Raw genomic sequence first — 70,050 nt, 5'->3', positions numbered from 1 at the left:
GGAGGAAATAGCAACCCACTCCAGTATTCTTGCCTGGGAAATCCCAAGGACAGAGCATACACATACCACCAGTAGCATCAGAAATTCTTCCTATGGTTTCAGTAATGCAAAAAATAAAAAATAAAAAACAAGCAAGCTAAAGGAGATGTGTACTCAGGGATGGGTCTTGCAGATGGCCTTTTTCTTATCTCAGTCTTATATAGAAGTCAACCACAGTGTGTCTCCATGTGGAAAGCACCCCATTTTACATTTACCGTCTAGTCACAGGGTTTCCTGAATTTGCCAACTTTCTGTCATAATTTGGTAGGAGGACATTTGTACTTGATGCAGGGCCTGACTGTAATAAACACTTAACTGATATCACAGTAATGTCAGACACTGGAGAGCAAGCTGGGAGTGACTTACGTACACTGCTGGTGCACGTGACTAACAGAAGCCGGTAGGTGAGTCCAGCAAAGACAGAAGGGCCCAGCAGACGGAGAAATTCTTAGGAAGGACACAGGAGAAGCCACCCTTGACATCCCACAGGCATCTGAAAACAGACTGCAGTCCTTGCCTCTCCGTGGAACTAAGGAGAAACGCCATGCACGGTTGGGTTGTTCAGAGGATGCAAAGTGCCACATTTGAAGACTGCTGGCTCCTACCCACACCTGACAGAAGCCATGTCTGAAGGGGAGCTGAACAACAGCAGCTTATATCTGAGTCTCTAGTGTGCCCTTATTGGAGAAGGAAATGGCAACCCACTCCAGTGTTCTTGCCTGGAGAATCCCAGGGACGGGGAAGCCTGGTGCGCTGCTGTCTATGGGGTCGCACAGAGCCGGACACGACTGAAGTGACTTAGCAGCAGCAGCAGTGTGCCCTTGGCCCTGAAGAGCATACAGTCTCAGACATGGCTTGGGAAGAATCTGTAAGTCACACTTTTGCGGACTGGAGCGCATGGTTAAAGCCTGTGAGTGCCACCTAGTGGCAAACAGCGGGATTTGGGGCAGGGCACTTCTAGACCCAGGGATGATGAAACATATCATCTGAGGGACAGTCAGCAGCTACTGTTGAGCATTGGGTGCAAGTGTCCCCAGGACTGATGATGTGAAATAATCCTGAAGCCAAGACACCCATAAAGTCTTGGGTGATGTCAGAGAAACACTGCAATAAGGGGGGAGTTCCATGATAACACGGAAATGGCCGTTCAGGAGCCTGGTGTCATGAGCTGGGTGCCTCTTCCTCCAGGGCTGGCTTTAGGGCCGTCTGCCGAGCAGCCAGACCCCACTGCCACATGGACAACGTCCTACGAGTGGCTCTTGAGTGACCAACTGCAAGCGTCCTGGTTTAGGAAGGGCAGCTGCAGGTGGACAGGCAGCATCCTGTTTGGAATCCTGCCATCCTATGACCAACTGATGGGAAAGCCCTGGTTGAAGCACAGAAGAGCCAGCCAATGCAGTGCGCTGAACGCTGTGCTGCTGTTTTCATGGTGATGGGCAAACGGATGTGATAACCATGCTAAGTGCACAGGCTTAGACTAATTAGCCCTCTCCCAGGAGTTAGCAAAATGGCTGTCTGAGGAGGCCTTACAAATAGCTGTGAAAAGGAGAGAAGTGAAAAGCAAAGAAGAAAAGTAAAGATATACCCATTTGAGTGCAGAGTTCCAAAGAATAGCAAGGAGAGATAAGAAAGCCTTCCTCAGCGATCAATGCAAAGAAATAGAGGAAAACAATAGAATGGGAAAGACTAGAGACTGCTTCAAGAGAATTCAAGATATCAAGGGAATATTTCATGCAAAGATCGGCTCAATAAAGGACAGAAATGGTATGGACCTAACAGAAGCAGAAGATATTAAGAAGAGGTGGCAAGAATACACTGAAGAACTGTACAAAAAAGATCTTCACGACCCAGATAATCACGATGGTGTGATCACTCCCACATTCGGACATCCTGGAATGTGAAGTCAGGTGGGCCTTAGGAAGTATCACTACGAACAAAGCTAGTGGAGGCGATGGAATTCCAGTTGAGCTATTTCAAATTCTAAAAGATGATGCTGTGAAAGTGCTGCACTCAATATGCCAGCAAATTAGGAAAACTCAGCAGTGGCCACAGGACTGGAAAAGGTCAGTTTTCATTCCAATCCCAAAGAAGGGCAATGCCAAAGAATGCTCAAACTACCACACAATTGCACTCATCTCACATGCTAGTAAAGTAATGCTCAAAATTCTCCAAGCCAGGCTTTAGCAATATGTGAACCATGAACTTCCAGATGTTCAAGCTGGTTTTAGAAAAGGCAGAGGAACCAGAGATCAAATTGCCAACATCTGCTGGATCATCGAGAAAGCAAGAGAGTTCCAGAAAAAACATCTATTTCTGCTTTATTGACTATGCCAAAGCCTTTGACTGTGTGGATCACAATAAACTGTGGAAAATTTTGAAAGAGATGGGAATACCAGACCACCTGACCTGCCTCTTGAGAAACCTGTATGCAGGTCAGGAAGCAACAGTTAGAACTGGACATGGAACAACAGCCTGATTCCAAATAGGAAAAGGAGTACGTCAAGGCTGTATATTGTAACCCTGCTTATTTAACTTATATGCAGACTGCATCGTGAGAAACGCTAGGCTGGAAGAAGCACAAGCTGCAATCAAGATTGCCGGGAGAAATACCAATAACCTCAGATATGCAGATGACACCACCCTTATGGCGGAAAGTGAAGAACTAAAGAGCCTCTTGATGAAGGTGAAAGAGAGTGGAAAAGTTGGCTTAAAGCTCAACATTCAGAAAACTAAGACCATGGCATCCAGTCCCATCACTCAGTGGCAGATTTTATTTTGGGGGCCTCCAAAATCACTGCAGATGGTGATTGCAGCCATGAAATTAAAAGACACTTTCTCTTTCGAAGGAAAGTTATAACCAACCTAGACAGCATATTAAAAAGCAGAGATATTACTTTGCCAACAAAGGTTCATCTAGTCAAGGCTATGGTTTTTCCAGTGGTCATGTATGGATGTGAGAGTTGGACTGTAAAGAAAGCTGAGCACAGAAGATGTTTTTGAACTGTGGTGTTGGAGAAGACTCTTGAGAGTCCCTTGGACTGCAGGGAGATCCAACCAGTCCATCCTAAAGGAGATCAGTCCTGGGTGTTCACTGGAAGGACTGATGTTGAAACTGAAACTCCAATACTTTGGCCACCTGATGCGGAGAGCTGACTCATTTGAAAAGACCCTGATGCTGGGAAAGATTGAGGTCAGGAGGAGAAGGGGATGACAGAGGATGAGAAGGTTGGATGGCATCACCGACTCAATGGGCATGAGTTTGAGTAAACTCCAGGAGTTGGTGATGGACAGGGAGGCCTGGCATGCTGCATGCAGTCCATGGGGTTGCAAAGAGTCGGACACGACTGAGCAACTGAACTGAACTGATACAATGGTGTGTGTGTTGATTATGTATGTGTGGAAAATGTTCTTCTCTTGAATCAAAAACTCAAATTTCCCTGCCCCTTTATGAATAATAACGTCCATGAACCCTGAGATAGCACAGGGTCCCCACTGAGTCCATCTCCCTGGAGCAGATCATGGTCATTGTCCCTGGAGCGCCCCCTGGCCCCAAACAGGAGTCATACCCCTTCACAGTCATGACGGGAAGGAGTATCAGAGGTTGGGGTGAAGACAGCACTCTGTGGTGGGAGACTGAGTGGACAGGGGCAAAAGCTCCATCAAGGGCCTGGACCCCTGGACAGGGCGAGGGCGGGTCAGCATTGAAGCCCAGCAGGGCTGTGTCAGCAGATGCCACCAGCAGGGCCCGGAGGCGCAGGCTGGGAGACTCCATGCTAATTGGTGGTGTGGGGGCAGTTACGTCTCTGTGGCAGGGTAATTAGACCCTGGAGCCCCGCGTCTGGGAGGGATGGGGAGGAAGCCAACAGCCTTCTTCCCGGCACCTCCTTTAAACCAGCAGAGCCCCAGAGCTGGCCAGCTGCCTCTCAGGAAAGGCCAGATCACACGGGCGCTGTCTGCTTGGGGGTCAGTGGGCAGAGGGGGCGACAGCAGCCTGTGCTGGGCTGGGGGAAGCCAGCGGCGCCTGTGGCCCTTAGGTAGGTTCCTGGGGGTGCTTCCTCTCGGTCGAGGGGCCTGTCTGGCGGCCGCTGGACCCGGTGTCTTGGGAGTGTGTGGAGCGGGGCCAGGACTGAGAGGCCCCTTGCGACCTGTGTCCCCCTCCCTGATCTCACGACGGGGGCTTCCTCCCTCCCACGCTCCCCCCACCACCACCCAGCCACATCTCCAGCATCCTCCCCCTGAGCTCTGAAGGTATCCATGGAGGGTCCCAGGCTCTCCCATCGTCCACTCTGTCCGCCAGGAGATGTCCCCCTGCTCTAGAAATGTGGGGGACACCTCCACCAGAGGTCAGCTGCCCCTGCCGGCACCCCAGGCTGCTCAAGGCTGCTCTGCGTCTCCCCTGCCCCCGCTGGGCCCTGCCTCCCTGCCCTGCTTTTGTCCCCTCCTGTCCTCACAGGGATGGACAGGGAGGGACGTGATCAGACAGGGACGCTGGTCCACGTCTGCTCTGTCTTCTGCTGTCACAGCAGGTGCGGTGGGAGACCTCCGCTTTGCCCACCGCCCCCATCAGGGGAGACCTGAGTCTCAGTGGAAGGGACCCCTGATTTTGGGGTAGGGCTACCCTGGCATCCTCTGCTCCTGCCCTCTCGTCCTCCACGGGGTGACCCCCCCCCTTGGTGGTGGAGCTCCCGGAGGCTGCACTGTCCCACTCTGCTCCAATGGGCTTGTCTCCTTGCTGTCCTCCCCGCTCTCAGATGCACCCTAGGGTCCTCCCCACACAGCTGCCCGGCCAGTCCTCACCGCATCAGCTCCTCACCAATGCCCACTCCCACACCCAGCATCGCCAGCCCCACCCGCCCTGACCTGCCCTACATCTTCTCATCACCTGGGAACGCCCTCAGCAACTGACCTGCAAGTTACAAGTGTAGGTCCCTTTCTTTCTGCTTCTATGCCTCTCCTAGAACTTGCATTTCATGAAGGCGGAAGTTGTAGACTGTTTTCTCTCCTGATTGAGCCCAAGTGCCTTGCAATCCTAACTTCCCAGTAGTGGGCGCTCAGTGTCAGATGGATAGGGACTGGCCCCTCCCCTGCCTTCCCCCTACCCCGTGAGGTCTGGACATCAGGGCCCTACTCGCGGGGTCTGGACACGGGGGTCCCTCAAATCCAGCACAGCCCAAACCCAGCTCTTTCTTCCCCTCTCTAGCAAGCATGCTTTCTCCCCTCTGCGCCCAGATCCTGAAGCCTCCCCTTCAGGGTGTCTCGGAGCAGCACTGGGGGCCCAGCCAGCCCTTGGGGAAGAAGACATCCGAGACCTGATGGATGCCCGAGTTCTGGCCTCGGCGGGGCATCAGGGGCACCTGAGGTCAGCAAGGTGCTCTCAGGGACCGAAAGTGGCTCCTTGGGCAGGATTCTTGTTGTTGGAGGGGGAGGAGGTGAGGGGGGAGAAGACGGGTCTGTTGGGAAAGCAGAGTTCGTACCAGGAATATTGCATGGATGTGGCTGGAAGATCCGCATGCTGTTCTCCACCCTGTGGAGGGTGGACCAGATGGAGTCAGGAAGGCGAGTGAGGATCAGTTAGAGTTCAGGGACTGTCATTCTGGCATGGTGATGAAACCTGAATGCAGGGTAGCTGGGCGGAAGCCCAGGAGAGTGGAGACAAGGGAGCCAGTTCTAGAGACGCCAAGGATGCGGGATGACTAGGACCAGCCTTGGCTGAGCCACGCCGGGGAGAAGAACTGAAGCTGGGCATCTGCCAGGGGCAGCTGGGTGCATGATGGTGCTGCTGCCTGATGACGAACACAAGGAGGAGGGTTTGGACTCCAGGGCCAGTGGAGGCCTCTCGTCATTGGCTGGACACATGGGCAGGATCGGTAGAGAGATGGGGGTGTGGGCCTCACCAGGTAGAGACTTGGGAGTGGGTGGCCTTGCTGAGCATGGACGGTGAGAGAAGATGGCTGGGGTCAAGGCAGCACACGTGGAGGAGAGGCGGGTGGAGAAAGAACTGGATCGTGGCCCGGAAATTAGGATGGGCTGGTGACAGGCACCTGAGGGACTGCTGGTGTGGGGACAGAAGCCTGTGGGCATGGGGGCTAAGACCATGGTGCAGCTGAGCAGTTGCAGATGAGACAGAGGGTGGTACAGCAGGGATGCCGAGTCAGAGAGATGTCTAACCGCTCAGCAGAGTCCACGGCAAAGGAGAGAAGAAGCAGGAGGAGACTGGACAGGGCGCACGCAGGGCGGTGGGGATGGCTCAGCTCTGTGGGAGCCTAGCGCCCATGGCTGGAGCCAGGTAACAGAGGGGCCATGGGTGTGAACAATTTGAGGGCAGCCTGGGGAGCAGGAGTGGTTCTCACACCGTCCTAGGGTTCAGACTGTCTGAGGGTCTGGCCTGTGTGGGCATGCAGGAACTCCGACCATGCTGTCCCCACCCCTGACCTTTTAATTTTTCAAGAGAAACCAGAAATCTGTGCTTCTCCATGCAATGTTCTGACTGTCCAAAACAATGGCCAAAGTGAGGGTGTAAAGAATTTTCAGATGTGGGTGTGATAACACGCCGGTGTCTGGGAGGGACCCTCAGACTCGCTCAGCTCCAGTTAAGCTTTCCCTCTGCCCCACCACGAAATCTGACCTCTCAGGTATTTTTAAATGTCACTCTTAATCTTTGACTTATTCATTAACAACCAAATTCCAAAGAGTGGCTTCTGCCTCCACACATGTGGGCCACGCTCTCCACTCCATAGTGTCCATGGACAAGGACAGGGCTGGTGGACCTTTGAGTACTGATGTCTTATCCATCAGAACCCTGCTTTCTGGTGTTACATATAAAGAAAAGACTCACTTAGTTTTTTAACAAATATTTAACAGATGACCTTGGAATCATTCATTAAGCAATCTTCCCTTTTCTTCCTAATTATACCCCATGAGATTTGATTTAGAACTTTCTATCTAAGAACTAGAGATAGAGATAGTTGAAGAGGGGACTCCTTGGAAAAGACCCTGATGCTAGGAAAGATTGAGGGCAGGAGAAGGGGATGACAGAGGATGAGATGGTTGAATGGCATCATCAACTCAATGGACATGAGTTTGAACAAACTCTAGGAGATGGTGAAGGACAGTGAAGCCTGGCATGCTGCAGCCCATGGGGTCACAGAGTCGGACACGACTGAGCAACTAAACAACAACATACTGTTTTCACACTGTCCCATCGACTAAGTGGCAGCACTCATTATTTTTAACATTTCTTTTATTAAACCATTCAGTTCAGTTCAGTTGCTCAGTCGTGTCTGACTCTTTGCAACCCCATGAATCGCAGCACGCCAGGTCTCCCTGTCCATCACCAGCTCCCGGAGTTCACTCAAACTCACGTCCATCGAGTCAGTGATGCCATCCAGCCATCTCATCCTCTGTCGTCCCCTTCTCCTCCTGCCCCCAATCCCTCCCAGCATCAGAGTCTTTTCCAATGAGTCAAGTCTTTGCATGAGGTGGCCAGAGTACTGGAGTTTCAGCTTTAGCATCATTCCGTCCAAAGAAATCCCAGGGCTGATCTCCTTCAGAATGGACTGGTTGGATCTCCTTGCAGTCCAAGGGATTCTCAAGAGTCTTCTCCAACACCACAGTTCAAAAGCATCAATTCTTCAGTGCTCAGCTTTCTTCGAAGTCCAACACTCACATCCACACATGACCACAGGAAAAACCATAGCCTTGACTAGACAGACCTTTGTTGGCAAAGTAATGTCTCTGCTTTTGAATATGCTATCTAGGTTGGTCATAACTTTCCTTCCAAGGAGTAAGCATCTTTTAATTTCATGGCTGCAATTACCATGTGCAGTGACTTTGGAGCCCAGAAAAATAAAGTCTGACACTGTTTCCACTGTTTCCCCATCTATTTCCCATGAAGTGATGGGACCAGATGCCATGATCTTCGTTTTCTGAATGTTGAGCTTTAAGCCAACTTTTTCACTCTCCACTTTCACTTTCATCAAGAGGCTTTTTAGTTCCTCTTCACTTTCTGCCATAAGGGTGGTGTCATCTGCGTATCTGAGGTTATTGATATTTCTCCCAGCAATCTTGATTCCAGTTTTGCTTCATCCAGCCTAGCATTTCTCATGATGTACTCTGCATATAAGTTAAATAAGCAGGGTGACAATATACAGCCTTGACGAACTCCTTTTCCTATTTGGAACCAGTCTGTTGTTCCATGTCCAGTTCTAACTGTTGCTTCCTGACCTGCATACAAATTTCTCAAGAGGCAGATCAGGTGGTCTGGTATTCCCATCTCTTTCAGAATTTTCCACAGTTTATTGTGATCCACACAGTCAAAGGCTTTGGCATAGTCAATAAAGCAGAAATAGATGCTTTTCTGGAACTCTCTTGCTTTTTCCATGATCCAGCGGATGTTGGCAATTTGATCTCTGGTTCCTCTGCCTTTTCTAAAACCAGCTTGAACATCAGGAAGTTCACGGTTCACATATTGCTGAGGCCTGGCTTGGAGGATTCTGAGCAGCGCTTTGCTGCGTGTGGGGTGCGTGCAGCTGTGCACTGGTCTGAGGGTCTTTGGCACTGCCTTTCTCTCTACTTTCACTTCATTGCATTTTCTCATCTCCAAAATAGCAAGTTCTCTTCACTAATCCTCGCCTTTCTTTTTCCTGAACCTTCTTTGATATTCCCATCTGTTCTTACTTGAAGATGATTTTAAGGATTATTTCATTCTGTTTTAAGGAAAATAAAGTTTGGTGAGATTTCAACTGTGATCAAAGCTGCCCTGGTAGTGCTAGTAGCAGATGCAGGAGACGTAAGAGACGGGGGCTCGATCCCTGGTTGGGGAAGATTCCCCTGGAGAAGGGCATGGCAACCCACTCCAGTATTCTTGCCTGGAGAATCCCATGGACAGAGGAGTCTGGGGGCCTACAGTCCATGGGGTCGGACAGAGTCAGACACAACTGAAGCAACTTAGCACATGCATGCACAGCTATAGTCAAGTTAAATTTTAAAATCCACTTGGAAATATTGACAGCTTTACAATATATCTTCAAGGGACATATTCATGATTAATTGCTGGCAGCCCAGGGGTTGAACCTGTGTCTCTTACGCCTCCTTCATCGGCAGGTTCTTTACCACCAGTGCCACCTGGGAAGCCATATAGGATGACTACAGCTTTAATATCATTTTGAAATCCCTTAATCAATTATGCATGAACTTGGGCAAGCATCGGGAGACGGTGAGGGACACAGAGGCCTGGCGTGCTACAGTCCATGGGGTCGCAAAGAGTCAGACCCAACTGGTGACTGAACAACACCAACAATCAATTATAATCTGGGTTTTCTAGGTTAAAGACACATTATCTGGAAATAATGACAGTTTTGTCTACTTCTTTATCCATTTTTGTAGTAGGTAGTAGAGGGCGGCGTTCTTACTTCTTGGTGGTTTTAAAGAATACCCATCTTCATCCTAGTCTCAGCAGAATGTGAGTGATTCTGATACTAACCACAGGGATGTCACAGGCTGTTGGCTGAGTGAGTTTCTTACCTGAAGTCATGATTCATTGGAAGTCATTGCTAAGAGAATCTACTGCAATAGGTATTGACATTTTTGACTTGTTTTTACATTTTTACTGGAGTCCAGTTGATTTATAATGGTGTGTTAGTTTCAGGTGTGAGTGAAGAGTGAGTGAAGTTGCTCAGTCGTGTCCGACTCTTTGCGACCCCATGGACCGTAGCCTACCAGGCTTCTCCATCCATGGGATTTTCCAGGCAAGAATACTGGAGTGGGTTGCTATTTCCTTCTCCAGGGGATCTTCCCAACCCAGTAATCGAACCTGGGTTTCCTGCATTGCGGGCAGACGCTTTACCCTCTGAGCCACCAGGGAAGCCCGAAGGCAATTCACCCATAGATTCTTTTCGGTTATAGGTTATTACAAGATGTTGAGTGTAGTTCCCTTTGCTACAGAGAAGGCCTTTGTTGGTTCTCTATCTTATATATAGTAGTGTGTATGTATCTGTTAATCCCAAACTCCTAAAATACCCCCCACTTACCCCTTTGGTAACCATAAGGTTATTTTCTATGTTGAATCAGAGATTTTTTATATATTAATATTCAAATAAATCACTTATTTGGGGATGGCAAATGTATACAAAGTTTGGGATCGTTTTTGGTCAAAGCCTTTCTGCATCAGCAGGACTCCCGTCATCACTCTGATACGTTTGATCGCCCAGCAGCAGCTTGCGCTCTGAGCACGGGCACGCTTGCTTGTCTGTGGCATTTGCTGTCTGAACGTGCTTCTGGGTGCTACCTCCTGGCTTTTCATTTGAGTTTTGTAACTACACTAAATACACACACACACACACACACACACACTAGGTCATTGGCACCTAGTTCTCCTTTCGTGGAAAGGAATTTGCCACTTGGTGAAATGAATTGGGAAATCCCTGCACCCTGCGACAGTTTATAAGCCACGAGAAAGCTCTGCTCCTGAGAGAAGAGGGAGATTCATTCTGGTACAGCATCTGAGGCCATGGCTGTCTCTGAAGCATCTCTAACAGTTCTTGTGTTTATATCGTGGGGACATGGGGCCTTCTGTCTTGTCAGCTTTCTCAGAAAGTGGAGACCTTGAGACTCTAATGTTGGCCATCCCATGAGTGCCTTTAGGAATTGTCTAAGCTCTTGGCATGTCATTTTCATCTGTGAAATTAAGCTATAAGAAAACCACGGCATAAACCTCTGCCTTTTCTTCTGATGATACTATTTATTTTGTGACTTTCTGTTTTATAGCCTGTTAGAATAGTGTCAGAGGGCAACCCAAAGCTCTAACAGTCCATCTTAATAATTCCGAGTCTCTAGCCTGCACCCAAATGGGCTCACTGTTTCTCTTGTTGACGTCCCTTGGGAAGAGTCGTGGCCTCAGCGTCTGAGGACCCGTGTGTCTTCGTGAGTTCCTGAATTTTTCACCGTGAACCTCAGATTTTCACGTGAAAAATCTGAGCCTTGTTTCCCCATGGCCATGGTGAGGGTTACAAGAGGGAATTTATGTGAGTTACATCTGACATATGATAAGGGCTAGGGTCGGGAAGATCCCCTGGAGAAGGAAATGGCAACCCACTCCAGTATCCTGGCCTGGAGGATCCCATGGACAGAAGAGCCTGGTGGGCTACAGTATACAGGCTGGTTCTGGGGGACCCACCTGCAGGTGGAGAAAGCGTGCCAGGGCAGCCCCTGGACTGTTCTGCAGACACTGCATGTAGAGCTCTGTCTTTATGCCCCTGTCACACACACCCCCTTAACCCTGGTCATGGGCTCGCTGGGCAGGTGGCTCCTCCCTCAGCAGTGACAGGCCCCTCGAGAATGTTCTGGACTCCCCCACTCTGCTGCCCCAGCCCCTCTGCCTTCTGTTTGCTCTCCTCCGGAACCCCGTTGACACCTCCCCTTGCTGGTACTCCCCCCAGGAGTTTCTGATGTTGTGGGGCTTTATCTTTTCATCCTTTACCAGATCTCAAGGGGGCCTTGAGGTGACAACTCTCTCCTGTTGACCTGGGAGGCTCCTCCTGCTCTTCACACCCCCAGCTCTGTGGAGAGATGCCATGGGTCTGGAGTCTGGCTGCTCAGAGAGACCCATAAACCTTACCAGCCCCTGGTATCCCTTCCTTTTACAAAAGCATCTCTGAAACCAGGTGAAGGACAACTATCTTCCAATGTAGCCAAGGACTGTGGACATCCCTTATGGCTATTAGACGCCTTCGGGAAAGTCCAGCTTATAAAAGCAATCAGATGATTTAAAGATCAACCGGGGGAGGAAATGGGCAGGCTATTCCAGAGCCCCACCTGCTCTCAGGGTGTCCAGTCCACAGGAAACCTTGACCCCCCCCCCCACACTGAATGCTTCAGGCTTAACTTAGAGACAGTTTCTGTTCCCCTGCTGTCCAAGGACACAGGCGCCCACTCCTTGGGTCAAAACCCACCCCCAGGCTGACCTCTGCTTTCTTTCCCCAGCCGTCCTTGGCCCTCATCTGGCCTGAAGGTTGTTTGTGGCCCTGGGTGCCCCGCACAAGAGAATGAGGGGGAAGAATGTGACCCAGGTCAGCGCCTTCATCCTGGTGGGCTTCCCCACGGCCCCCCAGCTGCAGTACCTGCTCTTCCTCCTCTTCCTGCTCACCTACCTCTTTGTGCTGGTGGAGAACCTGGCCATCATCCTCACCGTCTGGGGCAGCCCCTCCCTCCACAGGCCCATGTACTACTTTCTGGGCATCATGTCTTCCCTGGAGATCTGGTACGTGTGTGACATCATCCCCAAGATGCTGGATGGCTTCCTCCTGCAGAGGAGGCGCATCTCCTTCGTGGGCTGCATGACCCAGCTCTACTTCTTCAGCTCCCTGGTGTGCACCGAATGTGTGCTCCTGGCCTCCATGGCCTACGACCGCTACGTGGCCATCTGCCACCCCCTGCGCTACCAAGCCATCATGACCACAGGGCTGTGTGTCCAGTTGGTGGCCTTCTCCTTCATGAGTGGCTTCACCATCTCCGTGATCAAGGTCTATTTTATCTCCAGCGCCATGTTCTGTGGTTCCAATGTCCTGAACCACTTCTTCTGTGACATCGCCCCCATCCTCAAACTGGCCTGCATGGACTACTCAACCGCAGAGCTGGTCGACTTTGTCCTGGCCTTCCTCATCCTGGTGTTCCCGCTCGTGGCCACTGTGCTGTCCTACGGGCACATCACCCTGGCCGTCCTGCACATCCCCTCGGCCTCGGGCCGCTGGAGAGCCTTCTCCACCTGCGCTTCTCACTTCACCATGGTCACCATCTTCTACACAGCCTTGCTTTTCACGTATGTTCGGCCCCGGGCCATTGATTCCCGGAGCTCCAACAAGCTCATCTCTGCTGTTTACACTGTCCTCACCCCAATCATCAACCCCTTGATCTACTGTCTGAGGAACAAAGAGTTCAAGGGTGCCTTGAAAATGGCCCTGGGCTTTGGTCGAGCTTCACTGTAGCAGACATGTTGTGGGCTTTCATTCTGTTCATCTGAAACAGAATCTGAAAATACACCTCTTCTCTTTGAGGACATTTATTTGTAATCATGGAAATGCATTGCATCGTTGCAGTGCTTCATTTATTTTAAAATTTACTTCCATATCAGTTTTTCCCCTTCAGCTCATGGATGCTGATACAATAGCTGTGGGGATGATAATGCCATTATTTTCTGCATTTTCAGTTCAATTCAGTTTCTTAATCACGTCCAGCTCTTCGTGAACTCATGAACTGCAGCACGCCAGCCTTCCCTGTCCATCAAAAACTCCCAGAGTTTGCTCAAACTCATGTCCATTGAGTCAGTGATGCAATCCAACCATCTCATCCTCTGTTGTTCCCTTCTCCTCCTGCCTTCAATTTTTCCCCAGCATCGTGGTGTTTTCCAATGAGCCAGCTCTTCACATCAGGTGGCTGAGTGACTTCGGCATCAGTCCTTCCAAGGAATATTCAGGATTGATTTCCTTTAGGATGGACTGGTTGGATCTTCTTGCAGTCCAAGGGACTCTCAAGACTCTTCTCCAACGTCATGGTTCAAAAGCATCAATTCTTTGGTGCTCAGCTTTCTTTACAGTCCAACTCTCACATCCATACATGACTACTGGAAAACCCATAGCTTTGACTAATGGACCTTTGTCAACAAAGTTGGGTCTCTGCATTTTAATATACTGTGTAGGTTGGTCATAGCATTTCTTCCAAGGAGCAAGTGTCTTTGAATTTCACAGCTGCAGTCCCCATCCACAGTGATTTTGGAGCTCAAGAAAGTAAAGTCTGTCACTGTTTCCATATCAGCTTGCCACGAAGTGATGGGACTGGATGCCATGATCTTGGTTTTTGAATGTTGAGCTTTACGCCAACTTTGCCACTCTACTCTTTCATTTTCATCAAAAGGCTCTTTAGTTCCTCTTCACCTTGTGCCAAAATGGTGGTGACATCTGCATATCTGAGGTTATTGATATTTCTCCTGGAAATTTTGATTCCAGCTTGTGATTCATCCAGCCTGGAATTTCACCTGATGTACTCTGTATAGAAGTTAAATAAGCAGGTGACAACATACAGCCTTGATGTATATACTCCTTCCCTGATTTGGAACCAGTCTGTTGTTTCATGTCCAGTTCTAACTGTTTCTTCTTGACCTGCATACAGATTTCTCAGGAGGCAGGTAAGGTGGTCTGGTACTCCCATCTCTTGAAGAATTTTCCACAGCTTGTTGTGATCTACATACTCAAAGGCTTTGACGTAATCAATAAAACAGAAGTAGATGTTTTTTCTGAAATTCTTTGCATTTTCTATGATCCAGCAGATGTTGGCAGTTTGATCTCTGGTTCCTCTGCCTTTTCTAACTTCAGCTTGAGCATCTAGAAGATCACAGTTCACATATTGTTGAAGCCTGGCTTGGAGAATTTTGAGAATTACTTTGCTAGTGTGTGAGATGAGTGCAGGTGTACATTAGTTTGAACATTCTTTGGCATTGCCCTTCTTTGGGATTGGAATGAAAACTGACCTTTTCCAGTCCTGTGGCCACTGCTGAGTTTTCCAAATTGCTGGCATATTGAGTTCAGCACTTTCACAGCATTAGCTTTTAGGATTTGAAATAGCTCAACTGGAATTCCATCACTTCCACTAACTTTGTTCGTAGTGATGCTTCCTAGGCCCACTTTACTTCCCATTCCAGGATGTCTGGCTCTAGGTCAGTGATCACACCATGATGGTTATCTGGGTCATGAAGATCTTTTTTGTATAGTTCTTCTGTGTATTCTTGCCACCTCTTTTTAATATCTTCTGCTTCGATTAGGTCCATGCCATTTCTGTCCTTTATTTTGCCCACCTTTGCATGAAAATTTCCCTCAGTATCTCTAATTTTCTTGAAGCAATCTCTAGTGTTTCCCATTCTGTTATTTTCCTCTATTTCTTTGCATTGATCACTGAAGAAACATTTCTTATCTCTCCTTGCTATTCTTTGGAACTCTTCATTTAAATGGGTATAGTTTTCCTTTTTTCCTTTGCCTTTAGCTTTTCCTTATTTTATGGCTAGGCAAAGGCAGGCTTCCTCATCTTTGAAATTACCCTGTGCCTTTTGGGAAACAGTGAAATGTATCAGGTCATCTGAGGTTTTCACGTCCTAAACAAAGTGCGGTGTTTTGGGGAATGGAGCCCTTGAACTAGGCAGTGAACCGAGCACCAATGTCCACAGAGCAACGTGTGTCTGGGAATCATCAGGGCCTGTAGATTTTGGTTTAAATGTTAAAGTCCTGTTCCACTCAGGTCCCAGCTAGACTCCACCCCTCTGTCTTCTGTATATAAGCCCCCACCCCTCACCTATCACTGCTGAGAGAATGAGTTTTCTTACCGCACAAGGTGATCCTGGTTGACCTGTAACACACCCAGGTGCCCAGGCCACTGGAGAGCCATGTGCAGAGACCCTGGCAGCCCTGCATGGTGCCTGGTGGGCAACCCACCAATATTTATTGAAGGAATTCCCCAAGGTACAAACAAGAGGTTCTAGCCATCTGTAGGGAGGAACCAGGAGCACTAACCCCTCAGCCGCATGCTCCAGGGAGCCCACCAGGTGTCCTGAAGAGGAGCTGGCATCTTAGAAGCAGCATCCCTCAGGGGCGAGGTCACCAAGTTGCCACCTGGGGACCGCAGAGTCAGAATCTTGGGATGTGGGCCCAAAAGAGGTCAGTGCTCTCAAAACATCAGACAGCTTTCCACACGGCTCTGATCGGCTGCAGAGTTCAAACCCTGGTCAGTCAGGCAGTTGGGATCAAAAAGAGATAATCTGAGGAGCACCCACACGACCAGGGCCAGGTTTGGAAACACGAGGAAAGGGGGATGGGCTATGGAGACCACGGACGACCTCAGGGCATTTCAACTGCTCTGTATGGACCACCTCTCTCTGTGGAGGCCCCAGAGATTTGGCTTCCACCTTGTCTCTGTGTCCTGAGGTCTCTACCCCTTAACCCTCCTGGGTCCTGCACCCATAGAGACATGCACAGGCCCTTTCTCATTCACTCTCTCATTAGGAGTCATGTAAAATTCATCAGATTCACACCAGCACGGGGGGATGCCAAGTGAGTGGCTTTCAAAGCCGGTGCCTGGTGCTGCCTGGACCCCCGGCCCATCTCTGCTCTGCACTTGTCCCTTCAGCCATGTGCATTTGCTACCATTTGGTTCCCTTTCTGGTCATCCCTCTGTGCCAGGTCCAAGGTCCATGCCAGATAAACAAGGTGAGGGAGACTCAGCCAGCCACGGCAGCCCTCAGGGTCTAGCGAGGAAGAGATGGCCTGAGTGGACCGTGAAACCCCAGCCAGGGTGGGGTGTGCAGTGTCCCCTCGGAGCCTGAGCAGGAGCAGCCAGTGGGACCACCTAGGTGCAGGTGGGAGGTCAGAGGGGAGGGGCTCCGGGGATCCCGCATCAGCTGTCCCAAGGGCAGGAAGTGTGTGTCCTGGAGACACTGAGCTGCGGGCACCTGATGTCAGTGGAGGGAGACCCCAGGGGCAGGAGGAGGGCGGTCCTAGGAGCGGAGGTCAGCTACAGCCCCGGACCCCCCTCCACCTTGTGAAGCAGCTCATCTGCATCCGGTCCACCCTTGGCCTGCTCGGTCAGACCCCTTGGCCCCATGTGATTTAGCAGAGAGAGTAGGGCACCTCCTGGACCACCCCTCGTCCTCCTGCTCCACCAGCCAGAGCACAGCTCCGGCTCAGCCGAGGTGACTGCAGGCCATGCACAGGGTCCTGAGAGCCTGTCTCCCTCATGGGCAGCTGAGACAGAAACCGGTTCCGTCTCCTGGGAACCCCTCAGTCCATGGCCTTCTCGGTCACAACTGACTGACTCAACCATTTACTCATTCACGCATGTGTAGCCCAAGAACTGCCTACATGCCAGACAGGAGTCAGACAACTGGCGTTTGATGACGAACAAACAGACAAGAACCCAGCCCCATGCAGCTTGCCTTCTGTGATGGGTAGGGAAACACACAACGCACACAAGTAGCATGCTCAGAGGGGTGCTCAGGGGCTCACGCTAAGGAGGGAAAGCCCAGCAAGCCCAGGGGGCCGGGAGACGGTCCCCAAGGTTATCTGCACCCCAGAGCCCATGATTGTGACCTGAGTCCTTCAGGATGGAATCAGGGAAGGATGTGGAGATGAAGAGGTCCCTGTGGGCTGTCCAGGGGGAGACACAGACAGCAGAAGATGACTCCTTGTGACCACAGAGGTAGAGATGAGAGGGATGCGGCCACGGGCCAGGGAGCCTGGAGCCGCCGAGGATGGAGAGGCAGAAAGAACCCTCCTCTGGGGCCTGTAGGAGGAGTCTGGCACTCCCACCCCTGATGTGGGACTCTCAGAATCATTTTCTGTTGTGTTAAGCCTCCTAGTTTGTGGTAGTTTGTTTCTGCGGACCCAGGACACTAATCCCACAGGGAGGAAAACAAGACTGTCCTGGGTGGGTGTGGGGGAAAAGTGCTTCAGGAAGGACAGTCCAGAGGCAGCAGGAGTCCAGAGCTCGAGGCAGGAGGAGGGGCAGGGCCATCTGTAGAGCATGAGGTGGGGGGAAGGGGAGGGGCCAGGGCAGTGGAGTTAGAGCAGAGAGAAAAGGAGGGTCTGGGTGAGACCAGAGAGGAGACACAGGCTCCCACTGGTGGCCCAGCCTCCCTGCCAGGCCCCACCTTCGGGACTGGACACTGAGGAGGTTCTGAGCTGGGAGGACCAGGGACTGAGCCTGTCCCATCGGTCCTGTGACTCTGCGGGGTCAACACATGGCCAGCCGAGCCTCTGGCTTTGGCCTGCACCCCTCCTGACAGCAGCCTGCTGTCCCTCCCCGCCACCCTCCTGGGGATGGAGGTGTGGGACCGAGGGACAACTCAGGGACAGCGGCTCCTCAGGTTGGCCCAGGACACGGCCACCGAGCTGTATGGAGTGAAACGGGGGCCACAAGGTGGACACGCAGACCTGCCCTCAGCTGGTCCCAGAGGCCCGAGGACCCACTAATTGGCCATGTGGGCAGTGTTGCCTGCCTGGCAGGGTAATTGGGCCCTGGAGTCCTTGAGCTCCAACTGAAAAAGCCAAGACTTCTGTGCCTCCCAGCCACCCAGGCAGTTCTCCTCTCCAGAGTGAGTCCCAGTCACACTGGTCCCCGTGGCTTGCCTGTGAGTCATTGGACACCAGGAGAAGCCAGTCACAGAGAAGACCAGAGGACCCCAGGTGGGATCCAGCACCTTCCATGTTGATGCCTGTTGTTTTACTGTGATTCTAGAGCATGGTGTGTACACTGCATCCTGGCTAGTGATTTTGTGTGTGTGTGAGAGAGAGAGAGAGAGAGACTCCACCAGCCATGCCTGCCCCCTCACAACAGCCAATCTGTGGCAGGGGCTGTGCAGGACTCCCCTCTGCAGTCCCATCACCAAGACTCGAGGGTGCTCCAGAAATGGCCCTCACACCTGTAGGCCCTGTGCCGACTACACACTTGTAGGCCCTGTGCTAAGCCCGTTTCTGACATCACCCCCAGCCTCACCAACAGCCTCACATGGACTGGGAAGACCAAGGGCACTTGTCCCCATGCTGCCTCAGGTGCTGTCCAGGTGTTCCCAGGTGCGGGGGAAGCAGCTGCAGGCTGCCAGTGCCGGTGGAATCAGGGAGACCCTGCTCTAAGACTAAGTCTCTAAGACCCCCAGAGGCACGTAAATCCATCCTTCCTGGAAAGGGAATCTTCCTTTGCCCCTCTCAGGTTTTCCCAAAGGACCCAAAAGAGTTTGCATTTGCTGGCCTGGTGGGAGCCTTCTCTCTGCAGCTGCTGGAGAACTTGTTTTGGAGCAGAGGACCCCAGGCTCCTTACTGCTCTTGGACTCTGAGCAGGGGACCAGGCAGGGGTGGGGGGTGGGGGCAAGCACACCAAAAATGCAGGCTGTCTGAAAACCATGTGTGACCCTGGAATGGAACAGGGCCATGAGAGGGACGCAAGACCAAATCCCAGCAGGGCTGGGGTCTGGCTGGCGGCAGGGCATTGGGGTTAAGCCAGAGACCAGAGGAGCTCCAGTGCTGTGTGAGATGTGCCCTCAGAGCGGCGGGCATGTCACTGTTGGGTCCCTCTGCACCATCTTTGCAGCTTGTCTAAAATTCTCCCAAACAAAGGGTTTGCTGCAAAAGAAACCAGCCATTGTCCTAAGTTCAGGGAAGGAGGATGAGCTCCAGTTGTCCTGAATTTCTAAGTAAACACAGTTTTTCACGGAACCAGACAATCCAGTATGAATTATCCAGCACACTGGTGATCAGCTACTCAGTGGCTAAGTCATGGCCAACTCTTTGTGACCCCATAGACTTCAGCGTGCCAGGCTGCCCTGTTCTTCACCATCTCCCAAAGTTTGTCCTAACTCATGTCTATTGAGTCAGTGATGCCATCCAAGCATTGCATCCTTTGTCACCCCCTTCCACTCCTGCCCTCTCTCTTTCCCTGCATCAGAGTCCTCCCAATGAGTCAGCACTTCCCACGAGGTGGCCAAAGTACTGGACCTTAGCTTCAGCATCAGTTCTTCCAATGAATATTTAGCCTTAATTTCCTTTAGGGTTGACTGGTTTGATCTTGCTGTCCAAGGGACTCTCAAGCATATTCTCCAACTCCTCAGTTCAAAAGCATCAATTCTTCAGTGCTCAGGCTTTTTTATGGTCCATCCCTCACATCGGTACATGATGACTGCAATAACCACAGGTCTGACCACATGGACTTTTGTTGACAAGTGATGTCTCTGCTTTTTAATATGTTGTCTTAGGTACCTGACTGGGTCTAAAGTGAGGGAGAAAAGCATGTATGTAATAGCATTTTGGTGAAACACAGGAGCCTTTATAAGGGAAGGTAATCTGAAGAAATGGCCACACCTAGAGTCTGATGCTGTGTGACGTGGACAGTCATGGACCACGAGGCTCAGGGACTACTCAGGGAAAGTGCTGAGCCTCAGCCAGGCCTGTCTGGCTCCTTCTCAGCATCTGCTTGTCCTCGGAAGTGAGGATGCTCCTCTCCTCTGGGTGCAGGAAGAGCCCCTCTCATGGGAGTGTCTTATGACCTGATCCAGGGGAGATGGTGGTAGGGTGGTTCAGGATGACCCTCCTCTCTCTGCCACTTCTCAAACTCCTTCCACGTTGAATGGTCAACGTGCCAGGGAGCCGTGTTCTGGGCTGTGCACACTCAACCCATGTATGTAGTGTGCTTTCCTTGGTTTTATTGCCACCTTTGCACGTCTCTGAGTCCTCTGCCTCCTCAGCTGGAACACAAATGCCATCCGGAACAGGACAATTGCCTCTCCGGCCCTGCCCCCAGCATGTGTTCAAGAAATATGTCTCAAAGAAAAGGAAAATAGGATAGCAAGGAGGAGGCAAGAAACGTGTGGGATCTGACCTCATGAGAGCCAACCTGGTGAGACAGAGGCCTCTTCCCAGATGGAGACAGAGGCCAGGAAAGCCTTGTGAGTCCGGGGCTCCCATGTTAGTGCTTCCCCAGCGACGCTGTGTCTTCTCACAGGCTCACTGTGTCCTTTGGGCACATCTGTTCTCGTATTAGGAAGTCATCATGTGCAAATCGAGATGTTGTTATTGTTGTTCAGTCACTAAGTCATGTCTGACTCTTAGAGACCCCATCGACTGCAGCGCAGAAGGCTTCCCTGTCCTTCATCATCTCCTGGAGTTTGCTCAACTCATGTCCATTGAGTTGGTGTCGCTATCTAACCATCTCATCCTCTGTTGCTCCCTTCTCCTCCTGCCCTCAATTTTTCCCAGCATCAGGGGCTTTTCCAGTGACGTATGCCTGGAATTATTCTTCACCACCATACCCTCTGCCTGGGTCCCCTGCACCCAGCATGGTTGTGGGGTGGTGCAGGTGGTGGGATAAAAGCCCACACCTGTCGGGTGTCCAGGTGCTGCACATCCATCACCTCCTACAGCGTGGCAGGGAGATGGACACACCACTGTGTTTCTGGGTCAAAGACTCAGGGGCCTGAGGTTGGGCAAGAGCCCCAGGTGCCGTCCAGGGAAGGCAAGTGGGTAACAGGTTCAGACAGGGCCCGAGGCTGCTCTGCTGAAGCAGAGAGAAGGGGCACCTCCTAAGGCAGAGGGGAGCTGAGCAGATGAACAAGGAGCAGGACGGATGGGAGGGTGGTGGGAGCCAGGGGTCCACACTCAGGGGGGCAGGAAGGCAGTGGTCTTGCACCTCAGAGCCTCCTTTCCTGTGGTGCCACCAGGTGAGTCGGGCTCCGTGAGAAGACCCTCTGCCCTCAGGCCAGTCTTCATCTTGGGTGTTTGTCAGAAGTGGTCTCCTTAGCTCCCCTCCACATGCCACTGGCTCTGCCGTCCCATACATCTGCCTCCTTACAATAGGCACCCCCTGCCTGCCTCCTCTGGGACAGTCTGCCCTTCATGTCCTGCTAGTTGACCTGAGGAGACAGCCCCGGGGGCCAGCGGAGGCCAGGCTCAGCCTCTGCCCATCCCGTGATCTCCTGAAGCCTGCAGCCCTTTCCTAGAACCTTCTCCACCCTCCCCCAGCCCTACAAGCTCAGTTGCGGTTCTTCCCTTTTGGCTGGTGGCCCTAACTTCCTACAGGTCCCTTTCTTCCTGCTCAGCATCAATGGAACAGACCTGAAGGAAGCTTCCAGGCCTGACGATTGCTCCCTCCTTCCCATCTGATAGAGACCAGTGCTGGCCACACTCCCCCTGACCCCAACTTCCCACCCACTGCCCCAACCCCTCACTCCACCATGCCCACAGTCTGCGCTGGCCAGGAAAGGCAGCCAAGACTTCCTGTGTGTGTGTGTGTGTATGGGTGTGAGACTGTGAGTGTAGTTGTGCTGTATGAATGTGTCAATGTGTATCTGTGTGTGTACATATGGGTGTGAGACTGTAGGTGTGTGTACAAATGTGGCAGTGTATCTGTGGGCGTATGTATATGGGATGAGACTGAGTGTAGCTGTTGTATGAATAAGTCAGTGTGTATTTGTGTGTGTGTGTATGTATGGATGTGAGACTCTGAGTGTAGGTGCCTTCCCATCTGATAGAGACCAGTGCTGGCCACACTCCCCCTGACCCCAACTTCCCACCCACTGCCCCAACCCCTCACTCCACCATGCCCACAGTCTGCGCTGGCCAGGAAAGGCAGCCAAGACTTCCTGTGTGTGTGTGTGTGTATGGGTGTGAGACTGTGAGTGTAGTTGTGCTGTATGAATGTGTCAATGTGTATCTGTGTGTGTACATATGGGTGTGAGACTGTAGGTGTGTGTACAAATGTGGCAGTGTATCTGTGGGCGTATGTATATGGGATGAGACTGAGTGTAGCTGTTGTATGAATAAGTCAGTGTGTATTTGTGTGTGTGTGTATGTATGGATGTGAGACTCTGAGTGTAGGTGTGCTATGTGAACGTGTCAGTGTGTATCTGTGTGTCTGTTTATATGGGTGTGAGACTGAGCGTAAGGAAGTTGTATGAATGTGTCAGTGCGTATCTGCACGTGTATGTGAATATATGAGTGTGAGAATGTAGGTGTGCGTATGAATGTGTCAGTGTGCATCTGTGTGTTTATGTATATAGGGTGAGGCTGTGAATGTAGGCGTGTTGTATGAACGTTTTAGTGTGTATCTGTGTGTGAGTCTGTACATAGGGTATGAGGCTGTGAATATAGGTGTGTTGTATTAATGTATCAGTGTGCATCTGTGTGTCTGTGAGTATGTATGGGTGTGAGACCGTGAGTGTAGGTGTGCTGTATGAATGCATCATGTGTATTGTGTGTGTGTGTGTACATATGGGTGTGAGGCTGTGAGTGTAGGTGTGTCGTATGAATGTGTCAGTGTGTATGTGTGTGAGACTGTGGTTGTAGGTGTGTTGTATGAACATGTCAGTGGGTAACTATATGTCTGTACACATGGCTGTGAGACTGTAGATGTGTTGTATGCACAAGTCAGTGTGTATATCTGTGTGTACATGGCTGTGAGACTGTGAGTGTAGGTGTGCTGTATGAACGCGTCAGTGTGTGTCTGTGTATGTATGGGTGTGACAATCTGAGTTTAGGTGTGTTGTATGAATGTGTGACCGCATATTTGTGTGTATGTACAGTTTGAGACTCATGGTGGAGGTGTGTTGTATGAATGTATCAGTGTGTACTGGTGTGTGTGTATGTATGGGTGTGAGACTGAGTGTAGGTGTACTGGATGAACGTGTCAGTGTGTATCTGTGTGTGTATGTATGGGTGTGAGAATGTGAGTGTATGTGTGATGCATGCACGTGTGAGTGTGTGGGTATGACCATGGGTGGGGGCATGGGTTGAGGGTGGGAGCGGCAGGTCACACCACCAGAGACCTGGAGACCCTTGCTCACCTGCAACAGCTTCTCAGGCCCTGACAGCACTTCCCTCTGGGGAGGGGCAGGCATGACCCCAGTCACACCCAACTTGCCTTCCCTGTGCACCTTTCTGCACCAGGGCAGGGCACCGCAGAGGTGGAAGAGCAGCTGCCATGCATAAAACTTGGGAAAAACGAAGTTCAATATGTTTTCCTCATGCTTCGTCCTGATGCAGGTGGTGGAGGCAGTGGATGCTAGTGGTGGCCGAGGAATCCAGGCTCATGTTCTCTTGTAAAACATGCCCTACAGCCAAAGACGGGGCCGATACACCCATCCTGGGTCCCAGACACACATCCCGATGGGCCGTGCAAAGGATCTCCTCTCTTAAGTCAAAACAACTACTCCTTGCATGTCCACTCTCCCTAGATGTCCTCTGTCATTACCTCTAAATGTATGCAGGGCTTTTCTAACACAAAACATGGAAATACTGTTATCATTGCTCCCCTGCTGTCTGAGGAACCAGGCATCACCTCCTTGGATCAAAACCCACCCCCAGGCTGACCTCTGCTTTCTTTCCCCAGCTGTCCTTGGCCCTCATCTGGCCTGAAGGTTGTTTGTGGCCCTGGGTGCCCCGCACAAGAGAATGAGGGGGAAGAATGTGACCGAGGTCAGCGCCTTCATCCTGGTGGGCTTCCCCACGGCCCCCCGGCTGCAGTACCTGCTCTTCCTCCTCTTCCTGCTCACCTACCTCTTTGTGCTGGTGGAGAACCTGGCCATCATCCTCACCGTCTGGGGCAGCCCCTCCCTCCACAGGCCCATGTACTACTTTCTGGGCTCCATGTCTTTCTTGGAGATGTGGTACGAGTCTGACATCATCCCCAAGATGCTGGACGGCTTCCTCCTGCAGAGGAGGCGCATCTCCTTCGTGGGCTGCATGACCCAGCTCTACTTCTTCAGCTCCCTGGTGTGCACCGAATGTGTGCTCCTGGCCTCCATGGCCTACGACCGATACGTGGCCATCTGCCACCCCCTGCGCTACCAAGCCATCATGACCACAGGGCTGTGTGTCCAGTTGGTGGCCTTCTCCTTCATGAGTGGCTTCACCATCTCCGTGATCAAGGTCTATTTTATCTCCAGCGCCATGTTCTGTGGTTCCAACGTCCTGAACCACTTCTTCTGTGACATCTCCCCCATCCTCAAACTGGCCTGCACGGACTACTCAACCGCAGAGCTGGTTGACTTCATCCTGGCCTTCCTCATCCTGGTGTTCCCGCTCGTGGCAACTGTGCTGTCCTACGGGCACATCACCCTGGCCGTCCTGCACATCCCCTCGGCCTCGGGCCGCTGGAGAGCCTTCTCCACTTGCGCTTCTCACCTCACTGTGGTCACCTTCTTCTACACAGCCATGATCTTCATGTACGTCCGGCCCCAGGCCATTGATTCCCGGAGCTCCAACAAGCTCATCTCTGCTGTTTACACTGTCCTCACCCCAATCATCAACCCCTTGATCTACTGTCTGAGGAACAAAGAGTTCAAGGGTGCCTTGAAAAGGCTCTGGTCTTAGGCCAGGTTTCAAAGCAGCACAGTTTTTCTATAGTCTAATTTATGATGGTAATAACACCTTATCTTCCACTTGAGAATTGTTTGCCTATTCCAACATCATGAAGATATTCTCCTGTGTAACTCCAGAAGCTTTGCTGTTTCACCTTTGTCTCGATTTATAGTCCATCAGAAAATGATTTTTATTTACAGTATGAGATCTGGGTTAGCATTAATTCTTTTCTATATGCATATGAAATTGACCAGAACCCACTCTTTGTTGAAAAGACAATGCTTTGCCCTCTGCAAAATCACCCTTTCCATAAACCAAATATCTATCTATTCTCATCTCTTTTGGACTCATTTTGTCCCATGGTCTGTTTGTCTATTCATGTGTATTATGCTCTTGATGTCAAGCCCAAGAATTCTTTCCCTAATCCTAAGTCCTGAAGGTTTTATCCTATGACTTTTTTCTAAGGGCTTCATAGCTTTGCCCCTACAATGAAGGGCCATGATCCACTGTGAGTCAGTTTTGTATAAGGCGTGATGGGCATATTAAGGTTTGTTGTCCATGGACGTCCAGCTGCTGTAATGCCATTTGCTCAAAAGCCTGTCATTCCTTTGCTGAGCTGCACTGCATCTTTGGAAAGCATCGGTTGACAATACTGGTGCAGATTTATTTCTGATCTCTGTGTCAGTCCTGTCAGGACCACATGGTCTTGATTAACGTAGATGCAGAGTAAATCCTCAACAGTGGAGGAATGATCCCTCCCACTTCACTCTTCCTTTTCCAAATGGTTGCTGCTCTTCTAGGGCCTGGACAAGTGAATTTTATTACAAGCTCATCTACATCAATAAAAACGTTGTTGATATTTTGACAGGACTTGCGTTAAACTTACAGATCAGTTGGGGGAGAGTTCTCATTGTTTCTCTGTTGAGTCTTCTCATGTTGTGTAGCTTTCAGCATACATATCCTGTATGTTTTGCTAGATTTGTATGTCTTTGCTAGATTTGTATGTCTGTGCTAGATTTATACCCAAGTATTACATTTTTAGAGCAATCATAAGTGGCATTGCATTCTTTTTGTTTCCCCTTGTTTTTCTGTTGGTATATAGAAATGCAGTTGATTTTCATGTTGATTTTGTAACCTGAAATCTTGCTGAATTCACTTATGATTTTTTGTAGGAGTTTTTTGTAGGTTGCTTTGAGTTTTCTACATAAACAATACATGTTACCTATGTATACAGATAGTCTTACTTCTTCCTTTCCAATCTTTATGCCTTGAAAGTGAAAGTGTTAGTCATTCAACCGTGTTCAACTCTTTGGGACCCCATGGACTGTAACCCACCAGGCTCCTCTGTCGTGCATGTGATTCTTCCGGCAAGAATACTGGAGTGGGTTGCCATTTCCTCCTCCAGGGAATCTTTCCGACCCAAGGATCAATCCTATGTCTCCTGCATTGGCAGGTGGATTAACGCTGAGCCGTCAAGGGAGCCTGCAGATATTGCAGCCTGTTTCTTATTTTAGAAAGAGTAGAAGGAAAGCATCAGTCTTTCACTATCAAGTATGAGGTTTGCTATAGGTTTTTATAGATATTTTTTATCAAGCAATTAGTAAATTGTTGCACCTTATGTGATTTCAGGATAATGCAGCTATAATATTTTTGTTACAATAAGTCCCCTACATACAAACATTCAAGTTGCAAACTCTCAACAATTTGTTTGTGTGTCCAATCACACAAGTAGAACTGTACACAAAGGTTGCAGCAGCTATTCAGAATGCAATCCAATGCTACCGTGTCATCTATGAAGAGAAAAAGAGGTACTATCCAGACATCATCGGATCATTTTTTTCCAAGAGGCTGGATAGAACTGAATCCAGGAAGGAACCATAACCTGTGTGATCCATGTCATGTGTGAGTGAAGCAGCAGCTCACCCTCCATCTCCTGTTGCTGACGATCCTCCAGTTCTACTGTCTCCCACCTCCTCTCTCTCCTCCAGTCAGTAGCTCTTCTCGCCTGTTGAGTCCATGCCAGCCCTTGCGTGCCAGTTGTTAGTATGCACTACTGCACTTTTCAAGGCACTGTGTGTGCTGTCAGGTTAAACATGCTTTTTGTTTGCTTGTTTTTTATATATTGTGAAAAGTATTATAAAGCTATTACAATACAGTATTAGTCAATTGTGTTAGTTGGGTATCTAGGCTCACCTGGTTGGATCTAGAAATGTCTTAGGACTCAGAACAGAACTCATTCAAGTGCAGGGGCCTTAATGTATTGTTGTTTTCAAAGTATCTCATACTGATCCAGAAAATCCAACTTTCTCTCTTATAAGCTAATATTGAACTTCTGCTCATTTGGTTTCACTGCTGTAGTTAAGTGATTATACAATTGCTCCAACTGAAGCTGGACAGATACGCTAGAGACTCATAAATGGAGCTCCTTTGGAAGGGACATCCCCAAGCGCACTGCTTCCTCTCCTTGTTTCTGGATACGGAATGGCAGCACCTGGTCGTGGCTGGCTGTCCAGATCCCAGAACAAATATTCACGTGTTACTATTAGGGACATCGAACATATCATTTATTTCTGTGCACCAACAGCTCAACTTACTCTAGATACAAGAGTATTTCTGTGTAACTGAGTAAGGTTTGGTTTTAAAAAAGTAGTTGGGGAAACATTATATATAACAAACCATGCCTTCCTACAATATTCATCATAAGCATTAGGGTTAAGAGCCGTGAGGAGGTATGCCCCTGTGGACACCATCTCCTGCTCATGATCTATAGCTGGACGCAGGAACCAGGGAGAAGAGGAGACCAGGCCTGGAAAGGCCCTTGACAGAAAGGCAGTTCCCAAAATAGAGTGGTGGGTGTGGGGCCAAGGAGACTGACCATGTGATTCCATTTGGGGGAGCTGTTTCCAGCTGGCCCCAGTGGTAAAGAATCTGCCTGCTAATGCAGGAGATGAGGGTTCGATGCCTGGGTCAGGAAGATCTCCTGGAGCTGGAAATGGCAAACAGCTCTAGTATGCTTGCCTGGAAAATCCCTTGGACAGAGGAGCCTGGCAGGCTACAGTGCATGGTTTAGCAAAGAGTCGGACATGATTGTGTCTGTGTTTGCATGCACGTGTGTGCAAACGTGCACGTGTGCGTACACACACACACACATGCTGTTTGAGAAAACTTAGTACAGTGATACCTCAGGACAGTGATATTTAACTTAAGGTTATTTTGTTTCCACTGAGATCTCGCTCTCTTTTTCACTATGCCATCAGTACAAAGTTAATAAACACAGAACTTGGTCTTGGGAAGTGATAAGAAGGGTGTGTGTTTGCTTGGGTGAAGCAGGAAAGACAACCAAGTACTGGAGCGACTATGCAAATTGGCTAGTGGCACAAGGCCAGAGAACCTGACAGGGAGGCGTCCCCACCCTCACCCCCCACACCCCAAACTTCTCAGACATACTGGCAAGGACATGGGGCTTTCTAGACATCACAATGTGGAGCCAGCACTTGGGTAATAAGTGGTGACTCCACCGGGCCAGATGGCTTGGGGCTACCTGGTCACACCTGGTCATCTAACTGTATTTGAGGCACACCTGTGCTGTGTGAGGAGTCTGCTTGGGGCTGAGGGCACAGTGGTGCAGGATCTGGACACGGCCGTTGCTCTCGGACAACGTATAGAGCCGTGTTTCTCTCAATGTGGGTCATTCACATCAGAACTAGCTGGAAGCTTGCTAAACAGATTTTAGAGCCCATCCCAGATCTTCTAAATCAGACCCTCCGGCATTGGGGGCTGGGGATCTGAATTTTGGACAAGCAGTTCTCTTACTGTAGACACATCCATTGAAAGGACATTTGTTGTGACAACTCCATGACCATTCTGAAAAGCTGAAAACCGAATGAATGTTAAACAACACTTAGGGTATTAAAAACAATACGCCTGAGGAGGAGGAGGTGGAGGAGGGTGAGGCTTGTGAGAAGTTTCAAATGTCAAGTGTAGTAGGAAAGAAATCATCTCAAGCCCCGTGGGCCGGGAAGGGCGATCCTGTTCCCGATCCCTCGTTGAGAGCCTCTCTGAGGATCACGCTTGTCCGGCGTGCGCTCTCACACCGTCCCTCCTTTCACCCGCTGACCGCCCTCCTAGCCTCCGGTGGTTTGTGAGCTGCGGAGACACTTTCAAGATGACTCTGGGTTGCCCTGCAGCCCTGGGGAGTCGGGAGGGTGGGGTGCGCCCTGGACGCGGATGAGGCGCGGTAGTAACTACCGGGCCCGGGGCGGCTTCAGCTCCCCACACTGCGCCACCTCAAAACCCGCGGCGGGCGGGCCTCCCTTTAGGATCCAGGCGGCGAGAGGACCGTCCCTCAGAATCCAGGCGGCGGTCGAGCCTCCCCTGGGAACCTGGGCGACGGGAGGACAACCCCTCAGAACTCACCCCTCAGAACTCGGGCTGCGGGCAGGCCCTAAGACGCCGGGTCGAGGCGGACGCCAAGGGAGACCCCTGGCGGACCAGCCCGCGGCTGCGCGCTGTGCGCCTGCATTCGCCGCCGGAACATTCCCGTCAGGCGCGGCGCGGACACCCCAGCCGTGACGTCACGGCGGCGCGCCGGCAGCGGGAGAGGACCCTGTCGCGACCGCGTCCCCTCGGGTCCTTGAGCCGGTGCAGACAGCGGAGCCATGGCCTTGAGGCTGCTGAGACTTGTCCCACCGCGCGTGGTGAGCCGGCGGCGGGCGGGAGCTGCGGGGGGCGGGGAACCTGTTTTGTCCTCCTGGCGACGCCCCTTCCTCGCCTCCCCGGGCTTCCCAGGTCCCTTCCTGGCGGTGGATCCCACTGTCCTCTGAAGTGTCTGGTCGTGCATTGCGAGGGCAGAGCTTGCAAGAGCCGCCAGCTTCTTCAGGCCATTTTCTCTCAGCTCCAAGTAGAACGTGGGGCTCGGAGGTGAATGGGCTGCCTGGCCGCCCGGCAGGGGGAAGCCAGGTTACAGCGGTTACGGGGTGGGCGAGTGAACTGGTGTGTTGAGCCGGGGCCGGGGGCGTGCGCGCTCATTCACTCGTTAACTCCTGAGGCGGCGCTGTCAGTGGCCTGTAAGGGGTGAGTGACGGAGAGCAGAAATGGCAGAAGGCGTTCAGGTCCGATCTGGAAGCATTAGGAGACCTTCTGGAATGACACTGTTCGCAGAGCCAGCAAGACAAGCAAAATGAGTTGTGTCAGGAAAACCAGTTTATGACAATGACTGCATCTTAGCTTCTGTGGCTCCTAGTGACTGGAGGAACGTTGGTGGCTGTGGCAGCAATATCATTGACTCAACAAGTGCATACTGCCCAATATGTTGATACCATGTCTAAAAATGTTTCTTTAACTCTAGCAACACAGAAAGTTATAGATAGAAAATTGGAGATGAGAGTAGATGCCTTAGAAGAGGCAATAATGCATATTGGGACTGAGTTACAGGCTTTAAAAGTGAAAATGGCTCTGTCTTGCCACGCTGATTACCGGTGGATATGCGTGACATCTTTAAAGGTAAACGAGACAGATTATGAATGGGAAAAAATCAAAAAACATATCTCAGGTGTTTGCAACAGCTCTGACATTGGCCTGGACTTAGGGAAAGTTCATAATCAAATACAGGCCCTGGAACACTGTCGACTGGATTTTACCACCGCTGGAGCAGCTAATGACTTTTTTCACACCTTCTCTAACTTTTATTTCTGGAAAAAACATTCTGTCTAATATCCTTGGATACATTGCTGCTGGTGCTTTAATTTTGCTTCTCATAATCATTCTTCCTTGTATTGTCAGGATTCTTCGGCAGAACATTCAAAAGCTTGCGACTGAGCTGCCTCTGGCTGTTTTAAGAAATAAAAAAGGGGGAGATGCGGGGAGCGAGCTCCGCCTCTGGCAAAGGTCATGAGGAAGGAGGCTTGGCATACGCAAAGGCGGGATCAAGCCTCAGGAGTCTCCCTGGAAATTCTCGAGCAATCTACCCCCAAAACCAGAGTCTGCCTACTTTCTGCTTTGTGCTTTCACCTACACCTCTGACTTTACGGGGGGCTGTCCCCCACGACCTCTCTGAAAAAGAGTTAGCTTACAGCTCCAGTTAATAATTCCTGGGTGTGACAGTGTTTAACCTACAAACTCCTTTGGAAATCCTCTAGCCTGCCTGAATAGGTTTTTCCGGCCACATGTGATTGTTCAGAGCCTCCCAACTGTGAGAGGCAGGAGATGTTCTAAACTGTCTAAACACAGATTCTTTTCAGTAGTTAAAAGATTGATTAGAAATTGTATTGGTAAAGGGATTTTCACTTGTTGGGCCAATGTTTGCTGCTAAGTTTCCATATCCCTTACCTGCTGTGTCCCTGGCAGTGTATTGATTAATATAGTTGGTGTAAGTAGTAGCTTTAATGTTTGTAACCTGGGACCCTTGAGTTAATTCTTTTTCTTGTTATAGCCCACCACACCTTTGCTCTGTAGGAATGCAACTTTATCTAATGCTTTTTGGAGGCTGGCGCCTGACTTGAGAATAATCACCTTTAGAGAAAAAGGCCTCCGGGCCAGAAGATGATGCAAATCACCTAAGCTTTTGCATATGATAAGTTTGCAGGAAGAAAGCCTGGCTTACTGCATGACTCTACCCCTTCCCCCATTATCCTCTATGCATAACTTAAGGTATAAAAACTACTTTGGAAAATAAAGTGCGGGCCTTGTTCACCGAACTTGGTCTCACCATGTCGTTCTTTCTCTTACCTTCTGGCTGAATTATTCAGCCTCTTTTCTACACTGAATTTCCTCACTGAGCTATCCTTATTTCAGCCTCTTTTCTCCACTGAATTTTCCTACTGAGCTATCCTCATTCTATTACTCTTTATATCCTTAATTAACGTTTAATTAAGCAATTGTTTCCTGATCCTCGCCGACGCCGTCCCCGCTTCGAATTCCCTGGATCAGCTGGGGCTGGTCCCCGGCAGGTGGCAAATTGTAGAGACTTGACCTCTGTGCTTAGGATTTTGATGAGCAAAGGTTATTGAACAGAACAGTGCAGTGGTCTTATTAAAAAGTCATATAAATGTCTTTAGGAGATAATTCAGGCTGCAAAAGAGAAGAAAAAGAGAGAGATAGTTGTGTTTAACACCCAGTATACTTCCCTGCATTAGTGGAAGTTAGAGCCCCAGGATAGAGCGGGTACTACTCTGCTGCGGGGTGCTCACTAGATGGACCCATCTGTGACTGTGTCCATCCTGAACATCACTCCCTGCAGGGAATATAGATGGACTTCAGTAGGTCCAGAGGAAAATAAATAGGATGCAAAGAGTATGCAGCTTGTTATTAGGTTGGTGCAAAAGTAATTTCATTTCACATTGTTGAAATACATTCTTAAATGTGGTTATGTTATACATCATTTTAACGCACATTTCTCACTTTATGTTTCTTTGCTAATAACATTACTTCTTGTGTATTTTACATTTATTTTAGACTAGGGAAATGATGTTAGACAAAAAGAAAATTTGAGTGATTTTTTTTTTTTTTTGAGTTCAAAATGGGTCATAAAGCAGTGGAGACAAACTGCAACATCAACGCATTTGGCCCAGGAACTGCTAATGAACGTACAGTGCAATGATGGTTCAAGAAGTTGCAAAGGAGACAAGAGCCTGGAAGACGAGCTCAGTGGCTAGCCATCGGAAGTTCAGTTCAGTCACTCAGTCGTGTCCAACTCTTTGCGACCCCTTGAATCACAGCACGCCAGGCCTCCGTGTCCATCACCAACTCCCAGAGTTCACTCAGACTCCTGTCCATCGAGTCAGTGATGCCATCCAGCCAACTTATCCTCTGTCGTCCCCTTCTCCTCCTTCCCCCAATCCCTCCCAGCATCAGGGTCTTTTCCAGTGAGTCAACTCTTCGCATCAGGTGGCCAAAGTATTGGAGTTTCAGCTTCAGCATCAGTCCTTCCAATGAACACCCAGGACCGATCTCCTTTAGGATGGACTGGTTGGATGTCCTTGCAGTCCAAGGGGCTCTCAAGAGTCTTCTCCAACACCACAGTTCAAAAGCATCAATTCTTCAGTGCTCAGCTTTCTTCACAGTCCAACTCTGACATCCATACATGACCACTGGTAAAACCATAGCCTTGACTAGATGGACCTTTGTTGGCAAAGTAATATCTCTGCTTTTCAATATGCTATCTAGGTTGGTCATAACTTTCCTTCTAAGGAGTAAGCGTCTTTTAATTTCATGGCTGCAATTGACAGTGACCAGTTGAGAGGATCATCAAAGCTGATCCTCTCACAACTGCACGAGAAGTTGCTGAAGAACTCAGCATCGACCATTCTGTGGTTGTTTGACATTTGAAGCCAATTGGAAATGGGAAAAAGGTCAGAAAGTGGGTGCCTCATGAGCTGACTGAAAATCAAAAAAATCGTCATTTTGAAGTGTCATCTTTTATTCTGTGCAATAACAATGAACCATTTCCCTATCTGATTGTGACGTGTGACAAAAAGTGTATTTTATATAACAACCTGCAATGACCAGCTCAGTGGTTGTACTGAGAAGAAACTCCAAAGCACTTCCCAAATTTGGCCAAGCTTTCACCAAAAAAACATCATGATCGCTCTTTGGTGGTCTGCTGCTCGTCTGATCCACTACGGATTTCTGAATCCTGGCAAAACCGTCTCATCTGAGAAGTATGCTCAGCAAATGGATGAGATGCACAGTAGACTGCAGCACCTGCAGCCGGCACTGGGGAGCAGAGCGGGCTCAGTTCTTCACGACAACGCCTGGCTGCACGTCGCACAACCAACACTTTAGAAGTTGAACGAATTGGGCTACAAAGTTTTGCCTCGTCCACCATATACACCTGACGTCTCGCCAACCAACTACCGCTTCTTCAAGCACCTTGATGAGTTTTTGCAGGGAAAACACTTCCCCAACCAGCAAGAGGCAGAAAATGCTTTCCAAGAGTTCATTGAATCCCAAAGCATGGATTTTTTAACCTATAGGAATAAACAAACTTATATATTGTTGGCAGAAACATGTTGATTGTAATGGTTCCTATTTTGATTAACAAAGATGTGTTTGAGCCTAGTTAGAATCATTTAAAAAAATTCACTGTCCAAAACCGCACTTACTTTTTCATCAACCTAATAATTGAGGAATAATTGAAGAAATTGGAAATGTGTTATGAAAGATCACTATTCCATGTGATTCCACAGAGCAGAAAAATGAGACTGAGGATAGGAAATTACAGAAAGACTATCATAAATGTAAAAAAGCACTTTGGAAAGATTTTGGAGTCAGAGTGACTGATAGCTTTCTACGACGTTGCTGTGCACCCGCTCTGGGCCACAGCTTGTGGTGTCTTCAGGTTGGGGACATGGAGAAGGAACAGTTTGCACATGGCTCAGAGGTAGTCTGGAGGAGTGAGTGAGTGAAAGTGTCTCAGTTGTATCCGACTCTTTGCGACCCCGTGGACTATGCAGTCCATGGCATTCTCCAGGCCCGAATACTGGAGTGGAGAGCCTTTCCCTTCTCCAGGGGCAAGAGTGGTTGATTCCCAGGATGCAGGGCACCAGTGTGATTAACCCCTCACTCGTCTCCTCTGCTGCTCTTTCCCCATCCAGTCCCCGTGGCACCAGCTACTCTGGCCTTGCTGACCCTTGCAGTGCTCTAGCCTCAGGCCGTTGGCGCTCACTGTTCCTCTGCCCAGATGTCCATGTGGCTAGTTCCCTCACTGCCTTCCAGTCTTTGTTCAGACATCAATCTCTAAGGGTTCTGTGACCATCCGTTTTAATTTACATCCCATCCCATGCACTGTGCTCCCTCTGCAGCACTCACTCTATAATTTCTTTTTGCTTTGTTATCCTGTGGGATCTTTTTGAGTCACTGCCGTATCCCCATATCCTGTCTAGGAAAAGGACAGGATGGTACGGGAATCAAGAAACAGTTGCTGAATGAATCAGTGATTGACCTACTGGCACACGGCTGCTGCTTAGTGAATTAGGTTCTTGGTTGTTAGGATTTGAGACCTTGGGAACACGGAGACTGCCCTGCCGTTTACTAAACTGGTCTCCTGTTGATGGGCCTTTGGGTGGTTTGTCTTTTCAGGCGTTACCTCTGGAGCATTGTGATACCTATCGTTCTGCTCGTTGGCTTCCTGTGGTCGCAAGGGTTTCTTAGGTTCTCCTTTGTCTGAAGACTGCAGCAGTCTGGGGCAGTACTGGGCAGGTAGTTTCTCCCTCGATGGGACTCGTCTGATATTTTCTCATGACTAGACTGGGGTTGTGTGTTCTGGGAGGAAGAGCACAGAGGTCAAGTGCCGTCCTCCTCACGTACTGTGCAAGGTACACCATGAATGTGACTTGTCACTGTCGACCTTAGTCCCCTGACTGGGGCAGTGGCAGCGTCTCTGCTGTGAAGTTGCTCTTTCTCCCCGCTTTCCATCGAGTCCTCTTTGGAGGGAAGTCACTGCGTGCAGCCCATACCCAGGGAGTGGGGATTATTCTCTGTCCCCAGGGCAGAGTATCCTCATGAATTATCTGGAATTCTATCGTCTGGGAGGCTTGTCTCTCTTCCATACTTCTATATTTATACCAGTATGGACTGTGTATATTTGTTTTGTATTTCGGGCTAAAACTCAGTGCAGCTGTACTGTGTTGCTCAGGCTGTTCCAGCTGTGGCCATTGGGCACTCGTTCAGGTGGCTCCTATATCCCTGCAGCCTGCCCCTCCTGGTGTGTGTGTGAACACTTCCTTACTACCTGGCCTCGCAAGAGGTAGCCATAGAATCAGCCATTTCTCCCGGGAGCCCTTGCTCCTTTGAGTGGAGAACAGCATTAGAAACCAAGATCTAGGTGCTCGGCATAATTGATCCTGGGGTGTTGTTGCTCTAGGCCCTCTTGGCAGACAGAGCAGGGGAGTCCGTTGTACGCACCTCTGAATACCTGTGTCCGTGAGTGTTTCCCTGTGTGACCCCCTGTGTCTGTCGTGAACTGGACATGAGTTCACACCAATGTCTCTAGCTCTAGCCCAGTACTGCACAGGGCATTCCAGCTCCTCCCTGTGCTGATCTGTGGGGTTTTTTGGTTGGGATGGGGGACAGTGGCGAGGCTTGGTGTTTGAGTTTCAGTGTGGAGAATAGATCTGCATGCTGGAGACAGGAGAAGCAGGCTTTTGCGTTACAGACAAGGGATGTGAGATGGCTGCAGTCAGTGTGCCGAGGGGAGGGAGGGGCCGCTGGCCAGAGAGACTTAAGGGTTGGGGTCAGTGGGGTTGTGTGTGTGGTGATGGAGCTGGAGGAAGGAGGAGCGGGTCACAGGTGACTCTTGGCCTTTGTTCTGCTTGGTGGGTGGTGGAGGGGAGCTTGTGAGGGGAGCAGATGGGGGTCAGGTCATGCTGAATTTCAGTTTTAGGTCTGTTAGCTTTCAAGTACTTTGAGGACATCGGGAGCTGTTTAAAAACATGAGATAACCTGTTCCACAGACTGAGGCCTGAACCAAAGAAATGTTCTCTGTCCCCTTCCTCCCACCTCCCCTCCATCCTACCTTTCTTTCATTCATCCACACACACCACACCACACACACACACACACACACACACACCACACACACACACACACACACACCACACCACACACACACACATACACAGAGACACACACCACACACACCACACCACACAAAGAGACACAATACCACACATAGACACACACACCACACACATCCACACACACACACACACACACACACCACACCACACAGACACACACAACACACACATACCACACACACACACACACACACGACAGCACACAGACATACACAGCACACAGACACACACAACACTCACACACACACAACACACACATACACACACCACACACACATACCACACACACACACACACCACACACACACACACACACACATACACACATACAATTTTTAATGAACAAGGTAGATGTGTCCTGTTCCAGGCCCTGAGGATTTAGCAGTAGTCAAAACAGTATCCTGCCTTTATGAACTTATGCTGGGGGTGGGACTAGGAGATGGTAATTAAACAAATAGGTTATAAAGATGTTGATGTTGGTTCTTTTGTCACCGAGGGTCTTCTTGGCATTTATATCTAAAAGTTGCTAATGCCTGCAATAACCACGATGCTCCTATGGTGGTGATGTTTGGTGTGTGTTTTTCAGGGAGGAATTCATACAAGTGTCCAGTTCAAGCTGCAGTATGGCCCGTTGGCGTACATACTTGGTGAAAAAGCAACCAAAAAGATGACAGAAAAGAGCAAACTGATAACTGTAGATGGCAATATATGTTCTGGAAAAAGCAAGCTTGCGAAAGAAATAGCAGAGAAACTAGGTATGAACTTGTTATTATGCAGAATAACAGCGTCTTCTCAGGTAAACAGTTCCTTGTCTGGGTGTGATTTTATTTTGAGTAGATAGAATTGGGCCTAAGGTAGGTATTTTACATTTTTGAAACACTCATTGAAAAAGCTGTTTTTAGTCTTCCAGATAAGGGAAACTCTTTGAAGTCCAAGCCGGTTGTGAGTTTGGACTGGGGTTTTATGTTGGTGATGTAAGCTGAGCACATTAACACGAGCAGTCTCACTTGTGCAGCAGCCCCTGGAGCAGGGCCGATGGTCCCCTCACTCACGCACACGTGCCCTCATAGGAAGTGGTGGCACGCAGTTCCCTGGTGCAGAGGCAGGTGTCTCCACGGTTCTGACTCTGGGCCGGTGTTGTCCGAGCCCCTTCTCTGGTATTTGACAGGCCAGTGCCCACATGCAGGCAGCGGACGCCCGCACGTAGGGGCAGCTCTCCCTCTCGGGAGCAGCTCACACAAGGCTGCGGGGGACCTGCTGTCATCAGCCCTGGGCTTCATGCCGCCCCTGCACATGTGTCTCCAGGGTCTCGCGTGCTCCCTTCTGCACACCAGGAACGCAGGCATCAGGGTACCTTTCCCCGGTCTCAGCTGACCGGCCGCAGGGATGGTGCTCAGCTGGGTCCCCGCTGCTCCCTGTGGGCTGTGACGTTTCCGCGTCACGTTTCGTCTGGGGGCTTGTCTCCTCAGGCCTGAAGCACTTTCCCGAGGCGGGAATCCACTATGTGGACAGCACCACAGGGGACGGGAAGCCCCTGCCTGTGCAGTTCAGTGGCAACTGCAGTTTGGAGAAGTTTTACGACGACCCGAAAAGCAACGATGGCAACAGCTACCGCCTGCAGTCCTGGCTGTACGCCAGCCGCCTGCTGCAGTACGCGGATGCCCTGGAGCACCTGCTGAGCACAGGTGCGTGTCCCTGCGCGGCGGACGGCTGCTGGGCGTAGGCTGCGCTCGGGCCCCTTCCGGAATTCGGTCCTAGATTGCCTCTCTGTAGAGCTGCTTTAAGGGGTATTTGACAAGGCAAGTTCTGGCTTTCCAATTAGATCATACTTGAGATCCATGATGGTGTGGTGAGGGCTGACCCCAGGGTCTCACTGAGCGGTTGGGATGGGGGCAGGATGGGGGTGGGGGCGGGGAGTCTACAGTTCAAAAACCAGTGCCTTTTCTCTGTTAGCTGATGTTTCTGTTGGATCTGCAAAAGAGCAAAACAGAACATTCTATTTCTGAAGTGGATGAGTATTCTAGTTTTAGAAAATGATTTTCTGCTTAGAAGTGCATATATGATATGTGTTCTTTTGAAAATATTTGGTATGGAAATGGAGTTGTAAATAATTTTTTCCATTTCTAAAGTGAACAGACTGGTTTTCACTGCTGCAGTTATTCTCTGATTCTGATTTTTGTTTCCATGTTTTTAAACAGGACAGGGTGTGGTGTTGGAGCGCTCCATCTACAGTGACTTTGTCTTCCTGGAGGCAATGTACCGACAAGGCTTCATCCGGAAGCAATGTGAGTCGGCGGCAGGCTGGCCTTGTGGGCACGGGGGTGGCTTTGTAAAGGTCCTGCTAGACCCACCCTGCAGCTGGTACACGTTCTGTGAGCATCTGTTGTTAATAAGTAGATGAATGATGCCGTTCCTCAGGGAAAGCCAGTCCCTGCCCGCCCCGTCCCTCCTAAAGTCATCTCTCCCCGTGAGAGCGCACTGGAGAGCCCCAGCAGACGGTCGCCCTGAGTGGCCTGTCCTGAAGCCTCCTGCCTGCAGCCACCGTGGCCCCTTCCTGGCCCTGGGAAGGCCGCCTTCCCTCAGGGAAAGCCAGTCCCTGCCCGCCCTGTCCCTCTTAAAGTCATCTCTCCCCGTGAGAGCGCACTGGAGAGCCCCAGCAGACAGTCTCCCTGAGCGGCCTGTCCTGGAGCCTCCTGCCTGCAGCCACCACGGCCCCTTCCTGGCCCTGGGAAGGCCGCCTTCCCTCAGGGAAAGCCAGTCCCTGCCTGCCCTGTCCCTCCTAAAGTCATCTCTCCCCGTGAGAGCACACTGGAGAGCCCCAGCAGATGGTCTCCCTGAGCGGCCTGTCCTGGAGCCTCCTGCCTGCAGCCACCGCGGCCCTTCCTGGCCCTGGGAAGCCCACCTTCGCGCCCACATGCTGTTCTGGTGCTTTCAGTGCCAGTAGCACCGGGTGGGCGGTGCTGAAGGTCTGACAAGTGGCCAGTAGACAAGGGAAAAGGCTCCTGGCTGCAGTTAGCCTGGCCACAAGGAGCGAGGGAGCCTGGGGAATGGCTGACCGCGTGGAGATGGGGTCTCGGGGGCAGCGCCCCTGAGCAGGGAGCCCAGGTTAGGCCACGGTGCTGCCCTCAAGGGAGTGGCATGCGCTGTGGGCGCTGGCGAGGCTCAGAGGGGGGCCGGGGGCTGGGGGTAGGCACGCACAGGGGAGCCCCTCGGGGTTAGGCAAGGGAGATGTGTGGTTCCGTTTGAGATCGTTTGTCTGAAGGATGTGTTCAGGGAAGGGAGGTTAAGAAGGAGACCCTCGGTAGGAAGTTGGGGTTGGACGGGGCATCACAAGAGGAAGACCCGCAACAGGCAGTGGAGCACCTGCGGGGCCAGCTGGGCCTGAGGCACCCAGGATGCGCACTTGGCGAGCCTGTGAGGGAATAGAGTGGACCCACCTGCCAGTGGGGCTAACCACCGGGCCGATGGCGCTACCCATTGTACCTTGTATGCAGCCAAGGCATGTGCAGATCTGGGCTGCAGAGAACTCTTGAAGTGAAGTGAAAGTGTTACTAGGCTGGGTTTAAATCCCAGTGTCTAACTTTGGATTCTTGTTATTTAGTCACTCAGTCACGTCTGACACTTTGAGACCCCCATGGACTGTAACCCACCAGGCTCCTCTGTCCATGGAATTCTCCAGCAAGAATCCTGGATTGGGTTGCCATTTCTCCTCTGGGGATCTTCCCAACCCAGGGATCAAACCGGCATGTCCTCCATTGGCCGGCGGGTTCTTGACCACTGAGCCACCAGGAAAGCCCCTGACTGTGGGGTAGTCAGCTGGTCTCTGTGGCCTGATCCTTGTGGTCTGTGGTGATGGGGGGAGCCCTGCTGTGGGCCAGCACGATGTGCATGTAGCCGGCGGTCACGGTCATGACTGTCATGCGGCTGCTGGTTGACACGCAGCTCTGAGAGCTGCCGGCCCCTTTGTCCCTCAATCTGAGAGGGACGTGTGCCTGAAGGCTGTCTGGACCACTGGCTGACAGGAGGCGTTTCTCTCCCCCCAGGTGTGGACCACTACAACCAGGTGAAGAAGGTCACCATCTGTGAGTACCTGCCCCCCCACGTGGTCGTCTACGTGGACGTGCCGGTCCCCGAGGTCCAGAGCCGGATCCAGAAGAAGGGAAACGTAACTCAGCCTTCCTGTCCTAGACCCGCCTCTCTGGGTGTCGGCATTCACGGTGGTGGTGTTTACACGTGGTGGGGACTGACTCACTGAAGGGCCCATGGGACCTGGGCGTGCACGCGCCGTCCCCCAGGTGCCGGCATGGGGGGCTGCGGGCGGCGCTGCTGCCCTCTGCTTATCCCCTGCTCCCCGGGACCTGGGTGTGCACGTGCCGTCCCCCAGGTCCCAGTGTGGTGGGCTGCGGGCGGCCCTGCTGCCCCCTGCTTGCCCCTGCTCCCCGGGGCCCCCTGGCCCTGGTGTGCCATGCCTTCACCCCCTGTACCTGTGTCGTCTGCACACGTGGCGCCCTGAGGGCGGGCGTGCCCCCTGACGCGGCCTCCCTTTCTGCTCTTGATGGCCGAGCTCTGTCGCTTCCTGCAGGTTGAGTCGTCTCTAACACCCTTTGAGTTTACCTCTCACACCTAATGGGTTTGGGCCCCTTGTCCTCTTTCTCCTGCTCAGTGACTCTGTGACCCCAGAGAGGGATCTCCACACACGTCCATTCACCGCCTTAGTGGTGCTGAGGCAGTCGGTCTTGGAAGCCCTGCGATTTGAAATTGGTCCTACCGGCGAGGTGCATGGTGGCCAGGCCCGTCGTCGCCCTTACAGCTAGTCCTTGTTGGAAAGATCAGTCCTGCTGAGGGTGTTTTTTCATGGGAGCAAACACTGTCTTTTTGACACTGATGTCAGTGTGGACTTGCCTGTGTATCTGTTGTCCCAGGGTCCGTCCTGGGCACGGGCTCACGTGGGTGCTCAGCGAGTGCCTCTCAGGGCTGGTCGTCTCCAGGGCAGCAGAGATGCTCAGGCGCTCTCGATGCGGCTTAAGCAGCCTGCGGTCACTCTCTTGCCCCCGATCGGTTTGCGCGTGCTCGGGGTGCCTGTGTCTCTGCTGGTGGCCTGGCTGCACCGTGGAGCCTTGACTCCCGAGCGTGCTGTGTGGTTTGTGCTTTGGAGAACATTCCATCTGGTGGCCAAAGATGGGAACTACAAGTCAGAGTATTTAATTATCGCTCTAGGGAACGCTTTTGCTTATTAAAGTGACATTTATTGAGAAATAGGAAGTTATATATTAATATTTACAGTTCTCTAGATAACTCTTGTTATCTGGGTAGCAATATTTAAGAGACAGTTTCAAGGAACACATTAGATCTATTAACATTGTTGTTTTTCCAGTACTTGATGAATACCGTCACCAGCTAAAACTACCACTGTGTCTAAGAAAAGGAGACATTTTATCAAAGAAACATTATGTCATTTTTAGACATGTATTCCTATGGCGGATACTAATAGTAAACAGGGAAATAGAACATGCAGACGCCACGAAGAAACTTGAACATGGGGAAAGATAACCTAGCCCTTAGCACTGCTAAACTAAGGTTCTCAGTGTGGAGAGTTGCACTCACGATTGGAAGTTTACATTTCTGTGCTTGGCAAGCTTCATGTGAAAGGGAAGTGAGCTTGAGGAGGTGGGCGGGGTGGGGAGACAGCTGGTGACAGCGGGGTGTGAGGATGGGGGAGAGGCGGGCCCTCCCCTGCTGCGGCCTGCCACCTCTCATTCCCGGAACGGGAGGCGCCGCGGCCGCGCGCAGTCCACATCTTAGAGTCTGGGAAGAGAAGGCCGCAGCCCAGGCCTCCCTGGGCGGACTCCCGTGCTCTGGGCGGCAGGAGGGGACTGTTGGAACTGGCACTGCAGCTCTTTCCTGTCACCCCCATCCCTGCAGCACCCCACACGGCTGTCCTGGGAGCACCATGTTGGTCGCTTGTCTCACACTTTACGTAAGTACAGACGTTTCCCACGTTTGCTTTCTGCTTTTGTTTAGCCACACGAGATGAAGATCACCTCCGCCTACCTTCAGGACATCGAGAATGCCTATAAGGGGACCTTCCTGCCTGAGATGAGGTGAGCCGGGGCGTGGTGGGTTTATGTGCCAGATGGAGCTCTGCACACATGGCCCCCAGCCCCGGGAGCGCTTCTAGTTCATTTCACTCCATCTCGTCTGGGGAGCCTTAATCTGACGTTTATAAGCAAGAAGGACAGCAGACATTTCAGTTTGATTTGGTCGGCTGGGAGTTGGTTTGTTTTATTAATTTAGCCAATATTTATTTTGTCGTATCTTTAGGCTATTCTGATAGTAGAAGTGAGATGAAGCTATGTTCGGTGACAGGTTTTAACGTTAGAGAACTCATGTTTTCACTCTCGGTGGCAACTGAGTGGCCCTTTTACCTAGAAAGGTTGTCTGGAGGGACTCGGTGGTTGTGATTGGGAAGGCTCAGCAGCGCCTGTCGGTCCTTTTGAAAGCTGTTGCTTAAGGGGCCTTTGGGTTCGGTGGAAACACCACTGGGCCCCTTTGCAGCTTTGCTTCTCCCTCCCTCTGACAGCACGGAGCATCCGCGCTCTCTGGCCAGTCGTCCTGTGGCCCTCGTGTGTCAGGCACACGGCAGTCATTTCCTGCCGTCACTCACGTCCAGCTACAATTAGGATGTTTCCGTAACGCTGTTAAGGTTTCTAGTAGAATTTCTCAGACTTTTAGAAAGCGTAAGCCTTTTTTGATACCTGAAAATGTTTTGCTCTTGTTATTTAAAATTTCAAAGTAACTGAAACTGTGAACAGAGTATTGTCTAGCAGTTTTGGAAGAAAAGTTTTGAATTAGAATGCAGTTTTTTTAGCTGTAAACCAGTGCTTCCTTGTGATCAGCTTTTCTCTCATGGGTAGTAGAAACAGACTGCTGCTCTATTTTCAAGGCCAGAAGCGCAGAAAGAAAGTCCTGTGAATCTTGCCGGGGCGGGCATGGAGAGGTGTCAGGGAGAGGTGGCCGGCCCTAGACTCTCAGTTCCAAAGATTCCTTGTGGTGATCTTCTAGCTGCAAAGTCACTGCTGAGCAAAGGCTCCCCAGCCAGTCCCAAATAGGACATTGAGCTGTGCTGTCAGGAAAGGAAGTCTTAGATTCGGCTTACAGATGAAATAAGGGTTTTCTTGCACCTGGCATTTAATTTTCAAGAACTCACCCAGGGCCTCCTGTTGGTGAAGTGTCCAGCAGGGGTTCTGAGTGTCCATTGCTTCGTCCAGTGCTCCTGCATGCTCTGTACGCGAGCTGAGTGGGGAGTTAGCTCATACCCCTACACGGGCCTGGGCTCCTGAGGGGCTGCTTTGCGTCCTGCTGGAGGTCAGACAGCCCCCTCCTAGGAGGTGAACCCAGCCCCGCACTTGCTCTCTGGTGGCTGGTGAATCCCCTGTGGAGCCAAGAAAGTTCACATCCTCGCCCAGCAGGGCAGATGGTCAGACGCTGGGCTCCCCAGAATTACAGCAGCTCAAGTAACATGTCCCTCCGCCACCCCATCTGCCCCACCCTCCCGAGCCGCCCCCGGCTGCCGTCCGTGCGGCCCTGGGCCCCCTGTGCTTCCTGCGATGCGTGCTGCCGCCGGTGGAGGTTTGCGTGCCCGCGGAGCTGACCCGTGTCCCTGCCCCGTAAGCACCATTCTCCTGCCTGTGCGGTGGGGGCGGTCTAGTCAGGTGAGGGTCAGAAAACAGGCCTGCTGCTACTACCATCCAGCCTTGGGCACAGCCCTGCCTCAGGTTTGCCCTTCTTGGCCAGCCATTCCCTGAGAGCCAGTTCAGAGAATGCGGGCGTTTCTGTTTAGAGTGGGCGCCTGGCGTCAGGTATTCATCTGTGCAGTGACGTCCACTGGGAAGACTTACAGGAAAGCATCTCGTTTCCTCTTACAGTGAGAAATGTGAGGTTCTACAGTACAGTGCATGGGAAGCTCAGGATGCAGAAAAGGTAAGAAAACGGCTGAACATTTTATAATTTTTCTTAAATTTAACTCCTGTGTAGGGGTTTTGCAAATCAAGTGATGAGTTCGGCTCCTCCTGATGTTAGAAGCATCTGTGTTCCGTGATCTGATACAAGTGCCTCGCCCCTCCCATCACATTTCTCTGAGCATGACGTTTTGATTTTCCTTTAAGGTATTCACTTTCTAGGATCTTAAAATTATGAAAGGGTGGAGATGCAAGGAATTTTGGGTTATGGTAAAATTGAGCATTGGATTAGTTAATAGGTAAGATTTATTGAGACTGTTGACCCTTGAACGACAGGGGTTTCAACCGCGAGGGTCCGCTCTTACGTGGATTTTCTCAGTAGTAAACCCCACACTGCTGCACAGCGTGCGGTCCTCAGTAGGAAACATGGCGACGCCTCACAGCATCAAGGCTGTGGAGGAACCACTGTCCACGCACAAGGAGGCCCGCCTCCAGGTCAGGCTTGGGTTTCAACTCTGGATCGTGTTGTTTGAGGTCGACCACATAAAGATACCAGCTTTCCCCAAAGTAGTGGGTGCAGGTCACCCTCTGCCATTTTCAGGAGAGCTTGAGTAATCAAAACATTTGGATAGGCAGCTGGTGGGAAGGTGGCGTATGACACAGGGAGCCCAGCCTGTCTCTGTGACGACCTGGAGGGTGGGATGCGGGAGCGGGAAGGGAGGAGGGAGAGGCTTGGGAGGGGTTTACACGGTTACAGATGAGTCTCCGTGTTGCACTTCAGAAACCAGCACAGCATCGTAAGACAGTTATCCTCCAGCTTAAAAATAGTTTTTGGAAAAGAATAACATTTTCCTTCCCAAGTGTAAAAACATATTACAGATTTACGGTAATGAAGGCACTGCACTATTAATAAAGGAGATAATAGGTGGTTTAACAGAGCAGAGTCCAGAAACAGGTGCACGTGTGCCCACGGTTGGAAAAGTCAGTGCTTTAAACGATGATAAAAAGTAGAAGAGACTGGGTTAGCTCTTACATGGTGTTGAGGCAAATGAGCATCATTTGGTTAAAAAAAAAATCCCTCATTTTATATTAAGTATCAATTGAAAAGTGAAATCACTCAGTCATGTCTGTCTCTTTATGACCCCATGGACTATACACATTTTCCAGGCCAGAATACTGGAATGGGAAGCCTTTCCCTTTGCCAGGGGATCTTCCCAACCCAGAATTGAAGTGGGATCTCCTGCATTGCAGGCAGATTCTTTATCAGCTGAGGTACCAGGGAAGCCAATAACTTATTTTAAAAAGTTTAAAAATTCTAAAAGAAAGTACAGGCGTTTGGTCTGGAGTTGAGGACTAGATGGTGACGGCAGACAGCTTTGCAGAGGCGGCTGCTTTAAGGACAGCAGGGCCTCGGCGCCTCCCCCGCGTGGGGAGGGAGCCGGCCCTTCTCACAGCAGGGGCGTGGGGCCCACGGTCCAGGCAGGCCCTGGCCCAGCTCCGGGGGTTCTCTTAGGCTTGCTTCTTTCTGCCTGGAAACGAGGCCGCGCTTCGTCTCCTTCCAGGCTGCTCTGTCTGTGATGTCCGTGTCCTTGTGTTCAGGTTATTTCTGTCCCTCTGGCAGAGGCTTTACATGGCACGGGTCTGGGCAGAAGAGTCGTGCGTGTTCCCCGAGACTGTTATCACTGGAGTTCATAACTGAATGTGCTCACATTCTTGGAACCTTAAGAAGTCCCCGAGTTTGGCGTGTTTTGGGGAGAATGTGTTTGAAAAGGCCGGCCCACTGGGAGGTCCGGCTGTCCAGACTGCAGGCTGAGGAGTGTGGGCTCTTGGAGCTCTAGGAATTGTGTGCATCCTCTTGTCCTGTTGCTGCTTTAGTGGATGAGCTTGCCTCCTGGAGTCAAGTTGTGGGAGGAAATGAGTCTGGAGGAGGCCTGGCTCCCCTCTGCGCCCCAGCCCCTGCCGTCTCCAGTCTGCCCACGCCCAGGCCTGCCCCGTCCTCCCAGCCTGTGGGGAATTGCCACTCCACCGGGGCTCAGCTGGCCCGGCGCCCGCATGGGGCTCACCCCTCCCCCCCAACTTCACTGAAGGCTGACCATCAGACCTTTCTTTCTGCCCCTCAGGGCGTGATCCTTCCTGCCGGGGTCTGTGGTTTGTCGTGCGCTGAATGTTCTCTGTTAAGTCCTCTGTTAAATCCCTGCACGCAGGTGGTCGAGGATATCGAGTACCTGAAGTACGACAAAGGGCCGTGGCTGGATCAGAACGACCGCAAGTTGCACAAACTGAGGATGCTGTGAGTTCTGGCGGGGCGGGGTGGGGAGAGGAGGGGCGGGGCCTGGGTGGGGCAGGCCTGGGGGCCAGGACCTGGGCTCTCAGAGCTCTCCGTAGGTGGCTCCTGTCTTCAGAGTGAGGTGAGAGACAGGTCCTCAGTCCAGAGTGGCTGCGAGGGCGGGAGGCCGTGTTGGAGGCTTGAGGGAGGAGCGGGTCCGGGGTGCTGCCCAGGGGTGGGGAGAAGACTGTCGCGGGGAGGCCAAGCTCTGGAGGGGCTGTGAGTGGGCAAGGGCAGGAGGCCGGGCGCGAGTATGCGATGAGGAGTAACGGGGAGGAGCGCTGTGGGCTCAAGCCAGGGAGGTCAGAGCCATGAAACCCAAGTCCAGGCCGGACCCGCATCGTGGGAGGTGTCAGAGTTTAATGCGGCTTCTTCCCATCTTTCTTAAAGTGTTTGTGTGTTCCTGTATTTCTAAATAAAAATTATCCTGCATATGTCTTTGTACGGTAACTTTTAATAAGAGTGTGTCCCTATTTTGTTAAATATTTAAAATCAGTTTTTTAATGGCTACTCATGCCTCATAAATCTTCTGAAAGAAGCAAGTCAGCGGTGGGGGACCATGGCCTGGGGGCCCATCCAGGCCTCAGCTGCCAATAATGGTCCTCACATTTTTAAAGGATTATAAGAAAAACAAGGTACATATATGAAGCCATACATAGGCCCTTTACAGAAAAAGTTGATCTCTGAAATACAGGCACAGTCCTTTTCATTTCTTTAATATCAGTCTTTGGGGTTATTTTCACTTCTTCATATTTATAATAACAGTAATGAGCATATTGTACTTATTTTTATTCCATTTCAGGTTACTTTTCTAAAGTATGAAACTGGAGTTATGGGTCAGATTATGTGAACGCATTTTATGGCTACTGTGTGTTTTGAAATTGTTCTCCAGAAAATGTGTGCCAGCTTGCACACTTGAACCTGTATTGTGGAAGTCCTTATTTTCTCTGTTTCCTTATTTTCAGTTTCCTTGACATCTATTCCAGTTTTTGTTGTTATTTTTTTTTAATCTGCTTTTTTTAGACTTCAATTGCTCTTCTTTCTCCAGTTTCCTAAGGTAGAAGCTTAGGTGATTGGTTTTAGATCTTTCTTCCTTTCCAATATATGCATTTGGTGCTATAAATATTGCTCTAGTTTAATTCTGTTGTGGTCTGAGAACACAGTTCATGTGATTCCAGGTCTTTTGCATTTGTTAGGGTGTTGTATATGGTTGGGGAGGTTTTGTTTGGGGTCCTGGTGGGGTCATTGCCTCATCCCCTGGGATCATCTGCCTAAACCCGCCTTTTCCCTCCTGACCCCGCCCCTTCCCCAGGTCCCGCCGCTAGGGTGGGGCCGCAGGCCCTGGTTCTGGATCTCCGCTCCTCGATTCATTGTTCTTCATCCCACCCATCCCTGTGTGCCTGCCCGCCAGCTAATCTTCACGAGTGTCACAGTGACCCCGTGTTCCCTTTTCTCAGAACCTTTCTGTGGCGTGCCTGTCGAGGCGTGAATCCAGGTTCCATTTCCCAGAATTAGTTCAGAGTCCTCATCGTCCGCCCTGCCTCTGCCGTCAGGATGCAGGGTGTCCTGAGCCTGTGGCCTCCCCACCTGCCCAGTAACCCCCTCAGGGCCTGAGCATTTTCCTAGGCTCGCCCTGTGCGCCTTCTTTTCTCCTGCGCCCCTCTGACTTTTCCAGACTTTGATTTGACGTGGGCATATGCATGATTCTTGTCACACCAGCTCCCGCTGGGCAGAGTACTAGAAAAACAAAATGGTGCTGTCCCAGCCCCTGACATTTGCCGGGACTGAGCCATGTGGGGACTTACCGCTTCTTCATCAACGGGATTGCTTCTTCCTCATCCCAGTTTTTTCTCCTCTGCCTCCCAAGGATAATTCATAACAATTTACAACGGTAATTCTGCTTATTTTCACTTAAGTGCCATTTCTTAATGTGGGCGACTCAAGCAAAATTATGACCATTTTCTAAGATAATTACAGTAAACCTGCCATTTTCCAGCTATACTCATTCTGTTCAGAACCTGACCAGATTATTGGTTTAGAGCACTTTGTGCATCTCAGAGCGTGTGTTGTGTGTAATCATGTATGTGTGAGTACCTATTCAACCTTGATAGTGTTTTGTGTTCATGTCCGTAATCCGTAACTGACCGCTGCTGCCCTGCTTGCTTCATTTTTGTGCTGGAGACGCGTTCCCAGTCGGGCCTTCTCCATGCAGGGCTGCGGGCCCACCTCTTCCAGAGCTGGGGCTCCCTTCTTGCCCCTGCTGCCTCATCACAGGGACGTGTGTTTTCTACGACTTCTGGAGGCTGTCTTTCCAAGAGAATTCCAGTGCGACGAAACTGGAGGGTAGGCGTTTGGTATCAGAATTGTAGGGTTTCATGCAGAACTTTGCCGCTCAGGAGAAGCTAAAAGATAGCTTTGGACATGCTTTAGGAGAAAGTGTAAGCATTCCGTTAATTGGGAAACAGTTGAGTTGTAAGTCATAATTTACTGTTTTTCTTTCCCTTCTTGCCTCACTGTTGTTTTGAAATTACGTGGCAGAGCACCTCGTTCTGTGAATCAGCCTCAGGGACACACTGTCTTCTCACGGGGACACTTTGGGCTGGGATGTGAAGGGGATGTTCTGTCAGTGTTTGACTCTCCTTAATTAGACTAAATGCTTTGTGAACAGAATGTTTCCTTTCACCGCTTTAGCTTCCTGAGTCATGAAATGTGTCCTGTTGTGTCCGTCCCCTGCTTATCTTCAGTCTGGAATGTGTCTGTAGTATCTCGAGGCCCAGAGTTGGGTTTACGGGAGAGAGGCTCCAAGGGCTCTGCTTAGTCATCGCGGAAGCTCAGAGTGAATGAGCAGTTTACACAAGGCTGAATATGTGGTAGAACAGTCTCTATAGATTATTTTTTTAATCTTCAAAAGTGGTTTGAAGATATTTGTTCAAAGATACACCCTCTTTGAGAGCTCCTCAGGTGGCTCAGTGGTAGAGAATCTGCCTACCAGTGCAGGAGAGGTGGGTTCAATCCCTGGGTCAGGAAGATCCCCTGGAGAAGGAAATGGCAACTCACTTCAGTATTCTTGCCTGGCAGATCCCACAGGCAGAGCAACAGAGGAGCCTGGTGGGCTACAGTCCGTGGTGTTGCAAAAAGAGCCAGACAGGACTTAGAGACTGAACACCACCTTTTCTGTAAGGGGGTATGTGAACTGTAGTTCTTCCAGATTAAATGTAGATGGCGCTGTTGGTCTCTGTCACACGCGTTCCTAGGCCAGTTTGTTCTTTTCAATTCTTCAGTATGTTTTTAGGTTTTCAAAACTATAGACAAAACCAAATCATACCCCAGTTTGATATTTATTAATATTTAAAAACACAAGATTCATTTTTATTTGAAATTGTTTACAGTGAGATCACCTTAAAAAATATCCTTACTATATAATAAGTATTGGAGAAGGAAATGGCAACCCACTCCAGTATTCTTGCCTGGAAAATTCCGTGGACAGAGGAGCCTGGCAGGCTACAGTCTATGGGGTCGCAAAGAATCAGCCACGACTGAGCACATCAGCATATAATAAGTATAGAATAATTCCATTTGTGTTAAAAGTGAAGACATGTACTTTATTGACACAGGCTTATGAAAGATATTCTGTAAACCAGTTTACAGTTAAAAGGAAGAGAAAACGCTCATATTGAGTGTATGTGATAGCTGTGTGCACGACCAGTGACACCCATGTGCACGACCAGTGACACCCATGTGAGCACACTTAGGGAAGCAGTCGTCCCAGCAGCGTGCCCTGGGGACGGTGTCTGGTTACAGCGTTGTCGGTCCTGCGAGTGATGCTGGGGCAGGCTTCCGCCTCCGGTCACTCGCATGCGGCCTGTCGAAGGTTCTCAGTGCCCTGTGGTCCCCGGGGAGGAGGAGCTGGGCCCACCCAAGGTCCTCACAGCGTGGCCGAGAGCCAGATCCACTTAGCTTCCATCTGGGCCATTTCAGCGGAGGCATCTTCTGCCATTATAAGTCATTAATGGGAAAAGGGCCTTTTAAAATAATCATTTTCTTGGTTTTGAGCCCTGAAGAAAGGAGACTTAACATTTCTTCCTAAAAGCACTCAAAATGCTTTTCATCTTCCAGTAGTTATAGTCAGAGTAAATTTAAAGTAAGCAAATTATAACAAAGCATAAACATTTTAGCATTCAGAATAAAATGGCAAGACGGAGTGAGTCCTCTGATGGTGTGTCTCGGCGCTGAGAAAAGCAGGAGGCGTCCCGCGGGGCTCTCCCCGCCCCAGCCTCCTCCACGCGCCCTGTTCAGCCTCCGCTCCTGGAATTGGTCCCCACACTGCGGGGGCCCCCAGGCAGAGTGCTGAGCTGGCAGTGGTGTTCCAGCCACGACAGTGGCTCTCCGCTCGGTCCCTCAGGCGTCATCAGTCGTGCAGGCTTTTCGTGGGCGCTGGCCACACGAGCAGCCCTGTAACAGGTGGTGCTGGCTCTCACCTTTGTATCCCTGCTGTGTCTGTATTCAGAGCACATGCAGGTCCTGCTTCATGTTTTCACATCTGTGTCCTTTCCCCAAAGGGAGTCGCCTGTGGCCGTGGGACTCTTAAAAGACGGTCTGTCCTGAAAGTGGTGTTGGGAGGGTGGCTCCCACAGCCCCACAGGCTCTTTGGGGAAAGTTTGGCTTCTGAGGTGAAGGGGGTGGATATTTTAAACAATCAGCCTAATAGCTTACTTTATTGTATTGACTTTGGTGTTTTGTGTGCCATATTGATTATTGATGTTACTGTATTGATTTTGATGTTTGGTCTGTATGACATCTGACTTTCCTGGATTTATTGTATTGATTATTGATGTTACTGTATTGATTTTGATGTTCGGTCTGTCTGACATCTGTCTGACTTTCCTGGATTTATTGTATTGATTATTGATGTTACTGTATTGATTTTGATGTTCGGTCTGTCTGACATCTGTCTGACTTTCCAGGGTTCAGGATAAGTTGGAGGTGCTGAATTACACATCCATCCCTGTCTTCCTCCCAGAGGTCACCGTTGGTGCCCACCAGAGTGACCAGGTCTTCCAGGAGTTCACAGAGGTAAGGCCCTCGAGCAGTGGGTGTCAGACAGCCTGTGCAAAGTCGGTTCTGGAGCGTGCTCTCTGTGGGTCTGTTTCCGTGAGCAAGCTCCATTTTCGCTGAAGTGATTCTCCTGTGCCCCTTCATCTCTGCTGTGCAGCCCCTCCAGCAGCAGGGCCACACGCAGGGCGCTGCTCTCCTGGGAAGCCGTCTGGGCCAGCCTCTCGTTGCTCCTCAGTTTCTCTCTGTCCTTTCCCATCAGTTCTCACTCCTGGCATCACGGTGTGTCATCCTCAAGGAGGGGAGGTGTGCGTTTCCGCAGAGGCCTAGGGTGCACGGGCGCCCTTGGGGAGGACGAGGGCAGGCGTGAGAGCTGGGCAGGTCCACGGGCTTCGTTCAGAGTGGCGTGGAGAGTTGTCGGGGCTGAAAGTATGCTGGAACATGGCCGGCAGTGATCACTCCTGAGTCACAGCTCCAGTGGGATAGTGAGAACGTCCGCGGTGGCTGTGATTGGTTATCAGCAGAAGCGCAGAATACCTGTATTTAAATCAGAACTTCAAGCTGGGCGGTCAGTGCTCACGTGTGTTACTTGCTCAGTCATGTCCGACTCTTCCAAGTCCCATGGGCTGTAGCCCACCAGGCTCCTCTGTCCGTGGGATTCTCTGGGCAAGGGCGGTCAGTGCACAGACGAGTTGGCATCTGAGTTCAGCATTGTTGTGTGACTAGTTCTCTGAGTTGTGTCTGCACATTGCTGGCACAGCACTGACTGGTGCCCGAGGACATCCACTGCTTTCCTTCTTACATGAGATACTTAGCATTCGCTTTTAAGTAAGTTCTTTGGTGGCTTTCGAAGTGACTTTCAGCACAGATATTTGGGGAGGACCATGAAAGTGTAAAGCTGTCGCTCGAGGTCCCTGCGGTTCGTGTTTCTTTCTTCCGGATGCGCGTCTGTGTTTCACGTCCTCTGAGAGGAGCTGGCGGGCGTGGGTAGGGGGCTGAGTGGCCCGTCACCACAGCTGCTGTCTCCATGCTGCTCTGCCGGGCCAGGGGCCTTGCCCCCGAGTGCTGTCCGTGCCCCTCACGTGGTGACCCAGCAGCCTTGACAAGCCTGGCATCAGGGCTGCCCCACGTGGTGGCCGCGGCCTTCCTGCTTGAGCTCATCCTGCCATGCCCAGCTCCAGAGTTCCAGCTCCTGAGGCCAGAAACCCAGAAGTCAGCCGACCTCTTTCTCACTTTCCAGTACAGACTGGACAGAATATAAAAGTTCAATACTCTTGGTTCTGTCCGCAGTCTGAGCACCGTTCAGAACATCCGCAGTGACCGCCCTGGTCCACACTGGCATGCCTCCCAGCTAACTGCCCTGCTTCTGCCCACTCCACGTACAGCCTGTTTTTTAACCAGAGACCAGGACATTCCCACCAAGTACATCACACCCATCTTTTTACCTCCCTGTATCCTGCAGAGGACAAGCCAGAGCCCTCTCGACAACTGGAGACCTCCCTCTGCTCCAGCCGCAGGGGCCTCCTTCCTACCTCATGAATGTCCCAGGAGCACTGAGCTGCACTCTGCATCCCTGCGTGGACCTGTACGGCTCTCCCGCAGCATCGAATCCACCCCCTCGCCCCTGCCCGCCTCTGCTCACCTGTTACCTTCTCGGCAAGGTCTCCTGGACCATGACCAAGACCTGAGCTTCAGCCCCCCCAGCTCACGGCGGCTCTGCCCTACCCTCCTCTGGGAATTCGGTTTCTCCCCAGCAGTTGCCATCGTCATTTAAGGTTCTCTGTCTTACCTTCTGTTTATTTTCTGTTTCTTCCCACTCTGATGTCAGTGCCTGTCTGAGGTCAGGGATTCTTGTCTGTGTCACGCACAGCGTTGTTCCCAGGGCCTGGGACAGCTCTGGCGCCTAGTACGCACTCAGTGAACATTTAGCGGAATAAATCATTGAACTAACAAACAGAGTAAATGCACGAAGGTGCTGGCGCCTGCAGAACCCGAGCCAGCAGAGGTGCCTACTCAAGTGTCCAAGGGCACCTTGCCCGTCAGGTCACAGCTGCAGGTCAGGTGCCCTGCCGTTCACATTAAAAAAATGTGGTACCTTTTTTTCCCCACAAATTTATTTTAAAAGGAAACTTTATGTCAGTAATGCAAGTGAAAAGCCACCGCCACTCCTCATAAACGGCAGGAAGACTAGCACAGCACAGCCATGCCGCTGAATTCTGCACTGGCAGATGTGGGAGATGGGTGCAGCAGCCATGCCAGCATCGTGGTGGCTGCGGGAGGCACTGGGGCTCTCAGGAAGTAAAGCTGTGGGCAAGCGGGCATTGACAGTCCCCGTGGGAGAAGGGGAGCGCGTGCCAGCAAAGGAGGACAGTGTCTTTCTAATCTTCAGGCTTTTTCTTAACGTTACTGTGTGGGGTGCCTCTGGTTCCTGGCTGGATAGACGTGGTGACAGTGCTCACCCTTCTCTTGCCTCTGATCTCACGGAGAGAGTTCTCAGTGATCCACCAAAGCGCCGAGTAGCCAGGTCAGTCGTAGATCCTCTTTCCCCGGTCAGGGCAAGTTCCGTTTTAGTAGGAGTTTCCAGGGGGCTGCTGTTGAGTATGGATGTTGAGCGTTATCACACTTTTTGTCATGGGTGATTTTCTCTTCTTTCTGTTACTGTGGTCATAAAATTACACTGGTTGATTTTCTAGTGCAAGGCCAACCTTGGTTTCCCGGAGAAGTCCTACTGTGAGCTTCTTATAGTATCCTAGTCAGATTTGTCAGCAAGATCATGCTGACATCGAGCACTAAGTTGAGAGGGGGTCCTCATTTCAGCTCTCTGGAAGGATTTGCTCATGGTCATCATGACTCCTTGCTACAGTGTTGAGAAGGCTTGACTGGGGGAGCCGTGCGGAAATGCTTTTCATCATAACTTTCTTTCATGCGGAATATTCAGGATTCTTCTTGGGTTTTCAAAGCTGTGTTTGTTGAAGAATTTGCCTCTGTTTCATATTTTCTAATTTCTTGGCGTGAAGTTGTTCAAAATGTCCTTTTTAGCGTTTTTCATTCGATCACATTGATGGTGACCCTGTCCGCTTCTCCATCCCGTTACCAGTCCTGGTGTTTTCCCTCCTGTTTCAGCCTCTTGAAAGCAGCTCGTTATTCAGGGAACCAGCTTCTTGCTTGTACTGTTGTACGTTCCATCACTGATGACTACTCCTTATTTTTCCCCTTTCATTTGCTGTTTTTCTAACTTCTTAGTATGAGTGGGTGGATCATTGATTTTCTGCCTGTCGTGCTTTTGAATATATGCATGTAAAGCTGGTCACATTGCCCTCTAAATTTGGCTTAATTAACTAGATCTCATAGTTCTTGATGTTGTGTTTTCATTATCATTCAATTCAAAATATTTTCTAATTTTAGTCTGATTTCTTTTTTGGCTATTGTGCTAATTTGAATTATATTAGATAATTTAGAAACACGCGGAGTGTTTCTAATGGTCTTTTTGTTGCTGGTTTCTGGCTTAACTCCTCTCTAGTCACAAATAGCCTTGTGACTTCAGTCCTTGGAAGGCGGCTGGGACTGACTTTTCAGCTCAGCATTGATCACCTTGGATCATTCATGGTCCTGGAGGAGAAGGCCATTCCGCCCGTCGTGTGCTGGGCTCTTGCAGCGCCCTTGAAAGGAAGTCTTAGTCACGTTACTCAGATGGTCTCTCTCCTCACTGACTCTTTTTGCTTCCTCTGTCAGTTTGCCGTGAGAGGTCTGGGGAGGCTGCCGCTGTCTGTGGGTCTGTTCCTCCTTTAGTTGTGGCAGGTTTTGCTTTGTGTATATCTTGAGGTTGCATTATTAGACTTACACACATTTAGAATTGCTGCACTTTCCTAATAGAGTCACCCTTTTGTTGTTCAATAGCTAAATCATGTCCGACTCTTTGCGACGCCATGGACTGCAGCACACCAGGCTTCTCTGCCCTCCACTGTCTGCCGGAGCTTGCTCAGACTCACGTCCATTGAGTCAGTGATGCCATGCAACCTCTCATCTTCTGTCTCCCCCTTCTTCTCCTGCCCTCAATCTTTCCCAGCATCAGGGTCTTATCCAGTGAGTTGGCTCTTCACATCAGGCGGCCAGAGTTTTGGAGCTTCAGCATCAGTCTCTCTCTGTGTGATTAAACTCTCCTTGCATCACTGGTGCCGGTTCTTACTTCGGGGCACTTCACTGCTCACTTCGGTGGCGTCCACAGCCCTCCTTCGGTTAATATTTGCATGGTGGTGCTTTTTCCACATCTTTCAATTTCATTCTTTCCGTATCTTTGTATTTCCGGTGGACACCTTCTAACCTGAGAACTTTGTCTTTAGTTTTTGCCCAGTCTAACTATGGGGGATATTTATGTGTTCACATTTAGTGCAATTGCTGATACATTTGTGTTTAAATAGTTTATGTTAACTGTATATTTTATATTTTCCTACCTCTTCTTTGTATATTTTTTGTCTTGCCTGCTTGTGGATTAGAGTGCTGTTGTTTGTAACATTTTATTCCGTCTCCTCTTCTGCTCACTCACTAGTTATGGCTTCTCCCACAGTTTCTTCGTGGCAGCCTGGTGATCAGCACTCACCCTTGACTCGCTGACTTCTCACGGGCATTGGTGATCCTCTAGTCCCACAGCGTCCGCCCCTGGAGCACTTCTGCTTCCCTTTACCCGGTCCTGTGTGCTGTTGCTGTCACTGTCTATGTAGACCTTCGGGACACTGTGATTATTGTTCATGCGGTCAGTTCACACACACTGAGCCCTGGCTGCCCTGCTGCTGAAGCCTCCCTGGTCTGCACACCTTCCTGTAGGTCGTGGTCCTTCTGTCTGAGGAAGTTTTGCTGACAGCAGAGTCTCACCCTTATTGGTTAAGATGTTCTTTAAGCTGTTCTGATTTTCATCTTGGAATTTTTCAAATTTACAAAAGTAACAGGAACAGAAAACTAACTTCCGAACCTCTGTCAGTGATGAGCATCATGCCCGTGAGCTTCAGCCGTCCTGACACACGGATTCTCAGAGTGTGGTCGCGTGTCAGGGCACCTGGGCGCCCATGAGGAATGCCAGTTCTCAGGCCCCAGCCCTGGAGCAGTCCCTGGTGATGGGGCCTGGAGCCTGTTTTAGGGAGTCCTCCAGCCAGTTCTGGTACACACTAAGGTTTGAGAACCATGGCTTTAATGTGTAATTCTTACAAACAAGGACATTCTCCCACATAACCACAATACAGCTGTCAAGGTTAGGAAATTAACATTCATGCATTACTGCCTCTGATCCACAGACCTTGTTCAGAGCTCATCAGCTGTCCCAGGAAGGTTCACGTGCTGCTGGATAAGATGCAGTAAGTTCCCTAACATCCCTACAAAAACCACACAAAACCTAAGTCTGATCATGGGAAAACATCCAAACCAAACCAAATTGAGGGATATTAAAAAATAACCATCCTGTGATCTTCCAAGTGCCAACGTCTTGAAACTTGAAACTAAACCTTGCTTTAGATGCCTTTGCTCTGTCAGGCAGCATGTGATTCCTGTTTGTCCTGTCACAGGCTCTGTTAACTCTGGTCACCTGACTGAGGTGCTGTTCTCACTGTAAAGTTAACTGTTTTACTCTTTGTAATTAATAAATATTTACAGTGGAAGTTCCTTGAAACCATGTAAATGTCCGTTTCCTCATCAGACTCTGACCTGGTAGTTGGCATCTGAGCATTTTCTTGGCTGAATTAATGGTTAATGTGACAGCTATCAAAGCGTAATTATCCAGATTCCGTCATTCCTTCTACATCATTAGTTACTGTTCTGCTGTGAAGAGATGGTCTCTCCCCTCTCTGCTTATTCATTTATACATTGGTATCACTGGATTCCCGAGATTCCTATTTTATACCCGTGTGTCTGTATTCACTTGTCTGAGTGTACTGACAGCCACGAGTGCGCACCTTTAATTCCAGGCTCCTCTTCATTGTCCCCGTCCCCATCCTGCTCAGGCAGCCAGACACCTGGCCCCCTCGGTTCAGCGTTTCCTTCCCGGCCGCGCCCTCGGGCATCACCACGCTCCCTCCCCTGCTGCCTCTGCCCCATTGCACAGCCCTCGTGGAGCCTGGTGCCGCCCCTCAGTGCCCGCTCCGACCCCTGGAGCTGCTGACCTCTTTTGAAAGGCTTTTCCGTATACCTCTGGCAGGGTCTTGCTGTGTTTGGGGGCAGTGTTTCTGACTTGGTTCTGAGCATCTGTGCTGTCTCGGGGGGTGTGCGTCTGTACCTTCGTGTCTGCTCTGCTTAGAGTTCACGGCATTCTTTGGCTGATGCATGTTGCCGGGTTTGGAACAGTCTGGCTTGCCCCCGTTTCTCTCCTCTCCTTGGCGCCGCACGCTGGGCCCTTTCTGCCATGTTCTGTGTGCTCCTTCCTGTCTTTTTGCTGTTTGCTCTGTGACCTTCAGCCCAGATGTGCCCTTCACTCTGTCCTAATCACTGACTCTCTTTAGCTCTTCTGGATCTGCTCTTAGGCCTGTATTTTCTATATTTGAGATTTTAACTTTTATCGTACTTGTTTTTGATTTTAGAATTTCATTCTTTTTTTTCTAAATAATTTCAAGTCATCTGTTGAAATTATTTTGTTATCTAATTTCTCTTGTGTATCAGTCAAAAAGTTATCTGGTAACTGTAATATTTGGACCTCTGTTAGATCTGTTTAAACTCATTCTCCCTCTGGTCTTTTCGTTTGGGGACATCTAATCTTATGTTTTGGTATACTGGTATTTTTTTAAATGCCAGTCGTTATTTTGGAGGAACAGTTAAGATGGTGTGAGGCTGCGGCGCTGTGCTGTCTGTTGTCCGGCAGCATGTCAGTCGGCAGGCCCCCATGTCCGTCAGAGGCCCCGCCGGCGGGCGCTGCTCTGGGGTTTGAGAGGCCCGGCGTGTCTCCCGTGTGTGCTTCCTGATGGAGCCCTTGTGCTGGACTGCTTCTCTGCGGGGGGCGGCGCTTGACCCCTGCTGGGGGCCCACTGGGCTTCTGACTCCTGCCAGTAAGTGCAGGCGGGGCCCCTGGATGCAGTCAGCCCCGCCTTTGCTATCCTCTTCTGGGGCCTTGGAACTTCCCTGCGTTTGATGTCTTGGCACACATTGTTTTTCAAATGTTGTCCATTTTTCACGGTGGCTCGGGGTGGACTGGGCCTGTGCTCGTCCACCAGAAGCTGGACATATTCGTCATTTCGCCGAGCAACTCAGTGAGCCTGTGTGGCAGCTCTTCATCCTTGTTGTGTTTTCTCTTATTTTTAATCTGTGACCATTAAAGGGAGGCTGCTATATTGGACTTAGGATTATAGTGGTTAGAAATGTTGGGATTTTTAGTCAATATTTAAATGATTGGGGAAGTCTAGTTCTTAAAATTCTTAAGTTTTTAAAAAATAACTTCATTTTTTAAGAATAATTTTACACTTATGAAAAATTAGGATGATATTAGAGAGGGCTTCCCAGGTGGCGCAGTGGTGAAGACTCCGCCCGCCAGTGTGGGAGACATGAGAGATGTGGGCTGCTCCTGAGTCAGGAAGATCTCCTGGAGTAGGAAAGGTCAGCGCACTCCAGTGTTCTTGCCTGGGAAACCCCATGGACAGAGCAGTCTGGAGGGTGACAGTCCACGGGGTGGCAAAGAGCCGGACACGACCGAGCGTGCGCACACAGAGGGTTCTTGTTGCTGTTCAGTTGCGGCCAACTCCTTGCGACCCCGTGGACTGCAGCATGCCAGGCTTCCTTGTCCTTCACTGTCTCCCTGAGCTTGCTCAAACTCATGTCCATCGTGTTAGTGATGCCAGTCAACCATCTCATCCTCTGTCTGTCCCCTTCTCCTCCTGCCCTCAATCTTTCCCTGCATCAGGGTCTTTTCTAATGAGTCGGCTCTTCACATCAGGTGGCCCAAGTATTGGAGCTTCAGCATCAGTCCTTCCAATGAATGAATATTCAGGACTGATTTCCTTTATGATTGACTGGTTGGATCTTCTTGCAGTCCAAGGGACTCTCAAGAGTCTTCTCCAACACAACTCAAAAGCATCAGTTCTTCGGTGCTCAGCCTTCTTTATGGTCCAACTCTCATATCCATACATGACCACTGGAAAAACCATAGCTTTGACTTAGCTGGACCTTTGTCATTAAAGTGATGTCTCTGCTTTTTAATATGCTGTCTAGGTTTGTCATAGCTTTTCTTCCAAGGAGCAGGCATCTTTTAATTTCATGGCTGCAGTCACCATCTGCAGTGATTTTGGAACCCAAGGAAATAAACTCTGTCACTGTTTCCATTGTTTTCCCATCTATTTGCCATGAAGTGATGGGACCAGATGCAATGATCTTAGTTTTTTTGAATGTTGAGTTTTAAGCCTGCTTTTTCACTCCCCTTTTTCACTTTCATCAAGAGGCTCTTTAGTTCCTCTTTGCTTTCAGCCATAAGGGTGGTGTCATCTGCGTATCTGAGGTTCTTGATATTTCTCCCAGCAATCTTGATTCCAGGTTGCACTTTATCCAGTCTGACATTTAGCATAATGTGCCCTGCACAGGAGCAAGGTGACTCCTTTCCCAATTTGGAACCAGTCCATCGTTCCATGTCCAGTTCTGTTTCCTGACCTGCATACAGATTTCTCAGGAGGCAGGTCAGGTGGTCTGCTATTCCCATCTCTTTAAGAATTTTCCACAGTTTGTTGTGATCCACACAGTCGAAGGCTTTAGCATAGTCATTGAAGCAGATATTTTCCCAGAATTGTCTTGCTTTTCTGTGATCCAGTCAGATCAGATCACTCGCTCAGTCCTGTCCGACTCTTTGCGACCCCATGAAACGCAGCACGCCAGGCCTCCCTGTCCATCACCAACTCCCAGAGTTCACCGAGACTCACGTCCATCGAGTCAGTGATGCCATCCAGCCATCTCATCCTCAGTCGTCCCCTTCTCCTCCTGCCCCCAATCCCTCCCAGCATCAGAGTCTTTTCCAGTGAGTTAACTCTTGGCATGAGGTGGCCAAAGTACTGGAGTTTCAGCTTTAGTATCATTCCTTCCAAAGAAATCCCAGGGCTGATCTCCTTCAGAATGGACTGGTTGGATCTCCTTGCAGTCCAAGGGACTCTCAAGAGTCTTCTCCAACAACACAGTTCAAAAGCATCAATTCTTCGGCGCTCAGGCTTCTTCACAGTCCAATTCTCACATCCATACATGACCACAGGAAAAACCATAGCCTTGACTAGACGAACCTTTGTTGGCAAAGTAATGTCTCTGCTTTTGAATATGCTATCTAGGTTGGTCATCACTTTCCTTCCAAGGAGTAAGTGTCTTTTAATTTCATGGCTGCAGTCACCATCTGCAGTGATTTTGGAGTCCAGAAAAATAAAGTCTGACACTGTTTCCACTGTTTCCCCATCTATTTGCCATGAAGTGATGGGACCAGATGCCATGATCTTCATTTTCTGAATGTTGAGCTTTAAGCCAACTTTTTCACTCTCCACTTTCACTTTCATCAAGAGGCTTTTTAGTTCCTCTTCACTTTCTGCCATAAGGGTGGTGTCATCTGCATATCTGAGGTTATTTATATTTCTCCCAGCAGTCTTGATTCCAGCTTGTGCTTCTTCCAGTCCAGCGTTTCTCATGATGTGCTCTGCATATAAGTTAAGTAAACAGGGTGACAATATACAGCCTTGACGTACTCCTTTTCCTATTTGGAACCAGTCTGTTGTTTCATGTCCAGTTCTAACTGTTGCTTCTTGACCTGCATACAAATTTCTCAAGAGGCAGATCAGGTGGTCTGGTATTCCGTGTCTTTCAGAATTTTCCACAGTTTATTGTGATCCACACAGTCAAAGGCTTTGGCATAGTCAATAAAGCAGAAATAGATGTTTTTCTGGAACTCTCTTGCTTTTTCCATGATCCAGCAGGTGTTGGCAATTTGATCTCTGGTTCCTCTGCCTTTTCTAAAACCAGCTTGAACATCAGGAAGTTCACCGTTCACATATTGCTGAAGCCCGGCTTGGAGAATTTTAAGCATTACTTTACTAGCGTGTGAGATGAGTGCAATTGTGCGGTAGTTTGAGCATTCTTTGGCATTGCCTTTCTTTGGGATTGGAATGAAAACTGACCTTTTCCAGTCCTGTGGCCACTGCTGAGTTTTCCAAATTTGCTGGCATATTGAGTGCAGCACTTTCACAGCATCATCTTTTAGGATTTGAAATAGCTCAGTTGGAATTCCATCACCTCTACTAGCTTTGTTCATAGTGATGCTTCCTGAGGCCCCCTTGATTTTGCACTGTAGGATGTCTGGCTCTAGGTGAGTGATCACACCATCATGGTTATCCAGGTCATGAAGATCTTTTTTGTATAGTTCTGTGTATTCTTGCCACCTCTTCTTAAGACTTTCTGCTTCTGTTAGGTCCATGCCATTTCTGTCCTTTATTTTGCCCATCTTTGCATGAAATGTTCCCTTTGTATCTCTAATTTTCTTGAAGAGATCTCTAGTCTTTCCCATTCTATTGTTTTCTTCTGTTTCTTTGCATTGATCACTAAGGAAGGCTTTCTTATCTCTCCTTGCTATTGTTTGAACTCTGCATTCAAATGGGTATATCTTTCCTTTTCCCTTTTGCCTTTCACATCTCTTCTTTTCTCAGCTATTTGTAAGGCCTCCTCAGACAACCCAATTTGCCTTTTGCATCTCTCCCTCTTGGGGATGGTTTTGATCACCACATCTTGTACAGTTTACAGAGCCCCGTCCATAGTTCTTCAGGCACTCTTTCTATCAGATCTAATCCCTTGGATTTGTTTGTCACTTCCACTGTATAATCGTAAGGCGTTTGATTTAGGTCATACCTGAATGGTCTAGTGGTTTGCCTTACTTTCTTCAATTTAAGTCTGAATTTTTAAAAAATGGTAAGTGGAAATTAGAATGTAAATAATAGTGAGTGTATCTCTTCATTCACAGAATTTTGTTTGGACCTTAAAGACGTGAGCAAGAGTTATTGCCAAATTTCACTGTGGAAAGGGCGTTGCGGGGAATTAAAGACGAACAGATAAAACCCGTCTGTGAATTTCTCCTCCAGTGGTCTGTATCCAGAAAGATTTTTCTGTCCCTGAAGGTTCCCTGGCCCGGCTATGAGCATAGTTCTAGAAATGGCCGAGCTAGCAGCCAGCGAGGCCGCTGTCCTCTGAGACCCCGAGACAGGGGTGGCTCCGTGCAGGGGTGAGCGAGCGGCATGGGGACATTTTAACGGGATTGCTTCTTTCCCAGCCGGATTGATTCAGTACTAGAGCAGAGGGTGGTTTGCGGCCGTTTACTTCCTGGAATAAGCGAGAGTCGGCAGGGTGCTTTCTATGGCGATAGCCAGCTAAAGTGAGTTACCTGGTTTCCCTGCCCAGGAAAGCAGCATTTAAAAATGAGTGTCTAGCCGTCTGAATATGAGCGGTTTGTCCAGTCGGCCCTTTATAGTGTGGGGCAAGATCTTACAGGTGGCCCCCTCCATTTCCGCGGTCTGTGGTTCCGCCGCGGTGTTCAAGGGTCAGCTGTATCATCCTGATTAACATAGTAAAGTAATAAGCCGAAACCTGCATCATGGTCTCCTCAGAAGCCTGAGGAGCTCTGGCCCTGCGCCTGTGGGGGCCTGGGAAGTAGGAGGGGGTGGTGTTCTCAAGACACACCCGTTGACTCGTGTGATGGTAGTGGAGAGGCGGGACTTAGGTCCTGCGGGGGAGGCTGAGCTTGTTGACGCTCTGGTTGGAGATGCCTGGGTAGTGCTTCCAATTCTTGGAAAAAGACATTTCTTTTTTGTTCAGCTGACACCTTCTGATTCGTTGGTAGGGTCTTCCTCCTTGCTTCCATCTTCAGTTTCTTACTCTAATCATCGTGAACGCAGTCGCTGTATTCCGTGTGTGGTGTAGGGGCTGGAGCCTGACTCCATCTTTTACCGTTTTCTCCGATTCCTACCTGTGGTGGCTTACTTCCTGCTGCCTTGGGAGACCTTGGACCCTGAGTTCATGCTTTGTGGGTGTTTACCCCTGGCCCTCCTCAGGACAGGATGGTTCAGGAAGTTTTGAATTCAGGTGAACCCAGACTGTCTGGAAATCAGTTACCTTGGTTCGTAGCTGGGTGTACTCCTGCCAGGGTATTTCATTCACGGGGCATCCTGTGTTGTCCGCTGATGCTGACGGCCCTGCTCCTAGATGGACTGTGCTGGCTCCAGGCCCAGGGATTCAGGAAGTGCTAGGGTTGAAGCTTCCTTTGCTGCTTATGGGATCCCAGGCCCCGATGGTAAGGATCAGGAGCCCACACTTGTGTGAGGACCGGCTGAGGCAGTGAATTCTTAAGGTCCCCGTTGAGACCTCCTTGTGCATTCTCCACCCGCCTCCCTCCCTTCCCCTCTCCCTGTCCCCCAGCCACTTCTGAGCTGCTCGGAGGCGCATCACCACGACCACTTGCCCGAAGCCCCGGGGGTGGAGCCTGCCACTCAACGCTGCTTTCCCGCTCCCTCTCCGTTTCAGCCCCAGGTGAAATCGCACATTGCTCAGCAGTGCAGCTAAATGCGTTTCTGGAGGTTTTTCAGGGTACTGGGCTGTTGTTTTGCTGGAAGCGGAAGGCTTCTCTGTTTTTGTTTGTGATCTGAAAGCTGATTTGGAGCTGGGTCTTCCATGCCCCCTCCGCAGAGGGTCCGAGCAGGGAGCTGGGTCTCCCTTTGCTCAGTGGACAGAGAACCGTTGAGCCCCAGTTCAGGGCGCGTGAGGGAAGCCTTGCGCTGTGATGCTCCAGAGAGCTGCGGCATCTCGAGGGCGCTGAATGGTGGGGGCCACGCTCCCCCAGCCCCTGCTCCGCGAGGCACGCCCCTGGCGTCTGTCACGTGTTTCCTGTTTCCAGCGCTGTTTGCTGTTCTTGGCGCTGGGGCCGTGGAGGGATAAGAGTTAGCGGGGAGTGCGTAGGGGAGTGCGTAGCAGGGCCTCTGAGTGCTGAGGGACGCGGGTGGGGTCTTGGGTGCCTGCCCGCGTGGGTGTTGGTGTCCCTGCCGCACTTGGGGCGGGGGGCAGTGGTCCTGGGAGGTAGAGGCAGGCTCGGCTCATTCCAGGAATGGAAGCGTCCGTGCGGCGGGGAGAGGGGTAGGCAGCGTGCAGGAGAGGAGGGCTCTGTCGGTGAGAGTGCGGCCCAGGGAGGCCCCCCAAGGCTCTGGCAGGACGACCTCCCGAGATTGAGCTGGTGCCTCGCTTGTCAGTCCTTGTGTGGGCTCTGCCACTTCACCTGCCGTGACACAGGGGCCTTGACTAGTGGTGAGCTTTTTAGGAGAGAAAGGGTCTCGGAGTTTCATGTGCTAAGAATGAATGGTTTGGTTTGGTTTCGCTGACCTGTGGCCTGGGTGCTTGTTTGCAGACCTGTGGCGGCCCTGGCCGGGCTCCCGCTGGCCTTCGCCTTCATGCAGTCTCCAGGGACTGCCTGGAGTCTCAGAGGGACGTGAGAGCCATTTATCAGCACGTTTTCCATGCACACACTGCCCCCAGCTCTGAAGTTGGAAGTGACCCTGTAAACAAATTCATATAAATACTGAATGTGTGCATGAGTGCCTACTAATTTTTTTAAGCCATTTTCAAATGCTGCATCAGGTCGCTTTTTATTTCTTCACAGCCCTTCCTTGGGGTAGACAAACGGGGAATTGGTTTCCACTTTACCGATTCTGTCCCTTTCCAATTTAAGGAGGCCAGATGCTATTAAGATACTGTGTTCCCTCCATGAGTCAGATCGTGTCCAAGACAGTGGCTGGGATAGCAGGGTCTTCAGCTTTCTCTCCTGCTGTTTGCATTTCCTTAGCACCTCAGCTCGCTATCTTCATTTTCAGTGTCAAGTTCTCCTTTACCAGTTTTAAAAATAGAGTTGTTCAATAACTTTAATATGTTAATGTTGTATGTTCTTGCCTTTACAAAGTTCACTTTACTAAGGACAAACTTGCAATACACAGAAAAGCCTTAGGATCAGTTTATCTAAATCTGCTGAAGAAGACAGGTACAGACGTGGCTGTTTCGTACTTCCTCTCGACATTCAGACCTTAGTTAGGACTATTTCGGCATCTGTTTTTTGTGCTGAAATGCCCATTGTTGGTTAGAGGCTGTTTGACTTGAGTAGATGTCTGACGCTTTCAGTCTGCCCTTTGTTAGCTGTGGCTGGAAGAGGCTCTAAGACCTGCCTCTCTCCCCTCACCGCGCCTTGGTCCCCGAGGAAAGCTGCTGTTGCAGTTCAGCGTTAGTCTGCCTGTCCCATTATTTGCATTGCTGTGTGTAGGAAATAATGTGTGTCCCTTGGAGAGGAGAGTCAGCGTCAAAGGTAGACGTCGTGCCAGGTGCACCGGTTTGTGCAGAGGTGCGGGTTTCCTGGGGGCCTGCGGCTCTGAAGAGAAGGGCAGCCTTTTGCCCACAGCCTGGCCGGCCGGGGCGCCCACACTTCACTCGTGTTCAGTTGTCACTTCTGTTTTAGGATTTTTAGGAACGTCCTATTCTCAGGTGTTTGAACAGGTATTGAGTTAGGAGCTTCCTTTTCAGCTCATGTGAGTTGAGTGGAGTTAAGACGTTTACCTGTATGGCACTGCGACCCTGCGGTGTGAGGATGAGCCTCTAGCGTGGGTGTATTTGCAGTGGGTGCTCTGCCTGTCCTGCACTGCATCCCCTTCTCCCATGTCCCGTTGGGCAGGGGGCACTCAGGCCCTCCAGCGCTTTCCACCTGCTGCTGTCCCACTTCCCGACTGGCTCATGTGTTCTGTGTATTTTCCAAGCTTAGAGAACATAGGACTGGCGTTCATGTCTCTCAAAGCAGCTAGGACACAGTGCGTCAGAGGTGGAAGAATCTGTTTCCTCAGGAGAATGAGTGAATATGTGTTTGTTTTCTCAGTTGGCTGGTGTCTGAGCAGCTGGCTAACTCAGCCTGTGCCGGCATCTCTAAGCACCCGGAGCAGCCTCTGTGGCCTCGGACCGCTCGAGCCCCTTCCGGCGCTCTTGCTGTCCAGGCTGGAGCAGGTGGAGCTGGGGCCTTCCCTGGCGTCAGGGCTCTCCAGGGCCTCAGATGCCTCGTGGTCAGACTCGGCGCACCAGTTTGTTTCCGCTCCCGCTGGGCCCCACTCAGAGCTCACACCCACCGTCCCTGCCGGCTCCCCCGATCAGGGCGGGCCCACGCCGGCCAGAGCGCTGAGCTCCAGCCAGGCCAGGGGCTGTGCTCCTGCGGGCTTGTCAGGCACCTCCTGAGGGACGTGCTGGGCGGCCCTGTGACCTCTGCCTTCACGGCTCCACGGAGGGGGTGTGCAAGTGAGGAACTGAATTGGTGGTGGAGGCGCAGGTTGGTGGAAAGGGGATATGGAGTGAGAAAAAGGAAGAAGCTAGTTTTGGGTCTCACTATGAAACACTGCAGACGGAAACCTCCTGGGGTTCTGTGCCGACTTCTCTCCACTGAGAGGGCTGCTGGGATCTGGGGACCCCACTCGGTGCCCACGGCCAATCAGGGCTGCCCAGAGAGGGCCAGAGGGCATACTGTGGCGCAGTTACTAGAGGCTGGCAGGCTCTGCGGCTCCAGACTCTGCTCGTGTTTATTCTCTGCTCTGTGGTTTAATATCCGATTCACAAAGAAGACGGCAGAGCCTTCCTGGACCGTCCTGCAGTGCTGGCGGCTGGCCTGGCGGGGTCTGCTGCTGTTATGGAGGCTGGAGAGCCTCTCAGAGCGTCCCTGAGATCCGAACTCTGTTCTCTGGACGTGAGGCTGCAGTCCGTCATTCAGATGAAACGTTACTTTCTGATGTGATAAACTTGAAGGCGTGCCAACGTCTTAGACTGTTCCTGCTACAGCGCCGTGTTTGTGCGGCAGTTGGCTGGGAGCGCCTCGTGGACGAGAGTGGGGAGGGGAAACGTGCCTGCAGCTCCTGCTTCGTGGCCGCTCCCGCTTCCCACCCTGTGTCCTCGGGCCCCCGCCCCGACCGGCCGTGCGGTCCCTGCGGGAGGCGCAGGCAGGAGACGGGAGGGTTGGGGGAAGGGCTGACACGTCCCCTGCCGCCACCCTTCCCGCGTGGCTGCGGCTCCCCTGGGCCAGATCTGTTTCTGCCCGTGGCTCCACGGCCCCCTCGTGACAGCAAGGCAGCGCTTGGGTTGCTGTTGATAGTATTTGTGTTTATAGCGCCCCACCAGGGTGGAAGCTCCCAGGGGCGGGGTCCTGTCGTGTTTTATTCCCAAGGAGCCCCTCACCCTTGCAGCAGGAAGCCCCAGGGGCAGGCCCCCCTGCCCTGGGGCACGAGGGACGGAGCAGGGAGGCTATCGGTGAGCGGGGGACGTGTGTCTGCTGTAAACTGCTGGTAACCACACTCTCCGTTCCACAGCTGCCAGGCCGCAAGTACCGCGCCGGGTACAACGAGGACGTGGGGGACAAGTGGATCTGGCTGAAGTGACGCCTCCCGGAGGCCGCCTTGCAGGGACGAAGACACGCCCAGGCCCCCAGCTCCTGCACTCCGCTAGCCTCACGCTGGGGGGCAGGGGTGCAGACAGAAGCCCCCCAGTTAGGGGGCCCAGCTTCCTTCTACAGCGCTTGTCCCTGGGCAAGCAGCATCCGATGTGAGAGAGCAGGCACCGCCTGGAGCGTCTCCTTCCCCACAGCCCGGCTGTGTCGGGCCCAGTCTGCGCCTGTGTCTTCAGACTTCGAGAAATAAAACTGTTTCTGTGGCACCTCTCTCCGTGATGCGTCTGCACGCCCACATACGTGACACATATGTGTGTGTGTGCACACCATTAGCTCACAGTTTGCTTGGGTGTGGTTTGGTTTGGTTAAGACCTGTGTCAGGACTGAAGGTGGTCCTGAAGTGCTTATTTTGTGTGTTTTAGAACGTAGTTGCCGCATTAGAGGAAAAGGAGAAAGAACGGAGGAAATAGCCAGAGGAGGGAGAAATTCCCCCCGATATATGGAGCTGGGCACTTGTAGCAGAGCTCTGGAAGTCTCCCGCGAGGACCGTGGTCAGCCAACCTCGTGACTCCTTCCTTCCAGGGGAGGTTCACGCAGAGGATGGCGGTGGGGTAAACCGCAAAAACAAATCAGTGTACCTACGCCTTCATCGCCTGAAAGTCCAGTTTTCAGAAACGAGTCACGTGAGAGCAAGTCACGCTTCTTTATTCACCTCCATTGAAACTTGGAAAACAGAAGTGAGATTTCCTGCAGGCTAATTGTCCCCGTGTGCTCCTCAGGAGTTGAGCTGTTAAGCTGCAGAACCGCTCAGTCAGGTTTTCTGCCCCAGGGCTCCACATGTTCAGCACACCGCTCCAAGCCACAGGTGACTGCTGAAACGTAAGTGAGGTGAGATCCCGTCAGTGTCGGGCTCAGTTCAGGTGCTTCCTCGCCGCGTGGCCTGTGGCTCCAGTCCTGGACGGGGGTTGCTGCAGGAGCCCCGCCGCCTGCCTACCCGCCCACCCGCCCCCTCCTTCCCCTCTCTCCCCGCCCTCCCGCCCTCGCTGGCCTCACTCTGGTCAGGTTTTAAGGATTAAAAAGTTTGCCAGCAGTTTCTGGGTTGGAATCCAGAGGCATTTCTCAAAAAAGCTGCTTTTGTCATTAAAAGTGAGTGCGCCAGGCAGGGGGCCAGTCCTGGAGCCCCTCACAGACCCCTTGGAGGAGAGGAAGGCAAGGGAGGAGAGGAAGGGAAGGAAACTCATCTGATTATCTGCCAGCATCTTGGCCTAAAGAGCCAGCGCTCACTGCGCCTACTGTCACGGCCGCAGGCCTGAGGTCAGCGGGCAGGCCTGTGACGGGCCTCGGGCAGGACGGTCAGTGCTGACCCTATGACCCTGCTCTGTAAGGAGCCAGCGCTCACTGCTCTCACTGTCACAGCCACGGGCCTGAGGTCAGTGGGCAGGCCTGTGACGGGCCTCGGGCAGGACGGTCAGTGCTGACCCTATGACCCTGCTCTGTAAGGACCCAGCACTCACTGTCACAGCTGTGGGCCTGAGGTCAGTGGGCAGGCCGGTGACGGGCCTTGGGCAGGATGGTCAGTGCTGACCCGGTGACCCTGCTCCGTAAGGAGCCAGCACTCACTGTCACGGCGGCGGGCCTGAGGTCAGCAGTCAGGCCAGTGACAGGCCTCGGGCAGGACGGTCAGTGCTAACCCGGTGACCCTGCTCCCTCCAGGCCGCAGGTGTGATCTGTGGGCTGAGGAGGGGATCACGTCGTGCTCGGGGTTTCTTTTCCTGGGAGGTTGGGCAGAAGAGCGCGTGTC

The 70,050-nt window shown here is 50.9% G+C and overlaps 3 protein-coding genes across 4 annotated transcripts; all 3 read left to right on the top strand.

The window, feature by feature from the left end:
• Positions 1-12,080: 12,080 nt before the first annotated feature.
• OR6B3 (olfactory receptor family 6 subfamily B member 3) lies at positions 12,081-13,019 on the top strand. Its single transcript, NM_001389963.1, has one exon. The coding sequence runs from the start codon at positions 12,081-12,083 to the stop codon at positions 13,017-13,019; it is 939 nt and encodes a 312-aa protein (NP_001376892.1).
• Positions 13,020-24,008: 10,989 nt separating this feature from the next.
• OR6B2 (olfactory receptor family 6 subfamily B member 2) lies at positions 24,009-24,929 on the top strand. The gene has a single exon (NM_001390277.1). It carries the CDS (start codon positions 24,009-24,011, stop codon positions 24,927-24,929), a length of 921 nt encoding a protein of 306 aa, NP_001377206.1.
• A 4,615-nt stretch (positions 24,930-29,544) lies between these two features.
• Positions 29,545-68,515, top strand: NDUFA10 (NADH:ubiquinone oxidoreductase subunit A10). Of its 2 annotated transcripts, NM_176655.2 has the most exon segments (10): positions 29,546-29,614; positions 37,080-37,248; positions 37,963-38,178; positions 38,692-38,778; positions 40,537-40,658; positions 42,515-42,594; positions 44,419-44,473; positions 46,656-46,741; positions 51,742-51,850; positions 68,173-68,515. In NM_176655.2, coding segments are annotated over 10 exon segments (1,032 nt in total). In that variant the 5' UTR covers positions 29,546-29,575; the 3' UTR covers positions 68,242-68,515.
• The last annotated feature ends 1,535 nt before the right edge of the window (positions 68,516-70,050 follow it).

This window comes from Bos taurus, chromosome 3 (assembly GCF_002263795.3).
Source record: "Bos taurus isolate L1 Dominette 01449 registration number 42190680 breed Hereford chromosome 3, ARS-UCD2.0, whole genome shotgun sequence".
Lineage (NCBI taxonomy): Eukaryota > Metazoa > Chordata > Mammalia > Artiodactyla > Bovidae > Bos > Bos taurus.
This window is presented reverse-complemented; position numbering and strand designations above follow the sequence as displayed.

What these genes read in the sequence shown, in the direction of transcription:
- OR6B2 (NM_001390277.1), top strand. Translation starts at nt 24,009, where the DNA reads ATGAGGGGGAAGAATGTGACCGAGGTCAGCGCCTTCATCCTGGTGGGC.
- NDUFA10 (XM_024985110.2), top strand. Translation starts at nt 29,576, where the DNA reads ATGGCCTTGAGGCTGCTGAGACTTGTCCCACCGCGCGTG. An exon ending in GGAGCACCTGCTGAGCACAG is followed by an intron (nt 38,179 to 38,691) that starts GTGCGTGTCCCT and finishes GTTTTTAAACAG; the next exon opens with GACAGGGTGTGGTGTTGGAG. An exon ending in AGGCTTCATCCGGAAGCAAT is followed by an intron (nt 38,779 to 40,536) that starts GTGAGTCGGCGG and finishes CTCTCCCCCCAG; the next exon opens with GTGTGGACCACTACAACCAG.
- OR6B3 (NM_001389963.1), top strand. Translation starts at nt 12,081, where the DNA reads ATGAGGGGGAAGAATGTGACCCAGGTCAGCGCCTTCATCCTGGTGGGC.